The sequence below is a fragment of the Rana temporaria genome, chromosome 1 (assembly GCF_905171775.1).
Source record: "Rana temporaria chromosome 1, aRanTem1.1, whole genome shotgun sequence".
In the NCBI taxonomy this organism is placed as follows: Eukaryota; Metazoa; Chordata; class Amphibia; order Anura; family Ranidae; genus Rana; species Rana temporaria.
In genome coordinates, this window is record NC_053489.1 from 335,162,030 (window position 1) to 335,234,118 (window position 72,089).

The 72,089-nt window shown below is 44.9% G+C and overlaps 1 protein-coding gene across 1 annotated transcript; it reads right to left on the reverse strand.

Moving 5' to 3' along the window:
• Positions 1-2,766: 2,766 nt before the first annotated feature.
• On the reverse strand, positions 2,767-57,690 carry TRMO (tRNA methyltransferase O). Its single transcript, XM_040361127.1, has 5 exons — positions 57,218-57,690; positions 36,484-36,658; positions 23,832-23,989; positions 4,080-4,649; positions 2,767-3,325 (listed from the first exon to the last, which is right to left on the reverse strand). Exons 1-5 carry the CDS (start codon positions 57,288-57,290, stop codon positions 3,117-3,119), a joined length of 1,185 nt encoding a protein of 394 aa, XP_040217061.1. The 5' UTR covers positions 57,291-57,690; the 3' UTR covers positions 2,767-3,116.
• Positions 57,691-72,089: the final 14,399 nt, after the last annotated feature.

Consider the following 72,089-nt stretch of genomic DNA (forward strand, 5'->3'; position numbering starts at 1 on the left):
TGCAGGTTTTCCTACTTACACAGCATGTAGAGGTCTGTAATTTTTATCATAGGTACTCTTCAACTGTGAGAGACGGAAAATCGCATTGTATGTTTGTACAGTTTTTTGCCCTGAAAATCAGGGCAAAATCGTGGGTGCGCGGTATACGCCGATACCCGCGCCGAGTTTTGAATACTGCGCCGACATATACCGAGCGCAGTACACTCGGGTATAGTCGGCCAGTCTCGGCTCCTTCCACGCTCACGTCCTGGACGTACAGGACGTCAGCGCGGGTAGCCGAGCATTGCCGACAATACACGAGTATACTGCGCTCTGTATATGTCGGCGCAGTATTCAAACTCGGCGCGGGAAACGAGCGGGGAGGACGCTGCAGAAGGACGCCGGACCCGCCGGAGAGGACACCGGACACGCCGCAGAAGGACACCCGAAGCCGCAGAAGGACGCCGGACCCGACGAGGCCGCTGATGGATGCCGCGCAAGACACCAAAACTGTAAGTACAAATAAAACTTTTTTCCACAGGATTGGGGGCCACTTTAGGGATGCGCGGTATACGCGGGAGCACGTTATACCGCGATAAATACGGTAATTAATTTGCATTTTATTGCACGACATAAGTATTTGATTACCTACCAACAAGTAAGAATTTCAGCATTCACAGACCTGTTATTTTTTTCTTTAAGAAGCCCTCCTGTTCTCCACTCATTACCTGTTTTAACTGCACCTGTTTGAACTCGTTACCTGTATAAAAGACACCTGTCCACACACTCAATCAAACAAACAGACTCCAACCTCTCCACAATGGCCAAGACCAGAGAGCTGTGTAAGGACATCAGGGATAAAATTGTAGACCTGCACAAGGCTGGGATTGGCTACAGGACAATAGGCAAGCAGCTTGGTGGGAAAGAGACAACTGTTGGTGTAATTATTAGAAAATGGAAGAAGTTCAAGATGATGGTCAATCTCCCTCGGTTTGGGGCTCCCTGCAAAATCTCACCTCGTGGGGCATCAATGATCATGAGAAAGGTTAGGGATCAGCCCAGAACTACACGGCAAAACCTGGTCAATGACCTGAAGAGAGTTAGGACTACAATCTCAAAGAAAACCATTAGTAACACACTACGCCATCATATATTAAAATCCTGCAGTGCACGAAAGGTCCCCCTGCTCAAGCCAATGCATGTCCAGGCCCATCTGAAGTTTGCCAATGACCATCTGGATGATCCAGAGTAGGAATGGAAGAAGGCCTTTTTGGTCTAAATTCCACTTGCCGTGTTTCAAGGAAGAAGAAGGATGAGTACAACCCCAAGAACACCATCCCAACTTTGAAGCATGGAGGTGGGAACATCATTCTTTGGGGATGTTTTTTGCAAAGGGGACAGGACAACTGCACCGTATTGAGGGGAGGATGAATGGGGCCATGTATCATGAGATCAGTAAGAGCACTGAAGATGGGTTGTGGCTGGGTCTTCCAGCATGACAACGACTCGGAACACACAGCCAGGGCAACTAAGGAGTGGCTCCGCAAGAAGCATCTCAAGGTCCTTGAGTGGCCTAGCCAGTCTCCAGACCTGAACCCAATAGAAAATCTTTTGAGGGAGCTGAAAGTCCGTATAGCCCAGTGACAGCCCCGAAACCTGAAGAATCTGGAGAAGCTCTGTATGGAGGAGAGTGCCAAAATCCCTGCTGCAGTGTGTGCAAACCTGGTCAAGAACTACAGGAAACGTATGATCTGTAAGTGCAAACAAAGGTTTCTGTACCAAATACAGTAGAACCTCGGATTGCGAGCAACGCGGTTAACGAGCGTTTCGCAATACAAGTACTGTATTTTTAAAAATCCTAACTCGGTTTGCTAGTGTTGTCTCGCAATACGAGCAGTATTCAGGCCAAAGCAGTACTGCAAGACTCGGAAACGGAGTCTTTCTGAGATTTTCCGAACTGTCCTCGGGCCTTTCCAGCAGTTTCCGAGGCTCTCTGGCGCCCTCCCACCTCTGGCCGCATGCGGTATTGCATGCGATTGAAGTCAATGCGGAACTAATTATTTTTATTTCCATTGACTTCAATGGGGAAACTCGCTTTGATATGCGATTACTTTGGATTACGAGCATTCTCCTGGAACGGTTTATGCTCGTAATTCGAGGTTCCACTGTATTAAGTTATGCTTTGCTCATGTGTCAAATACTTATGTCATGCAATAAAATGCAAATTACTTAGAAATCATACAATACGATATTCTGGATTTTTGTTTTAGATTCCGTCTCTCACAGTTGAACATTACATATGATAAAAATTACAGACCTCTACATGCTTTGTAAGTAGGAAAACCTGCAAAATCGTCAGTGTATCAAATACTTGTTCTCCCAACTGTATGCAAATCTAAAAAAAAATTGTTTTGGCAGGATTCTGAAATCATTATGACTTTATGGTATTTGAAAGTGGTTATTCTACTGGTGAAGGTTTTATTTTAAATTTTCATGAAGGAATCCTGCTTGGCTCTAAAACATTGCACTGATGCAATTTTATCATGCTGCAATAAAATCAGACATTTCACATGAATTAGGGTTTCCTGGTGACATATTATCTGCACCACAACTGTAACAACAATAATGCCTTACTGGGAGCCTAAGAGACAGGTTTGTTGTTTTGTGTAGACATGTACTAGGAAAATATAGATAGAAACGAATGGGATGTACTGTACCTCAAAATGCATTTGCAGTGCGAGTTAATAAAGTGCATTATTGTGTAAAACCAGCCTAACAATATTTTTAAAATTAAGAGCAATTTTGCACCTTTATGTGCAACTGCACCTTTGTAATCCTCTCTGCCCCCCAGTCCTGTCATTAGTTCATTATGCAGCAAGATATTGAATATATGACCTTGTAAGCATCGCATAGCTGCTAGTCAAAATTTTCTTGGCTAGGCACAAGCAAGCACTTTCATTGAATCCTATGGGGAGCTCTGTGTAGAAAAGCTACAGCAGCAGATGCTCTTCTGGGTCAGTAAATATAGGACTATGAGTATGTTTCCCATTACTTCTGCTTCCTATTCCTGCAAGATATTTTAACTTGTTTTCCCCCCCAATAAAATGACTAAATCTCAAGGTACAAAACTACAGGTATCAAGCCTTTGAGACTGGCTGTATTCTAACCACTTCTGCAAACCCATCACCAAACCAGCATGTCATGTGCATGGTATCAAGGCTAAAATAAAACAGACGATCCAGGCAACGATTTCTTCTGTAAACTGAGCGAGGGTCAGCTGATAGCACAGTGCTGATTGCACACTTTGCTTCTTCAATTGACTGAAAGTAGCGGAAGGATGGTCCCCCTGAGAAAATACATTCAAGCAAATTATGGTTATTCAGTTTAAGCATCATGCTTGTAGGACCAATGCTATTGCCATGTTTTTTACAAGCATTACATCACACAAAAACAGGTATAGTGGAGTCGTACAGCTTCACTGCATGAGTGCCATTTCAGCAAAGAAAACATTCTAGATTGAATCCAACTACTCTAGAATTAATTTACAAATACTAAAATATAGCTCTAGGCAAAACTTTAACATATGTAAAAACTATTTTTATAGAGACCTGTTGTTTTTTTTTTTTATGCTGTACTGCAAAATGAAATAATGACCTGCTTGTATGTTATCATTGCTTTGCTGATAAAGTGCTGAATTAAGAAGGGAAGGGTGTCTTCTTCTTAATAGTTACTGTTGACCATTAGAAATCCTAAAAATTATGCTTGGTGAAGTGTCATTCCACTCAAAGCTGGCATTTCAGTTTTCGGCAGATGCTGGAAATGTAAACCACCTTGTCATGCCTCTCGGAGGGATCTCTGCACACAATATTACCCTAGTGGATAGGTATATCGTTGGGAACTATAGCAGGGAGATCTCAGTGAACATTGCCTATTGGGCTCCACCTATAATTAAAATATGTTTTGGTAGACTGACCTTTTATGAAATGCTAATAATCTATGTTAAAAAGAAATCCTACTATGTAATGGAACAGCATGCTACAAAATATCACCTTCACAATAAATTCTACACTTATTCCAATGAAGCAGGTTGTATATCTTACCGGAGTCAAATTCTGCTTGAAACTGCTTCAATTCCGTTTCTGCATGTGGTGTAAACCTGACTTTCAACTTGGGCACGGGTGATTCTGTCACCCAATTTGGGGCAAAACTATCACAAGTGCTGGCTCTGTCTTCACCATCTTTTATACCTGCGTTCACTTGATTTGTAAGCTCTGTCTTTTGATCTAGTATATTTAAATACTTTACTTCTTGTCCAGAAGAATATTCCTGCAATGAACATGATGCTTTCACAGGAAGAGATGATCCTTCAGTAGTCTCCAAAGCCACCTTCTCTTTATGGTCATCTAATACGTTACCATGACTGCTAGATATCTCTGCTTTATCTTCCACTTTATTTTCCACACTATGACAAATTATATTAAATTGTTTTGAAGATGTCTCTTGCCGGTTTCCTGATGCATCACAACTACCCTCATGTTGCCTTTTGTTTTCTTCTGGCTCAACAAATGAATGCGTTGATCTTGGTGAATCATACTCTGCAATATATGGCTTGATGTCAATAACTGGCGTTCCTTGTATCATGTCAATTCCAGACAGATACAGTGTTCCGCCTGTAAAAAAAGAAATATGTACATTATAGAACTGATTGCATGCTAAGATGCAATCTCTCTTACGTTAGGATAGGTTTACACTGCCACACAGAGTTGCTCACAGCATGGGCCCGGTGCGTCCCTTTTCACTGTTTCAGGTTGGAGTTCAGTCTGAATTTTTGTCTGAATTCGGACCAGATTTAGACCAGAAGACACCAAGGGCTCCTGTGCAATTCACTCCGCAGCCACTCCAGAGATGTGTGAACCATCTCCATAGTGACCCATTCACAATCTCCTGAAATGTGAATTGGATATTTGTTTAGAGCAGTGGTCTCCAAACTGCGGTCCAGTGGCCGGATGTGGCCCTTTCCTTGCCCTTCTGGCCCTTGGGGCAATATTCCACCAACTGACACCAACGATGGGGCACCATTCCCTCTACTGCTACTGACACCATCAATGATTTGGCCACTATTTCCCTCATTAAATCCAATGATGGTGCACTGATGCCGGGAATTTTTTCTTCTCACTGGGCACAGTTCGGCCCCCCTAAAGCCTGAAGGACAGTAAACTGGCCCTTTGCTTTGAAGGTTTGGAGACCCCTGGTTTAGAGCATAGATAAAGGAATATGACTTTTTTATTATGTATATTTGTTTATACAATAAAAGAGAGAGGGGAAAAAAAAAGAAAATAAAAGAAATGAAGCTGGCCTTGAGTACAATCAAGGGTCAGATTTCGACCTTGTCAGTGTTTTTTCAAAGGCCACTTGCTTTGCGTTCTTTGGTCCGGGCTTATGGCCTGAAAAGGAAGGTTCCACCTTTTCAAGTTAAAGCGCACTCTACCAGGGCAGTCAGTGCTTCTTGGGCAGTGCATCACCAGGCTTCCATGACTCAGATTTGCAAGGCTAAAACCTGGTTATCAGTGCATTTGTTCACAAAGTTTTATCGGGTGGATGTAAGATGGCAAGAGGATGCCACCTTTGGGCACAGTGTGCTGCAGGCAGCAGTATAGGTCCTCATGTCTGATGGTGGCCTGCCTTTATTTGGTGTCTCTCTCCCCTCAGATGGCATTTCTTTGGGACATCCCACATAGTAATTACTATGGCTGCTGTGTGTCCCATGATGTACGATAAAGAAAATAGAATTTTAATAACAGCTTACCTGTAAAATCCTTTTCTTGGAGTATATCACGGGACACAGAGGTCCCTCCCCTCTTATTTAGGATATATATATATTGCTTTGCTGCAAAAACTGAGGTACTCTCGGTATGGGAGGTGTTATATAGAGGGAGACTTCCTGTCTTTTGAGTGTACCAGTGTCCATTCACATATAGGTGGCGAATAACCCACCTAGTAATTCCTTTGGCTGCTCTGTGTCCCGTGATGTCCTCCAATAAAAAGATTTTACAGGTAAGCCATTATAAAAATCCTAATTTTCTTTTTAATCTGCACCTCCATAATTTTCTGAAAAATGCAATGCAATATGGCTACCTGAAGGTGCTCTGTACATAGAATGTGTATAGAACGCCCCCGAGAAATGCAATTTCCTGCTTGTGTGATTGGCCCATTGATTTTCCCAAAAGTCTGCTCTCAGATACAAGTCAGATTTTGGCAACCCCGCAACAAAATTTTTCATTTTGTTCAGATACTCCTAAAGAGTTTAAAGGGATGAAGACTGCACAGGTTTCCTCATTCGAGCCCTGCAAGTACAGCAGCTAATTGATAATTATGAAATCACTCCCATTAATTTAGCACATGGACACAGTCAAACAGCTATTTCTTCAGATTAACAAAAGGTAGGAATCTACAACAAAGTTTCCTAAAATCCTTGCAATGTACACAGTGGAGTTACTCTTTAAGATTTTTGTAAACCCATTAAAAAAAAATTTAACATTGGAGATTACTAGTTTTTTATTATTATTATGATTATTGCTACTATTAATACTACTACAGTAGTAGTACTGTAGTAGTATTAATAGTAGTAATAATCATAAGATGTACTCTTTATTTTTACCTGGAGATTCTGTCAGTAACACACTTCCGGTCCTAGGGTGGCAAAGCTTACTTACTGTACTGTGTCTAGAGAGCATTGTCACCCTAGGGAATGACATGTGTGAAATGACTAGAGAAAACCTCCCCTTCTCCTCATCTTTGTAAAATAGATGGAGGATTTCAGCGGTTCACATAGGTAAAACAGGCAAGGCTGGGATATCAGGGCAGCATTTTAGCTCACTACAGGAAGTTAAAGTGGAAAAAAAGCAAATTGTTTTTGAATTAACAAACATGTTACCTGTTCTGTGTAGTGATTTTGCACAGAGCAGCCCAGATCCTCCTCTTCTTGGGTCCCTCTTGAGCGCTCCTGACCCCTTCCTCCTGTTGGGTGCACCCACAGAAAGCAGATTGCTATGTGTGCATCCGAGCCAACAAGCAGCTCCCGGGCAGATTTAGACCGTGGCGTGTTTCCGCCCTCAGCGGGTGTGGAAATGCAACTCGGTGTACATCTTGTGGCATGCATGCGTTCCTTGATAATCTGATCAAGGGCGAATACTGCTGTGCAAAATGTAAGCACAGTGTTTACCTGGAAGCCCAGGTTCTGAATCTGGGGAAGCAACTGTCAACACTGAGAAGAACCTCCATACTAAAGGAAAGTCGGGAACGTACCTGGCAGGGGCCAGCACAGAGGCAGGTGAAGACAAAGAGGTGCAGGCACTAGAAAAGAGTAGATAGGTGACAGTCAAGAAGGGTAGAGGGGGAAGTGCCAGTGAGGCCGATCCAGGGCTCAAGCATCCCAATAAGTACGCTCCATTGAGTGACATTGGAAAAAACAGTCAGGGACCAGCACCACTGGAGCTAAGGGACTCTCCTAGCTGCCGGGGGGAAGAACTCCTCTGTGAAATTGGGGGGGAAGTGAAGGGAAAGGAAAGACAGATTCTGGTTGTATGGGACTCAATTCTTAGAAGGACAGAGAGGGCAATCTGTAACAAAGACCTGAAGCGCTGAACTGTATGTTTATCTACCGGGTGCTTGGGTTCGGCACATCACGAATCTGGTGGACAGATTACTGGGAGGGTCTGGGGAAGACCCAGCTGTCATTGTGCACATTGGCACCAATGACAAAGTCAGAGGCAAATGGAGTGTTCTAAAGAATGATTTTAGGGACTTGGGAGCTAATTTGAGGAAAAGGCCCTCCAAGGTAGTATTCTCGGAAATACTACCGGTACCTCGAGCCACACCAGAAAGGCAGAGGGAGATTAGGGAAGTAAACAAGTGACTGAGGAGCTGGTGTAGTAAGGAGGGGTTTGACTTTTCAGTCAGTCACCATACTATAAAAGGAATGGACTGCACCTAAATGAGGAGGGTGCAAATTGGCTAGGAGTGAAGATGGCCAAAAAATTCGGAGCTTTAACCACTTCCTGACCGCCGCATGTATATGTACGTCCACAGAATGGCACGTACAGGCAAATGGGCGTACAGGTACGTCCTTGCCTTTCCGCGGGTCGGGGGTCCGATCGGGACCCACCCGCTACATGCGGCGGTCGGATTCCCTCGGGGAGCGATCCGGGACGACGGCGCGGCTATTCGTTTATAGCCGCTCCGTCGCGATCGCTCCCCGGAGCTGAAGAACGGGGAGAGCCGCGTGTAAACACGGCTTCCCCGTGCTTCACTGTGGCGGCTGCATCGATCGAGTGATCCCTTTTATAGGGAGACTCGATCGATGACATCAGTCCTACAGCCACACCCCCCTACAGTTGTAAACACACACTAGGTGAACACTAACTCCTACAGCGCCACCTGTGGTTAACTCCCAAACTGCAACTGTCATTTTTTGACAATAAACAATGCAATTTAAATGCATTTTTTGCTGTGAAAATGACAATGGTCCCAAAAATGTGTCAAAATTGTCCGAAGTGTCCGCCATAATGTCGCAGTCACGAAAAAAATTTGCTGATCGCCGTCATTAGTAGTAAAAAAAAAAATAATTATAAAAATGCAATAAAACTATCCCCTATTTTGTAAACGCTATAAATTTTGCGCAAACCAATCGATAAACGCTTATTGCGATTTTTTTTACCAAAAATAGGTAGAAGAATACGTATCGCCCGAAACTGAGGAACAAAAAACATTTTTATATGTTTTTGGGGGATATTTATTATAGCAAAAAGTAAAAAATATTGAATTTTTTTCAAAATTGTCGCTCTATTTTTGTTTATAGCGCAAAAAATTTAAACCGCAGAGGTGATCGAAAACCACCAAAAGAAAGCTCTATTTGTGGGGAAAAAAGGACGCCAATTTTGTTTGAGAGCCACGTCGCACGACCGCGCAATTGTCTGTTAAAGCGACGCAGTGCCGAATCGCAAAACCTGGCCTGGGCATTTAGCTGCCTAAAGGTCCGGGGCTTAGGTGGTTAAAGTACCGCTATTTTTAGCGCCCCTTAGCCGTAGTTTTTTTAAGCGCTTTTCACCCGCTAGCGGGGCGCTCTTAACCCCCACTAGCGGCCGAAAATGTTTAATATCGCTCAGAAATCGCAGCTGCAGCAGCGCTTTGCCGGTGGTTTGGCGGTGCTGCCCATTGATTTCAATGGGCAGGGGCGCTTTAGGAGTGGTGTATACACCGCTCCTACTGCGCTGCAAAAATGCGGCTAGCAGGACTGTTTTTTTTACATCCTGCCAGCGTACCACTCCAGTGTGAGTGAAAGAAGAGGCTCTTTCAAGGCACTTTGCAGGTGCTATTTTTAGCGATATAGCGCCTGCAAACCGCCTCAGTGTGAAAGCAGCCTAAGGGAGCTAGGGGGAGGTGCAATCCTTATGGGTAGAGCTCCAAAGGTATAAGGCTAGAGGGAAAAAAATACTGGAAGTATGCTATAGGCCCCTTAAAGGGGTGTTCCAGCCATTTGTATGTTTATTAAAAGTCAGCAGCAACAAAAAGTGTTGCTGCTGGCTTTTAATAAACAGGCACTTACCTGCTCCAGCGACGCGCCGGCCGGGGCTCCGCTCCTCTCCCCCCCTCCCCGGCCGGCGTCTTCATCTTCAGTGTGGGCACCCGGCCGTGACAGCTTTCGGCTTCACGGCCGGGCACCCACTGCGCATGCGCGATCGCGAGCGGCGCGGCACTGCGCATGCGCGAGCGGCGCGGCCCGGCGCCGCGCCGTGTAATTGGCCAGGAGATCGCCTAGGACCTGTGACGTGTCCTAGGCGATCGCCTACAGCAGCCACTTCCTGAAGGCGACTAAGCTTAGTCGCCTACAGGAAGGAGGAAGTGGGACAGGAAGTCCCACTCGTGCTGAAGCCCCCACTCCCCCCCCAAAAAAATTACATGCCAAATGTGGCATGTAAGGGGGAGAGGAGTGGATTGAGAGGAAGTTCCAAATTTGGGTGGAACTCCTCTTTAACCTCAGGGAGGAGGGGGAGACGGATCTCGTATCACAATTTGGATTTTCAGAAGGGAAAGTGTTATCATAATGGGGGATTTTAATTATCCAGACATAGACTGGGTGTAGGGAACCACGCATTTGTCTAAGGTTCGCCAGTTCCTAAATGTCTTGCAGGACAATTTCCTGGGTCAGATGGTAGACGCACCAACTAGAAATAAAGCGTCACTGGATCTACTGATTACCAACAATACAGACCTGATCACGGATGTGGAAATACGGGGCAATTTAGGAAAAAGCGATCACAGGTCAATTGACTTCAATCTAAATCACACAAATAGAAAACATAAGAGGAATACAAAGACTCTGGGGCAGATTCACGTACCTCCGCAAATCTTTACGTCGGGCGCAGCGTATCCAAGATACACTATGCCGCCGTAACTTTTTTTTTTTTTTCAAATCCTCAAAGAATTTGCGCCGTAAGTTACGGCGGCGTAGTGTATCTTTGGCGGCGTAAGGGCGCGGAATTCAAATGGATGTAATGGGGGCATGTTTTATGTAAATACGTTGTGACCCGACTTAAACAACGTTTTTTTTGAACGGCGGGGGTATCCCAGTGCGCATGCTCGAAATTAAACCGGAACAAGCCAATGCTTACGACGGTGATACGCCGGCGTAATTCTTTTGTGGATCTGCCCCACTGAATTTCAAGAGAGTTTGCTTTAAGAGCATATTAAATAAGGGCATTAGCCAATGCATCCCATTGGGTAATAAATTTAAGAGAGCAAACAAAAATCCTGGGTGGCTTAACTCTAATATAAAAAAAACTAGGGCTGTGCAAATTAACTTTTAATTAATCGATTAATCTCAAATTTTTTTGATCTATCAAAATCTTTTTGATCGATTAAAATTCTTTTGATTGGTACTCACCTCTCCGCCGGATTCTGGGCCTTCAGGGAGCTCCGTCGGAGATCCAGTAACGTCACGGACACCGGCGGGGCTTGCCATGTCCATCTGAAGGGCTCCTTTGCTGTGCCTTCATATCTGCATGCCGGCGGGACCTCACTATCTGCCACACACAAGGGCTGTTACACTTCCCTCTATCAACCCGGGATTCTACAGCCATCCACTGGGAGTTTTGATAGTTCCCTTAATGGGACATCTACATGCCGACGGACTGATGTTAACCCCTCCTCATCTGGATTCAGCAGTGGTATCATTGTACACATTTTTATACCAGTATCATACTTGGCTACATGTTTTTATGACTGCTTTTGCTACCGTTTGGTATTACTCGCACCATTTTTATAGTTTATGTAGCTACATCGATTTTATCTCCAGTGCAATATTTATTTTGTTATCTACTTGAAGACTATAAAAGTTTTAATGCTATTCCCATCGAGCGCTGCCTTTGTGTGTTTTTTGTATCCTGCTATCCATTTTTCCAGTGGTTGGTAGCTGCACTGGGAATCAGCCTGCAAGGAGATCAGTTAAAAGTAGTTGGATCTGTATGTGCTTTATAAATAATTGAATTTAGTCGATTAAAAAAAAAAACGATTAATCGAACAGAAAAATGTTGATCAGTAACAGCCCTAAAAAAAACATATAAAACCAAAATGAGAAGGCCTTCGAAAAAATACAAGGTTGAGGGATCATCATCAGCATTCAGACTTTATAAAGAATGCAACAAGAAATGTAAGTGTGCAATTAGGGCAGCGAAGATAGAACACGAAAGACACATAGCGGAGGAAAGCAAAGAAAAATCCCATGAAATTGTTTAAGTATGTAAACAGTAAAAAAGGGAGGACAGAATGAATGAGGACATCTGGTTACAAAGGATTTATTCTTCTCCTCGGTCTTCACTAGGGAATCGGGGGGGGGCTCCAGAAACCAAAACTGCAGTGTGTATCCTCATGACACATTACAGGAAGCACCACCATGGTTAACATAATTAAAATTAGACTTGGGAAACTTAACATTAATAAATCACCTGAGGGTACTTAGGGAACTAAGTACCCTCATGGCTTGCACCTGAGGGTACTTAGGGAACTTAGTCAAGTACTTGCCAGACCATTGTTCCTAATTTTTACTGACAGTCTACTGACTGGAATGGTACCAGCTGATTGGAGAAAAGCCAATGTAGCACCGATATATAAAAAAAAAAGGGCCAAAAATACATCCCTGGGAATTACAGACCAGTTAGCCCAACATCAATAGTATGCAAGCTCTTGGAGGGGATGATAAGGGACTATATACAAGATTTTAGTAATGAAAACAGTATCATGAAGAATCGTTCTTGACCAAAACAATCTATTAACCTTCTATGAGGAGGTAAGTTGCCATCTAGATAAAGTAAGGCCCGTAGATGTGGATTTTGAAAAGCAAATGACACAGTTCCCGAAAACGTTTACAGTACAAAAAGAGGTCTGCTGGCATTGACCATAGGGTGAGTACAAGGATTGAAAACTGGCAAAAAGGGCGAGTTCAGAGGGTTGTGATAAATAGGGAGTACTCGGAATGGTAAGGGGTGGGTAGTGGGGTCCCCTAGGGTTCTGTGCTGGGACCAATCCTATTTAAATTTGTTCATAAACAACCTGGAGGATGTGGTACACAGTTCAATCTCTGTATTTGCGGTCAATACTAAGCCAAGCAAGGCAATAACAACTCCGCAGAATGTGGAAACCTTGAAAAAAGATCTGAACAAATTAATGGGGTTGGCAACTACATGGCAAATGAGGTTTATGGGATGGATGGAAAAGGACCTGGGGGTCCTAGTAGATGATAGGCTCAGCAATGGCGTGCAATGCCAAGCTGCTGCTAACAAGGCAAACAGAAGGTTGGCATGCATTAAAAAGGGGATTAACTCCAGAGATAAAATGATAATTCTCCCGCTCTACAAGACTCGGATCCAGCCGCACCTAGATTATTCTGTCCAGTTCTGGGCACCAGTCCTCAGGAAAGATGTACTGGTAATAGAGCGGGAACAAAGAAGGGCAACAAAGCTTATAAAGTGTCTGGAGAAGAGACGCTTGAGAGGGGATATGATTTAGGTTTACAAATACCATACTGGTGACCCCACAATAGGGATAAAACTTTTTCGTGGAAGGGAATTTAACAAGACACGTGGCCACTCATTAAAATTAGAAGAAAAGAGGTTTAACCTTAAACTACGTAGAGGGTTCTTTACTGTAAGAGTGGCAAGGATGTGGAATTCCCTTCCACAGGTGGTAGTCTCAGTGGGGAGCATTGATAGTTTCAAAAAACTATTAGATAAGCACCTGAACAACACCAATATACAGGGATATACAATGTAACACTGACATATAATCACACACATAGGTTGGACTTGATGGACTGGTGTCTTTTTTCAACCTTATCTAACTATGTGTGGTGCAAGGCAGGGCCACACAGTGAAAATAGCAGGAATGGGGAGGAGGGTATGTTTTCATCAGGTGGGCTATCTTATAATGATCATAAGAACAGCTTTTTTAAATACTGTTGCTGTATACCAGGACCGGTAGAATTTTTTTTCATGCAGGCCGGTGAAGTTAAAGAGGAAGTAAACCCTGATGGGTTTTACTTTCTCTTTGTTTCCCTGCAAAGGTAAAGCATAATGGGCTACTATGCATCGCATAGTAGCCCATTATATGACACTTACCTGCAGGAGAAGCCCACAATATTCCCGTCTTCCTCGCTGGCAGTGAGCATCCATTCTTCACCCCTCTTCCTTCCGGGGCCGCAAACTCCGGCTCTGTGACTGACCGAAGTCACGTGACGTCACTCTCGCGCACAGCGTGCCCTTTCAAGTCGGCGCATGTGCAGAAGAGGCCTTCGTTCGGGGACATTGTAAATATCTCCTAAGCCATTGAGGTTTAGGAGATATTTCAAACACCTACAGGTAAGCCTTAATCTAGGCTTACCTGTAGGTGAAAGTTGTCCTTGAGGGTTTACAACCACTTTAAACCTAGTCCTACCTTAACCTATAGCCCTCAATAGGAAATCATTGGTTATTTGCCTGTCAACACTAAAGACCCCAATGAGAGTGACTGCTCTCTGGGTGAAATTAATAAAAAAAAAAAGAAAAAATAAGCTATCTGAATTATTATGGGAATTTATACATCAATCATCTTGATCTAGCGATATATCCATTTAATGAAACAGGTTGTAATCAAAACTAATTACTGATTCTGAAAATAAGTAATTTATACAATTTTAAGAAATCACAGAAAACGTATGGCTGCTAGCTGTGTGAATACATCTGCATGTAACTCCCCAAATTAAACTTCTTATTGATATTCTAATCATTGATAGTATTAACAGTTATATGCAAAACAGTAAATGATCTCTGAACTTGCAGCAACTGTCTTTGTTATCAGAGTATTTGAAAAAAAAACAGAGCATTAAAACAGAAAAATCTCTAAGGAAAGTTGTTGAAATACACATACGTAATTTTTTATGCAAATTGATTTGTAATTCTCTTCAGCCACTTTTGTGATTCATACACCTCAATCAGGTAGGATAGTAACCCTACTTTCTCTTTCAGGGTCTTTTCACATAGGGCACTGCTCTCCATTCAGCAGGGGATCTGCGAGATGAACCCCTGCTAAATTGAAGCTGAACATGACGGATGTCAGTTTTGTGAGATAAATGCTTTTCTGTCTACATTTTGATAGCAGACGGTGGACCCGAGATGGGTAGGTGTATGTAAGTGGACACAACCACCTGCCTATAGAGCTGAAAAAAAATCACAGATGGACCCGATTTGAAAGCCTGTGTGAAACAGGCCTTAGGGTCGCTTTAGGGCACCACCACTCACTATACAGTCTGTTGCAAAGTGCTTGATTGTCACAATGGAGTCATGCATGGGTTTTCCAGCTGTTGGTGTGTTAGCAACCCATTTATAATGAAACAGCTGTTGAAATGCAAGTTAATGCATACCTAAACGCACTGCAGCAGAACGATAATGCGTGATTGGGCACGGTTACCCCCCGTCCCCCAGAAAAAGACAGTGATTATTGCTAGTGGCTATAGCAGCCATAACTGCAAGAGAATCCGGCAGGCTGGTTGCACTCTAGTTGATCAATCGATCAACTTGGTACATTCAGCCTGCCCATTAACTGTTCGAATCTTGGCTGGTTCCTGCTAAATCGTCCGCGATTCGTACCGTGTATGGTTGGCTGAAGTGTGTAACCCACTCCCTGCACACCAGGGACATTCACAGTCAGGGGCCGTGGCATTTACAGTAAAAAAAAAAAAAAAAAAAAAAAAAAAAATCGAGCTTAGTGGATTATAGCTCGGTGACTGGGGTCATTGGGGCTACTACGACCTATGGTTCCAGAGATATGGGGCTCCTTGCGCAGCCTGTCAAACTAAATACAGAATCTGCTGCTTGCTGAAAAGGTACTGTTATATTCAAGATACATCATATATTTTTATGCTATATGTTATAACATAATAATTTATAATAATAATAATTTATTATATATCTATTTACTCTTAAAATACTGGTTTGAAGGTATAACTTCAAACTTGAGTAGTTTGTCCGTTAAGCCATCTGCTTGAGTACAGATTTTGAAAATATAGTAAAATTACCTTTAAAACAATATATACTAATTATTTGTATATTACTTATGGTAATTAACCCCTTACCACCCGGACTAACTCCGACACTTCTCTCCCACATGTAAAAATCATAATTTTTTTGCTAGAAAATTACTCAGAACTCCCAAACATTATATACATAATGAACAGCAGAGGGAAAAAATTACAGAGCAGGGAATGGAGGACAGGAGAACACCCGGACCCGCCGAAGCGGGAAGGACTGTACTTACCCATCCATGCGAGGACCCACTGACGCATTCCTGACAGACCTACACCGCGTAGGAGTAGCTGTTGGCCCGGTCCACTGTGAGTGAGACAACACCACAGCCCAGTCATATGTGGACCCTGGAGCCAAAGCTCACCGGCCACCCCAGGAACCATGGGGTATGTCGTGGCAGACCCAGCCTCTTTGCAAAGGCGTGCTCATGCACGCTGGCCGGACTGAGGAGACTACAAGGATCTATAATATCCAGCCTGTCTCTCAGCCGACAGTTGATAGAAGATTCTCCAAGGGGAGCCATACGTCTTTCTCTTTTGCTAGGCAGAAAGAAACTGAGGCTGCATGCTGCAGGGAGGAGGGTTATGTCTGGAGGGACCGCCCCCTGGCCGGGCCTGTTCAACTCTGTTAAAGTAACATGTATTTAATTATCCAACATGTTTCTGCCTAGTCCTCTCCTGTGAACAGGAACATAACCCACTTGTCAAGATTTAAGGAGCTGTGTCCGTCCATGGACGATAAGAGAAATAGGCCTAGTCCTTAAGTGGTTAAAATTGCACACACTTATGGAATGGCGCCAAACTTTAGTACGCGGTGTATGTAACCTGTGTGTATCTGGGTCTGATACTAGCAAGTACCTCACCAGCCACAGACCTCACTGCATGTCCCTGCTCCACACCTCCTTTAAGTCTGAATCCTGTGAAAATTACAGTGGTTGGTATAAAGGCACATTCAGGAACATATACTTCAATGACGGCTGGTGAAGTTTTAGGATGAGGTGGCGCCAGATCTAGATAGTATACAGATCAGCCCACAGATAGTATACAGATCAGCACACATATAGTATACTTCCACTGCATTGAAACAGAACACCCCCCCCCCCCGCTGGTGGCTCGCAGCACTTTCACAGCACCAACACCCCTCCCCCCCCCCCCGTCCCCATAGGTGATTTGCGGTACACTTCACAGCACCCCCCGCCCAACCCCCCCCCCGAATGGCTTGCAGCACTAAACAGCAACACGGGCGTCTTGCTGCACACTACACAGCACCCGCCCCCCCCCCCCCATGAGTGTCTCACGGCACACTTCACAGCACACCCAGACGGATGGCTTGCGGCTCTTTCACAGCATTAAATTCCGTCACTACAAGCCCCCCCGCCCCCCCCCCCCCCGTGGGTGGCTTGCAGGACTTTCACAGCACCCCACACCCGCACGGCACTTATCTGGTGTCCTCTACACCTCTCCCGTGTCTTCTCCAGGCAGCTTTCTCCACTCTGTCTCCTACTTCTGCCAAAGCGCTGGGCATCCAATAGGGATGCCTTGTGCTTTGGCCATTCGGAAATAGGTCTTACTGACCTGCCTCCTGATTGCCGGGGAGGCACTGTGGTGTGAAAATAGTGAATATTCATTCGCTATGGTCACACAATTGGGTGGGATCAGGGCGCACTCTCTTTTCCCCCCGAGCCCACCCAATTACGAAGCCTATTAGAGCCTCTGGCTCTAATCAGGTGCTTCGAAAAAATACACCCCCTCCTGCCCCCGCCATTGGATTCCATGAGTCCGCCTTTTCTGAAAGGGGCCGGGCGCATTTATAGGGAGGCGGCAGCAGGGATGGGGGGGGGGGGGGCGGTGCCCACAATGTAGTCCATCAGGAATCACCTATAACTATACAGGTCTGCTTTACATTTGGTGGACAACTCAGTCAGAGTTATTTAACTTAGGGTTTCTGTAAGCTTTTCCACCAACACATGTCAAATGCTTAAGCGCAGGCTGCCTGTATGTTTGCCCATCTGTATGCTCAGCCATCTATTACACATACTTGCTAAATGCCCCAAACCAAGAAGATATCTTTAGGATTGACATACAGAAGCCAGAGTCAAAGAGAATCTCACATGGACTGTATTTTAGCATGCCAAACAAAGGACACCTAAGCTTTTAGTAATATACTGCCTCCTGTTTTTTGGGACAGAAATGTTAAAGTGTATGTCACCTTGAAAAATGTACTTCTCTTATGTGGGGTAAACATGAGAAGTTTATTTTCGTTCAATCCAGAGGTCGCCATACTAAAACAAGTGAGGTTAGTGCAGTGATCTCCCCCACTCGATGTGGGTGCGGGCCGGATGCTGGTTTTCCAGTATGACTATTCTACAGTCCAGCTTCTGTAGAACACAGGCCGAAAGTTGGAGGGTTCCTGCGAGAACCAACCATTTATGGACAATTTTCGACCAGTGTGTGTCCAGCCTTACTGCTACCTTTTGGTCTATTTAAAGGACAAGTCCACCTTTCATAACTTGTTACGTTACACTCATATTCGGGGTGTAACATGTAACGTGTTATGAATGCACTGCACCTCCATGATCCCCGCTGTGCCAGCTAGGAGGGTTTTTTTCTCCACCTGCTAGCTGTCACAATTTTTTTTTTAAACGTGGTTGTGCGGAGCTCTTCCCACCTGGCCGCATCACTCATTCACAGCACTCTGTGAATGGAAAACGACAAAGTCCGGCAGCCTTTGCGGCTCTGCTGATTGCTGGTGCAATGCTTTACAGGCTCCTGCAACAAAAAATAATAAATGCACATTTTTTTACCTGCAAAAAAAATGTGCATTTATTATTTTTCCTGAAAAGGTGAACGTATTCTTTAAAGTGGTTGTAAACCCACTTTTTTTACTTTTACCTACAGGTAAGCCTATAATAAGGCTTACCTGAAGGTAAGGAGAATATCTCCTAAACCTGCACGGTTTAGGAGATATTCCCCTCGCAATGCGCCGCAGCTCATGCGCAGGGGTGATTTACGGCGAAAGGACCGGCAGCCGCCGGACCTTGCCGAATTTAAATCTCCCGCGCGCACGCACGGGAGTGACGTCATCGCCGCTCCAGCCAATCACAGCGCTGGAGCAGCGATACCCGGAAGACACGCCAGGCAAGAGGACATCTCGCTCGGCGTGGACCAGGTAAGTTCTACACACCTTACCTGAGGTAAGTATTTCATAATGAGCTAATATGCGGTGCATATTAGCTCATTATGACTTTTGCCTTGCAGGAGAAAAAAAAAAAAAAATGTTGATGCGGGTTTACAACCGCTTTAATATACCATAAAATCTGCTTAGTTATAGATGTTTGATAAGTGCAAAGAATACTTGTTGATCCTGCCAGAAATCCTGATAACTGACAATTTCATGTGCTATTTGATGGTGATGGCTGTAATAAGTAAGGCAAAACACTGATAAATTTGCATTTTTAACACTGCTTTTTTCCTGGCGTCAGTACTAGCTTTACAGCTCGTTTTTTAGAACACCCGTGGGCATGGGGCCCACGGGTGATATAAAAAACGAGCTGTAAAGCTAGTACTGACGCCAGGAAAAAAGCAGTGTTAAAAATGCAAATTCATCAGTGTTTTGCATGGGCGTCAATGCGCGTTAGGGCATAGAAGTCGCACCAGAAGTCGGATCATGATGATCCGACTTGCGGTATAACTTGTGTGCTGAGGATCTTGAAGGGGGTACCCTCCGCCAAAATGAAAAAAGAAAATTGGCGCCCCAAAAAATGGGATGGGGGTCCCCCCAAGATCTATACCAGACACTTACCTGAGCATGTAGCCCGGCAGGTCAGGAAAGGGGGGGGGGGGAATGAGCAAGCGCATATCCCCCGGACCATACCAGGCCACATGACCTCAACATGGGGGGTGGGTGCATAGGAGGAGGGGGGCCCTGCGCCCCCCACGCCAAAGCACCTTGTCCCCATGTTGATGGAGGACAAGGGCCTCTTCCCGACAACCCTGGCTGGTGGTTGTGGGGGTCTGCAGGCGGGGGCTTATCGGAATCCGGAAGCCCCCTTTAACAAGGGGGCTCCTAGATCCCAGCCCCCACCCTATATGAATGAGTATGGGGTACATTGTACCCTTACCCATTCATCCAAAAAAGTGTCAAAAATAAACACACAGTACACAGGTTTTAAAAGTATTGTATTAAGGCAGCGCCAATGTCTCTTCCGATTTCTTCTCCCTTCTCCGGCTCTTCTTCCCCCTCCCAGTTCTTCTCTCTCTCCACTGTCTTCTCCCTCTTCTGCTGGGTGGGTCTGCTCTCTCCGCCGTCTTCTCACTCTGTTCTTCTTCGGATGTTGACTCAATGTGATCTCCCGGTGTAATGCTGGGTCAGCTGTGTGCCATCACTTATATTGGTATGGGGCGGGGCCACCCGCTGACATCATCCAGGGGCCCACCCCATTATGATGTCACCGTCCCTATCATGCCCTAGGAGGTGACGTCATAAGAGACAGGGCCCCTGGATGACGTCAGCGGGTGGCCCGCCCCTCCCCATGGCCCTGCCCCATGCCAATATAAGTCATGGCACATGGTGGAACCAGCATTACACCGGGAGATCACGTTGAGTCAAAATCAGAACAACAACAGGAGGAAGAAGAACCGACAAAAGAGCAAGAAGACTCAGCAAAAGAGCAAGAAGACTCAGCAAAAGAGCAAGAAGACTCAGCAAAAGAGCAAGAAGACAGTGGAGAGAGCAGACTCGGCAGAAGACGGAGAAAACCTGGCAGAAGAGGGAGAAGACAGCAGAGAGAGGAGATGAACCAGAGAGGGAGAAGATATCGCAGGAGGGAGGGAGGGAGACGAACCAGAGAGGGGAGAAGAAAACGGAAGAGGCGCCGGAGCGGTCTTAATAAAACACTTTAAAAACCTGTGCACGGTGTTTATTTTTTACAGTTTTTTGGGTGAATGGGTAGGGGTACAATGTACCCCATACTGATTCACATAGGGTGGGGGGCTGGGATCTGGGGCTTCCAGATTCCAATAAGCACCAGCCAGGGTTGTCGGGAAGAAGCCCTTGTCCTCATCAACATGGGAACAAGGTGCTTTGGGGTATTTTGAGGGTATGTAGCCTGGAATGGTCCAGGAGGGGGGGCGCTCGCTCACCCCCCCTCTTTCCTGACCTGCCGGGCTGCGTGCTCAGATAAGGGTGTGGTATGGATCTTGAGGGGGACCCCCATGTCATTTTTTGGGGCGTGGAGACTCCCCTTAAAATCCATACCAGACCAAAGGGCCTGGTATCATCCTGGGGGAACCCCATGCCAATTTTTTGGGGTTCAACTGCTTCCTGTGTCATGACCTAAAGTCTGACCAGGAAGTAAGGCAGAAGTGATTAAGCAGTGTGTTTAAACAGCCATGAAGAAAGCAAGGTAAGCCTGTGTAGAATGGAAAGCCGTTTTATTTTTGCAAAATAAGTACATTAATGCTACAGTGGTACGTAGGCATACCTCCCAACTTTCTGAGATGGGAATGAGGGACACCTTATAGCAAATGTATGTAGGCATGGGACACAACCCCTGTCACACCCTCTTAAAGGGTTTTGGTTAAACCCTCAAGTGCTTTTTGTTACCACTACTCCCCTTTTATATTGGCTTTAGAAATTAGCAAATGCAGAAATTTATTGCAAGATAGACAGATCAGCCATAACTTTATGACCACTAACAGGTTAATAGAATAATGATTATTTTGTTACAATGACATCTGAAAGTTGGTGGGATATATTAGGCAGCAAGTAAACATGTTGTCTATGAAGTTGATATGTTGAAAGCAGAAAAATTGGCATCAATGTTTGTGTATGGGGCTGTGTAGCTGCAAACCAGTCAGAGTGCCTATGCTGACCTGTGTTCAGACCCAAAAGCACCTACAATGAGCATGCGAGCATCAGAACTGGATCAGGGAACAATGGAAAAAGGTGGCTTGGTCTAATGAATTACGTTTGTTTTTACATCATGTGGATGGCCTGGTGCGTGTGCATCGCTTACCTAGGCAAGAGATGGCACCAGGATACAATATGGGAAGAAGCAAAACGGCGGAGGCAGCATAATGGTTTGGGGAATGCTCTGCTGGGAAACCTTGGGTTCTGACATTCATGTGGATGTTACTTGACACATACCATCTACCTAAACATTCTAAACATTGTTGCTGACCAAGTACACGTCTTCATTAGGGATGAGCCGAACACCCCCCCCCCGGTTCGGTTTGCACCAGAACCTACGAACGGACCGAAAGTTTGCGCAAACTTTAGAACCCTCTACAGGTGCTAATTTTAAAGGCTAATATGCAAGTTATTGTCCTTAAAAGGGTCTGGGGACCCAGGTCCTGCCCCAGGGGAAATGTATCAATGCAAAAAAAAGCAGGGAGAAGTGATTTTAATGATGCTTAAAGTGTAAAAAAAAAAGTGAAATATTCCTTTAAATATCGTACCTGCTTTGTGTCAAAAGTATGCCTGTGAAGTGGCAGTTTAGAACTGTCCCTGCTCAAAATTACATTTCTAAAGGAAAAAAAGTAATTTAAAACTGCTTGCGGTTTAATGTAATGTCTGGTCCTGTGCAAAGGACGCTATAACAAAATACTGGAGGTCCCTGCCTGTATTTGTTTGAGAACACCAGAAATTGTATTCAGGCAAGCTGTAGGTGCACACTGTGCAAATGACACAGTACACTAAGTGAAAATACTGCAGCTAGCACAATCACCTGTCAGTATATTATGAGAAGAATAACAGGAACGGATCTAGCTAAACTGAATACAGTGTATAAATATATATACAACACATGGGATGCATATATATCCTCTACACACTGTAACTGAAGCTAACTGACTCGCCTGCCTGCCCCAACTCAAAATAAATGAGACTGTCTCTCTCTCTGTCTGTCTTTAACCACCACCGCAACACACTACACCAGGCTGCCACGCAGGTGGCCTTATATAGTGTGGAGCGTGTACTAAACCCCCTGTGACATAATTGGCCAAAGCCACCCTGGCCTTGGCCAATTATGGTGCTCCGTTTTTTCTGCGCTCTGATTGGCCAAAGCATGTGGGTCATAGTGCATGCTTGGCCAATCATCAGCCAGCAATGCACTGCGATGGCGCAGTAAATTATGGGCCATGACGCGCCACTCAAATTTGGCGCAAACGGCCCATAATGTTAGAAATTTGGCAAACGGTCGAACAGCCGATGTTCGAGTCAAACATGGGTTCAACTCAAACTCAAAGCTCATCCCTAGTCTTCATGGAGTGGCCCTTTTCAGAAGAATAATGTGCTTTGCCACACTGAAAAAAAATGGTTCATGAATGGATTGAAGAACATAACCACGGGTTCAAGGTGTTGACTTGATCTCCAATTTCTTCAGATCTCAATCCAACCAAGCATCTGTGGAAAGTCCTGGAAAAACAGGACCGATCCATGGAGGCCCCACCTTGCAACTTACAGGACTTAAAGGATCTGCTGCTAACAGCCTGGTGCCAGACACCACAGCATACCTTCAGATGTCTAGTGGCATTCATGCCACGATGGGTCAGGGCTATTTTGGCAGCAAAAGGGGGACCTACTTAATATTATGGCTGCTGGGGCCTTAGGCCCCTCAGTAAGTACTAAAGGGCCACATTGTGACCCTAGGGCTGCAGGTTGGGCACCAGTGGTCTGGAGTAATGACAGCTATATGTTGCTCAACACAACCTTCCATTTTCCTATATCAATTAGGTCCTCCTACAACTAATTTATGCTTAAAGCGGAGTACTTGGGTTTGACAAGCACCCGCTTCCACTTCTGCTCGGATCATCTTGGCAATCCGAGCATAAAAGTTCTTCTTTCTCCCCCATTTCCTCCCTGTAGTCTTTTAGACTGCCGACTTGCCCACAGTTGAAATGCCGGCTCCAGGGAGAGGAGAGGGAGAGAGGGAGAGAAGCGGGGTTCAGGTGACCATAACGCTGGATCCTGGGACAGATAAGTGTGTGTTTATTAAAAGTTGCTGACTATTAATAAACACAAACACGACTGAAGCTACGCTTTAAAGCAGGCCTACCCATTATTCATGGGTTAGAAGTTTTACAATGCCTAAATAATCCCAAGCATTGACAAGAATGGTAAGTGAGCCCTTGATTATCCAATTAACTATGAACTTGCCGCATCTGCATTTCAAGAGATCTTTAAGTGAATGCAAAGGATTAGTATGTTAGTACAGTGCCTATTTAACTACATTTACATTACCTTCTACTTTATCTAGTTTGGCAAGAGTCAGTCCCATTGCATTAGGTCTATGAGGACTTCTTGTAGAAAACACCCCAGTTTTTGCTCCATTCAGTCTTGGTGGTTGAACTTTTGCTTTGCAACTTAAACGTCCATTTTTGTGAAAAATAAATAAAATCCTGCAAATAAAATGATAGTATGAAACATAAAATGTAGAGCAACATAATGAAAATCACAAATAAATCTGAAAATGTTGGTAAATTTTATCTCCTTCCCCTGTACAATGTAACTTCATTTTTCATCATACCATGCAGAGTGAAAGCTTATGCCGCGTACACGCACGATCGGAATTTCTGATGGAAAAAGTCAGATGGACAGACGGATATTCTGATCGTGTGTAGCCCCATCGGAGTTGTTTCATCGGAAATTCCGATGAATTCCATCGGAGTTTAGATATAGAACATGTTCTATTTTTCTCTGATGGAATTCTGTCGAAATTCCAATGTGATTTGGCCGGGCAAAAGCCAGATCGTGTGTATGGGGCCAAAAGGCTTCATTCACACCTGTGCAGGTATGATGGTGTGTACACTTTTTTGCATGATTTTGAGCATCGCATTTAGGACAGCCTATTCATTTTATTGGGCTTACCTACACACATGAAAATGTAACAAAGGAATTGCATCACTTTTTTCAAATTGTGCCGCACCAAAACGTATGGTACTGTGTTACAAACGATGTGTACTCTTGCATTAGGAAGGCGCATTGAAGTGTCATCAAGAATGAATTTCAGCACTCCTTGGCCCAGATTCTCATACATTTACGTTGCTCCTGGGCAGCGTAACGTATGTGATTTATGTTACACCGCCGCAGGTTTACAGGTTTACAGCCTGATTCTCAGAACACTTACCTGCAAACTTGCAGCGGTGTATCGTTAAATCGCTCCGCGCAAGCCCGCCCAATTCAAATGGGGCGGGCACCATTTAAATTAGGCGCGCTCCCGCGCCGAGCGTACTGCGCATGCTCCGTCGGGTAAATTACCCGACGTGCAATGCGCTAAATGACGTCGCCCCAACGTCATTTGCTTAGACGTTTACGTAAATGGCGTCCAGCGCCATACACGGACATCTTACGCAAACGACGTATTTTTTTTTAAATTCGACGCGGGAACAACGGCCATACTTAACATTGGTTGCCCCTCCTAATAGCAGGGGCAACCTTACGCGTCGCGTACGCTACGGAAACTACGTAAATTCTCAGCGTCGACCACGCGTATGTTCGGGAATCTCGCGTAATTACCTCATTTGCATAGACGACGGGGAAAACGACGATGCGACACCTAGCGGCGGGAAAAAAAATTGCTTTTAAGATCTGACAGCGTAAGAGCCTTACGCCTGTCAGATCTAATGGGTATCTATGCGTAACTGATTCTAAGAATCAGTCGCATAGATACCCGGGGCCAGATGAGGAGTTACGACGGCGCAAATGGTGTTGCGCCGTCGTAACGCCTTTGAGAATCTGGGCCCTTGTGTGTTGGGGGAACACGTGCAATTTCTCCATGGGTTTCTGCATTGCACAAATGTTAACCTAGCCTGAGACAACAGATGCTGACAACAACCAGCAGACTCTCCTCTTTGCCACACGGTCTACTCACCAACAAAGCTCCACAGACATTCTTCACATAATTCAGACATTGCAAAAATTACAATTAAATTACTTTTTGTTTCATTTTTGATAGAAGAGATTTTTTTTTTGTTGTCTTGGGGAGATTTCCTTTTACTTACTGTCCTGAAGATACACGGGGAATTTGGATAGAATCTCTACAAAAAGTTTAAACAGATGTCTCCATTGGGAGATTTCCTCTCACATCCTGTTACCTAACTGTAGTTTGGGATTTCCCATCACATTCTGCACCATTGTCAAACAGAGGATGAATCTACCCAGCAATAAAAACTTGACAAGACGTTCTAATTCTTCCAGACTCCAAAACTAAAGCTGGCCATAGATGGACTCTCCTCCTTCAGAATACAATAATCAGTGGTTGTAATAGACAACAGTTTTACAACATTTCAGTTCTTTAGAAGTTTTTTGTCAAGTTTAGGCAGCAACACAGATTAAAATTTGGTTGATCTGAGACGATCCATCTGAATATGGTTAGCTTTATGCAAAATGTTGGGCTTTTGGCTTTAAATACAAAAAAGTGAAGTCATGGTAAAATGCTGTTTAATGTGAAAAAGTTTCAGACTCCTAATAAGTTAAGCCTTGCGCACACGGCCGGGAATCTTTTCAGGAAAAAAACGTTGGTTTTCCTGACGTGATTCCTGGCAAGCTTTCTTGCTCGCCAAGTGTACACACACACACCATTCAAAAGAACCGCAGTTCTTTTGAATGGCAAGAACGTGGTGGCGTCATCGACTATGACAAGCATGCGCTCGTCACATTCGATGCCGTCGCCACCATCTTGCTACACCCTACACTATGCCTTGTAAGCTACCGCGCATGTGTCGAAGTCTCATCTAGCATGCGCGGGCTTACCGGGGCCAGGTAAGCATACACACGCTCGGGTTTCTCGGCAGGAAAACACTGCGGAGAATCCAGACGAGAAAAATAGAGAGCAGGTTCTCTATTTTTCTAGTTGAGATTACCGGCAGTTTTCCCAACGAGAAACCATACACACGCATGGTTTTCTCAGCAAAAAGCTCTCCCAGCAGCAAAACCGTGCGTGTGTACGAGGCTTTAGATTTGTTTCCCAAATAAGTGCACTTTGGTTTGCCAGATTCAACCAACTCCCTCCAAAGTATGACAGCATTAAGTTCATGCTTCTGCACCTTAATACTGGCCATTGCCTCTGCAAGGTGCCCTCACTGCTTAGTAGTGAATTGCAGCAGAGTGTTCATGGGATAAACAATATGAAACCCACCTAATTGCTCTAACTAAAACTTGTGCCGTTCAAAGCACCAATATGGATCTATCCAGTGACTCTCACTGCTGGTGGGTGTGGGCATCCAAGAAGCTTATCCTGGCTTGCTCTAGAACGATAGCAAAAGAAAAGGGGATGCCGCACACTAGGGGCAGCCATATACAGGGATAAATAAAAATCTATTTCAGCTAGTCTCCTCCCAGACCACGCCTCTGTGATACATTTCACATCTATTTGATAGAATTTGGAAAATGTGTGGACTGAAGACCAAGTTGCAGCTTTACAGATCTGAGCCATCGAAACCTGGCGATACACTGCCCATGAAGAACTTATCGCCCTGGTAGAGTGCGCCTTAACAGAAAAAGGAGGAGTCCTGTTCTTTAAACTATAAGCTTGAATAATTACTTGTCAAATCCACCTAGAGATGGTGGATTTCAATGCCGCTTGGCCCTTTTTGGGTTCATCTGGCAAAATAAACAAAACATTTGTTTTACGTATCTGAGCGGTTGCCTGCAGATACACCTTTGCTGCTCTCACTAGATCCAGAGAGTGCAGTAATTTTTCCTCCGTTGTTCTCGGATCTGGAAAAGAAGAAGGCAGGACGATGTCCTGATTTAAATGAAAGCCGACACCACCTTAGGTAAAAAGGCCGGATGGGGTCGTAGTACAATTTTGTCTTTGACCAATTAAATAAGGCTCTTTACACGAAAGAGCTGCTAATTCAGATACTCTTCTAGCCCAGGGTTTGACAAATTTGCTTGGAATCTAGGAGCCAGCTAAAAAAGTTAGGAGCCAGAAAACGCACCCCGTCCCGATGAGCTTGCGCGCAGAAGCGAACACATACGTGAGCAGCGCCCGCATATGTAAACGGTGTTCAAACCACACATGTGAGGTATCGCCGCGATTGGTAGAGCGAGAGCAATAATTCTAGCCCTAGACCTCCTCTGTAACTCAAAACATGCAACCTGTAGATTTTTTTAAACGTCGCCTATGAAGATTTTAAAGGGTAAAAGTTTGTCGGCATTCCACGAGCGGACGCAATTTTGAAGCCTGACATGTTGGGTATAAATTTACTCTGCGTAACATTATCTTTCATAATATTAAAAAAAATGGGGATAACTTTACTGTTGTCTTATTTTTTAATTACATTTTTTCCCAAAAAAGTGCGCTTGTAAGACCGCTGTGCAAATACGGCGTGACAGAAAGTATTGCAATGATCGCCATTTTATTCTCTAGGGTGTTAGGATAAAAAATATATATAATGTTTGGGGGTTCTAATTAGAGGGAAGACGATGGCAGTGAAAATAGTGAAAAATTACATTAGAATTGCTGTTTAACTTGTAATGCTTAACTTGTAATACCAACGGCCACCACCAGATGGTGCCAGCTCACACAAGGAAGAGCTGGGGACTTCACAAAAAAAATAAAAAAAATATTATTATTTTTTTTTTTTTGCCCACCTTCCAAGCCAAAGTCGCCAGGATGCCATTTCTAGTCGCCATGGCGACCTGGCGACCGGGATTTGTCGAGCCGAAGAGATAGCAATCAAAAAGACCAATTTAAGACCTGCTTAAAAGAATCAGCGGAATATGGCGAATAGGTTTGAAAGGTTGCTTTTGCAACACTGACAATACTAGATTCAGATCCCATGGGCACAAGGGAGACTTGACTGGCGGATTGATCCGCAGTACCCCCTGAATTAAAGCTGCACTAGGGAATGAGATGCCAGTGGTCTTTGAAAGAAGACTGCTAGAGCTGATGATTGACCCTTGATGGTACTAAGGGCTAATTTCATATCTACTCCTAACCGGCAAAAAGCAAGAATTCCGCTTATTTCATATTTTTGAGGATTCCATCCTCTGGATTCACACCAGGAAACATATGCTTTCCAGACTCTATAGTAAATTAGTCTGGAGGCTGGCTTTCTAGCATTAATGAGTGTAGAAAGAGCTCGAGCAGAGACCCCTCGTTTTTCAAAATGTGGGTCTCAGCAGCCAGAACGTCAAATTTAGCTTTTGTAAGGAAGGATGGAACACTGGACCTTGCGACAGCAGGTCGTGTCGAAGCGGAAGCTTCCATGGCCTTCCTACTGCCATCTTTATGATCTCGTCGTACCAAGGCCTCCTGGACCAATTTGGGGCCACTAGGATTACTGGTATTGCCTCTTTTTTGATCCTGCAAAGTAGTCTTTGTAAGAGAGGGATTGGAGAGAATGCATAGATCAGCGAGAACTGATTCCAGGGTGTTATTAGAACATCCGTTCCGTAGGCTAGAAGATCTCTTGTTCTGGACACAAAGTAGTCCAACCTCTTGTTGAACATGGATGCTAGCAGGTCTACATCCGGGGTCCCCCATCTCTGGCATATGGCCTGAAAGACATCAGGGTGGGGAGACCACTCTCCTGGTGATAGCTGCTGGCGACTCAGATAGTCCGCTTGCCAGTTTTCTACCCCTGGGATGAAGATTGCAGAAAGACAAGGAACCTGATCTTCTGCCAATGCCAAAATTCTATTCACCTCCTTCTGAGCACCCTGACTAAGGGTGCCTCCTTGGTGATTGATGTAAGCTACTGCCGTAGCATTGGTGGTTTTTATCGCGATTTCCCATTGTTTAAAATGGGAAGGAGCGGTGAAGAAGCGGTATACATACCGCTCCTCTCACCGCTCCAAAGATGCTGCTTGCAGGAGATTTTTTTCTCTCCTGCCAGCGCATCGCCTCAGGGCTTTCACATTGAGAAGGCTGGGCAGGAGTTTTTCAGGCGGTATTTAGGCGCTGTACCGCCTGAAAAACTCCTCAGTGTGAAAGGGGTCTAAGGGACAGCCTCGAATGAGGCCACCATCTTTCCGAATAGCCTCATGCAAAGGCGAATAGACGGCTCTTTCTCTGTCCTGACCTTGTAGATCAGGTCTTTCAGAGACTGTATCTTTGGCTCTGGCAAGAATATCCTGCTTTGGGCTGTGCCTATGATCATGCCCAGATACTCTACCCTTCTTTGGGCTTGTAGAGAGGATTTTTGTATGTTTACAATCCATCCTAAATGCTCCAGGTATTTTACCGTAGTGAGCACAGCGTGATCTAATCCTGCCACTGACTGATCTATCACCAGTAGATCGTCTAGATAGGCTGTTACCGCTATGCCTTGTGTCCTCAGATTTGCCAACAGAGGAGCTAGTACCTTTGTAAATACTCTGGGCACGGTAGCTACACCAAAGGGCAGGGCCACGAATTGGAAGTGGCGCTGTTCTACCGCAAATCTTAGGAATCTTTGGTGCTCAGGATGGAGTACATGTAAATATGCGTCCTTGATGTCTATGGACGCCATGAATTCTCCACCTTGTAGTGTGGCAACCACAGTTCGAATTGTTTCCATTCGGAAATGGCGAATGTTCAGAAACCGATTTAGAGATCTTAGATCCAGGATGGGTCTGAAGTCACCATTTGGTTTTGGAATCGCAAAGAGGTTTGAATAAAAACCTGAACCTTGCTTTTTTTGGGTTACTTGTATGACTTCCCCTTGAGACAGCAAGTGATCCAAACCTTTGAAGAAGGATCCTCTTTTTTGTGGATCCTTGGTCAGTCTTGAACTTCGGAACTGAGAAGATGGGATCTCTCGAAAATTCTAGTTTGTACCCTGAGGATACTGTGGATACTACCCACTTGTCCTGGATTTCTGTCTGCAATGCCGCTGAAAACTGACAAAGTCATCCGCCCACTCGGCCGAGGGGGGGGCCCCTTCACAGAGAGGCTTAGGGGTCTTGCTTGTTTGCTCTTGAACCCCACAGCTTTTTCTTCTTTTGAGTCCAATTTCCTTTGGCCTTTGTGGCTGGCTGAAAATGCCATCGCCACTGGCTGGAGGCAGGCTTTCCCGGTACTGGGGAAAGAGAACGTTTAAAACAAGGTCGCTTGTTTTTCTTTTTCTCAGGTAAAAGGGTAGTTTTACCACTTGATATCTCTTGGATATATTTTTCCAGGTCGTCCCCAAAGAGGCCTTCGCCATGGAAAAGGAAACTGGCCAGAAGTTTTTTGCATGGTGCTTCTGCTGACCAATGCTTTAACCAAAGAACTCTGTGCATATGCACCAGCTGGAGTGTAATGCCGCGTACACACGATAATTTTTCGGCATGTAGAAAAAAAATGAAGTTTTTCCAACTTCATCATTAAAACGACATTGCCCACACACCATCGTTTTTTTTTTTAAATGCTCTAGCAAAGCGCGGTGACGTACAACAGCACTATAAAGGGGAAGTTCCATGCGGATGACACCACCCTTGGGGCTGCTTCAGCTGATTCCGTGTTAGTAAAAGACGATTTGTGCTTTTCTGTCTGTTACAGAGTGATGAATGTGCTAACTCCATTATGAACGGTAGTTTTACCAGAACGAGCGCTCCCTTCTCATAACTTGCTTCTGAGCATGCGCGGGTTTATAACGTCATTTTAGCCCACACACGATCATTTTTTACAACCCGAAAAACGACGTTAAAAAATGCAGCATGTTCGAAAAAAAATGTTGTCGTTTCTCAGAACCCGAAAAATGATGTGAATCCCACACACAATCATTTTAAATTACATTTTTTAAAAACAACGTGAATCTCTCATAGCATCTATTGTAAAACATAAAGCTTTCTGTAAATTCTCCCAAAATTTGGCTTGTTCCGGAGGTAAATCTTTTAGCCCCTGTTTTACCTGTTGCTTGATGACCTGACATATACCGACTGCTGCTCCAGCAGGTTGGGTAACTGAACTGGCCAAAAGAAATGAGGATTTAAGTAAAGATTCCAATTTCTTTTCAGATGGATCTTTAAACACTTGTGCATTATCCACCAGGCAGGTCAGGTTTTTGTTTATACAAGAAATAGCTGCGTCTACAGAAGGCAGTCTCCATTTCTTGGAAAACTTCTCCTCCATAGGATAAAGAATATCAAACTTCTTAGGAGGTGAGAAACGCTTGTCTGGATGTTGCCAGTCTGCGTACATTAGCCCTTCTAGTAACAGGTGAACCGGGAAAGAGCCTGCACCCTGCTGGAATTTTAATGAGCCCAGGGAGGAGACAGGTGATTCAGTTAACTCTAAGGGCTCTTTCACACGGAGCGGACCGTTTCCGGGTCCGCTCCGTGTGTCTCCGTCAGCTCAGCGGGGGTCCCCGCTCAGCTGTCGGCGGATAGGGCGGTCCCCGCACACAGTGCAGGGACCGCCCTGTCTCTGCTCCGCTCTGCCCTATGGGGAACCTGATGCAGACGGACCGTCTGTCCGTCTGCATCAGTTCCGCTCCGCCAAACGGAAGAAAAATAGGGTTTCTTCCGTTCGGAAAAGCGGATCCCGACTGACGCGGACGCTAGCGGATGCTCCATCCGCTAACGGACGCGTCCCCATAGGGCTTCATTACAAGTCCGTTAACGGACTTGTAATGAGCGGACGAACGGTCCGCTAGTGTGAAAGGACCCTAAGGAAGGTAACTTAAATGCGGAACGCACAATTTCAGCATAACTTTGCACCTGCAATTTCAGAATCTGGGACGCAGAGAAAGGCTCCTCCGATATCCCTGATCCTTTCGACTCTTCATCCTTATCCTCTGCAGGTAAAGCATCATCCTCATCCTCAGATTTTTCTGAAAGGAGATCTACCACAGAAGGAGATCTGTCTCGCTTTTTGTCCTTGTAATTTAATGTAGCGATTCTCCCTTCTAAATTACCTAGGGCTACTGCCAAAGTGTCTTCAGTGACATATGCAGGCCCAGGCTTCACTGGGGAAGCCGCTATTCCTGATAGCGGCAATGGCTCGTCCTGTGCAGGTGCGTCAGCTAAAGGAAGGTACTAAAGGATGGCACTGAGCCAGCATTGCTAGAGCCTTCTGTCTCAAGCAGTGATGCTTTTTAATTTTTTGTCCTGGTCATACTGCTTTAAGCAAAGCCAAGGTACCTCAGATCATATACTACTGTGCTTAGTTTAGCAATCTACATACAGTATGCAACCTCAAACAAACAGTTTCAATGCCCGAGTGTCTCTCTTGATAGTACCCAGCCCAACCACATGTAGTCTTATGTGTCCTCTGTAATGCTGCCGTGTCCCATTCAAAGGAGTGAGCTTGCTGGAATCTGCAGCCTTTATGGCTTTTCTGATTTTGGCGCCGTTTTCCATGCACACTCGCGGCCCCCACCGCCGATAAAGCGCGTGCACGCGACCCGGGGTTATGGCGGCGGTCTCAGGTATGAGGGAAGCTCCCTTCTTATGAATGCACATCTCTGTTTATGGCTTTTTGTTAATCTTGATTGTTAGCTGCCATACCTGTTCCTTTTTTAGAGGAGGAGGAGCCGAAGCAGCTCTGCAGCAGAGGAGAAGTGTGCTTATCCAAGGAAATTACACTTCATAAAGCATGATGAGTTAAAAACTCCTTACTCCCCCAAGTGGTGGCTTTTGAGAATACACTCATCCCAAATGTATAGGAAAAGGTCCTTAAACATTGTTTAGGACTCTTATCCACTTACCTTGTCCCCGCTGCAGGTTTTTTCTGCTGAAATCAGACAGTACCAATCTTCACCCATCACAGCGGGCTGTGTGTGCCAACCTTCAGGGATATGGTTTCCTATTTAAAGGATACCTCTCCCCTGGGCCTTGTAAAAGACTCTTACTAGGACTTTTAGCGAAGTAGAAAAAGTGCTGTTTCCCAGGCCCGGATCTCATCCAGTTTTGGCTTAATATTTTAGGCGTCTTGGATGGGTCGGAAAGCATAGCTCTTTTAACCCCCAGAGGGTCTCTTTGTAGAGCTTTTCTTTTAGCATCCTATTGCGTCCAACACCTTTAGACACTGGCGAAAAAACGGAGGTACTTCCCTGATGGGAGAAGTTATATGGAGGGGAACTGTCTTCAATTGGTTGTGCCAGTGTCCAATTACCGCTGGTGACCCTTAACCCATTATGTAATGGCTCTGTGTCCCGTGGTGTACGATCAAGAAAACCCAACAGCTGCATTGCACTTCACCTCTACGATTAAGCCCTGTGGGTGGGGAGAATCATTTCAGAAGAGCATGGCCTTTGAGGAGACTAGCTGAAGCCGTTTTTCATTCATCCATGCATATGGCTGTCCTTGGTGTGTGGTGCACCCTTCTCCCTTACTATAACCCAATTGCTTGGAGCAAAAGCATAAGGCCCCTTTCTTAAAGGGGCGGACTCCGGTAGGAGTCCCCCTGCTCAGAGGGCAACCTATCTGCTGATCCTTGTTGAGCAGGCAGGTGGATGGCCTGTGTCCACTCTGTTTTTACAGAGAAGGCACAGCCCGATCTCCTCTATGGGTGGTCGGATGTAAACGAACCGCATGTCTGTTTACAGCAGACTGCCATCTGATCCACTATATGGAAGGGAACAGATCCCCACCCATCTGATTTTAGCAGATTTAATCAGATGGAAGCAGGTGTAAACAAACACTTGTCCGACTACACCTGCTGCTTCATGGAGGAGAATGGAAAGTTGGATTCTGTCTGCCTGAAAGACAGACAGGCAGACCTGAAACAACATCTTATGGTCAGATAAATAAATTAAGACAGTTTTTATAAACCCATAATCCATATACATAATTTGCGTCCAAGTACACAACACTTAGGCTTCATGTATCCGGGACGTTTTTACAACCTCTCCTGAACAATTTAACTTAACGTCCAATTTTCTGCGTTTACATGCCCTGTTTAGCGGCGTTTTGCCACGTTTGCGATTATATATATATATATTTTTTTTTTTTTAATAGCAAAAAATGAAAAACGCCTGTAAACAAAACGCGAGTTACCGCATTTGGCGCTTGAAATGCCTCTAAACTGCTGCTGAACCCATTTTTTTGCGTTCCAAAAAAAAGCCTCAAAACTCAACTGCCTAGAAACGACTATAAACGACCCTGTGTACATGTACTGATAAGATAACAGAGGAGAGGTCAGGAGCAGTTGAAAAAAATGCCCAACTGCTCCTAAACGTCCATTTACCAGCAGCAGTGTACATGAGGCCTTAAGACCCCTTTCACACTGGGGCGCTTTGCAGGCGCTATAACGCTAAAAATAGCACCTGCAAAGCTCCCTGAAAAAGCCACTGCTGTCTCTCCAGTATGAAAGCCAAGAGGTTCGCTAGCAGAATAGTAAAAAAAAGTCCTGCTAGCAGCATCTTTGAAGCGGTGTGTATATTCAATGTCCATTGAAATCATTGTGCCCCGCCGCTATACTGCCGGCAAAGCACTGCTTTGCGGTGGTTTTAACTCTTTCTCGGCTGCTAGCAGGGGGATAAAAGCACCCTGCTAGCAGCCGAATACCCCCGCAAATACGACAGTAAAGCGCTGCTAAAAATGACGGTGCTTTATCGCCGACGCCCCAGTGTGAAAGTGGCCTAAGTGTATCTCTTTCACATATTTATGTACCAGTATGAATGAGCCTGTACCATGTGAGAAAATGCTTGTTGAGCCTTGTTTGTGTGATTTACTCTTATTTTTTTAAACTATTTCAGTACAGTGGATTGATAAATAAGTTGTCTGTTTTAGGAATTCCCCTAAGAGCCAAATGCATTTGAATTATGGCTTCCGTTAAATAAAAAAAGAAGTACAGTCCGCGTTCACTTTGGTGTAGAGCTTTTTTTGTTTGGTGAATTTCATATTCAAATATATTGTACTGTTTGTCTTAAACTATTTGCAAACCGGGAACTGGAAAGAGCCAAAATACAAATTTTGACAGATTACTAGACACTCGTTTTGGTGCTCATGGAATAAACTTAAAGTGAAACTAGCATCAGCTACATTTTATCATGTTAAATGCATGCGTGTCAGGTATGTGTAAATGTGGGACCTAAAGGTATTTATTACATCTCACAGATCATACTACTCCCCCTGACAATGCCTCTATCATTTTTCCTTTTTAGAAGGAAAGAGCCATCCGTGTTCAAATATCATCTATGGACAGCATCTATTTCCTGGACTGAGATACCAGCTCAGAGGACACAGGCAAGTATATCCTGGTGTTTATGTCATTGCTGACTGTAATAACAAATGTTTGACACAGACTAGCCCATTTTGCAGTCTCTCACCTTGTTACTGCTGTGGGTGCAGGTGCAAGTCCCCAAACTCACACAAAATGCATTTGGGGACATGCACTCGCATCCAAACCAATGTCAAATTGGGAGCAGCGGCTTTGTCTGTGCAGCCACTGTCCCCCTACTGACATCAATAGGACTGCTTGCATGGGGATATACTGAACACTTGTGCATTCCTGTGTGGGTAAACCCGGCCCTCCACAGGCATAAGCTTTAGTACACTCCTTGTGAATGAGGAATGCAAAAATGCATAAAACCAAATAAAACCAAAGTTCATTTAACATGGTTTTCTATGGATATGTTCACATCTATGCTTTTTTCAGCCGCTGCGTTTTTGGAAAGGGTCAGGGACCATTTTAAATTCAAAACGGTGCTTATTTGGTTCAATAGACTTCAATGGAGAAGCTGCAGAAAATGATTTTGCCGTGATTTGCGGTTGTTAATTCTTCCAAGAACAAATTGGCCAAAAAAGAAAAGCATAAAAACGTCAAAACGCATAAAAAAAAAAAAGCATAAAACAACACATGTGCAAAGATGTAAAATGCACTGCAAAAAGCACTGCGGAAATTGATGAGAAGCAAACTGCATAAGTGTGAACCAAGCCTTAAAGACTAGAATATTTATTGATCTTTTAAATATGCAACACAAATATTTCCACAATGTCAAACCTTTTCTAGACAAAGACTCCAATTCTAACAACTTACCACACATGGGAAAACTGTTGTAGATCAATGACAGAATGCTCAGGATTATTGAAAACACTCCTGCTTATCTTTAAACATCCACGAGACAAACTGCAAACAGAAGGTTGCCTTGGTGTGCCATTTTTTTCAGCAAAGCAGGATTCAATGTATCCAATTGGTTTGGTCAGCAGATGACCTGTAAAAATATTTTTTAGAAAAGAAAAAGAAATAGCATTTAAATAATTTCCCTAAAAAAATTAAATTAAATGGCATCTCATTATTGAGGACAATAGATCATAACATAGAACTACTCTATCAATCTCTTCAAAACGTCAATACTATAATTTTTTAGGAACTTTGCAAAATAGTTTATAAACAGTTCAATTGGTGTCTCACAACTTTTTTTATTCCTTTATAGTCCGGCGGTATTACATCGGTGTCCCATTGTTTTAAATGTGAAGGAGCGGTATACACACCACTCCTCTCACCGCTCCAAAGATGCTGCTTGCAGGAGATTTTTTTTCCTCCCACCAGCGCATCACCTCAGTGTGAAAGCCCTCAGGCTTTCACATTGAGAATGCTGGGGCAGGATTATTTCAGGCATTATTTATGCGCTATTTTTGTGTGAAAATACGCCTCAGTGTGAAAGTGGCCTAAGTAGAAATGTTCCTTCCTGCCCTCACATTGCAGAGCTCTATGTTGATATAGCTGAGTAACAGTCACACCTCTTATTAGGGCCGAAACAACTAATCGATTATGAAATTAATCGATTACAATTTTCATAATCGATTAATCGGCCAGTAACTTAATGGGGTTAAAAAAAACTAAAATTAGCCCTTTATAGTACAAAAAAAGCAAATCACTACTGTAAATATCACTTTCACTGTCCCACAGTAAAAAAATGAACCCCTTACAGTAGCGATGTGCTCTTTTTGTACTTTTTTTAACCCCCATTATGTTACTAAACATCTCAGGCCTGGGTTCACACCTCTGTTTTTTGGTGCTTTTTGCAGAAACACACTACAGTTCATTTACATGTTTTCCTATGGGACATGTTCACATCCATGATTTTTCTTTCAGCTGCTGCGTATTTAGAAAGGGCAAGGACTTGTTAACCGGTTAACGCCTGCCGCATGTATATGTACGTCCACAGAATGGCATGTACAGGCATATGGGCGTACATGTACGTCCCCGCCTTTCCCCGGGGTCGGGGGTCCAATCGGGACCCCCTCCAGTACATGCAGCGGCCGTTAACCGTGCGGGAGCGATCCGGGATGAGGGGGCGGCTATTGATTTCTAGCCACCCCCTCGCGATCGCTCCCAGCGAATCCGCGTCCACCTGTGCCGGCCCTGCCTGTGTAACTGTAAACACAGGCAGGGAGGAAGTGATGTCATCTCTCCTCTGGCGGTCTTTTCAGTCCAGTTCCAGAGGAGAGAAGACATTGTAACTGTGAGTTGCACCAACAGCACACTGACACAGCACACATAGGCACATAACCCCCCCGATCACCCCCCTGTCACAGTGTCACTGATTGCAGTGATCATTTATTTTCTGATCACTGCATTTAGTGTCATTTGTGACAGAAAAAAGTGTTAGGGCAGTTAGCTTTAGGCCCCTTTAGGTCCAGGGTAGCCCCCTACCCCCCCCCCTAATAAACGTTTAACCCCTTGATCACCGCCCCAGTTAACCCTTTCACCCCCTATTGCCAGTGTCACTAAGCAATCGGTTTTCTGATCGCTGTATTAGTGTCACTGTTGTCGCTAGGTAGCTAGTTTTTTTTTAGGTTCGCCGCCAGGTTTCTATAGCGTTAGGTACCCCCATAAATAAAGGTTTTAACCCCTGATTGCCCCTAGAGTTAATCCTTTCACCAGTGATCACCGTATAAGTGTCACTGGTGACGCGGGTTAGCCAGTTAGTTATTTTAGGTTCGCCGCCAGGTTTTTAGAAAGCGTCAGGTACCCCCATATATTACCTAATAAAGGTTTTAACCCCCTGATTGCCCCCTAGTTAACCCTTTCACCAGTGATCACCGTATAAGTGTTACGGTTGACGCTGGTTGGTTAGTTTGCCGTTTATAGCATCAGGGCACCCGCCGTATATAACCCAATAAAGGTTTAACCCCCTCATCGCCCGGCGGGTGATATAAATTAAATTTTAGCGTCAGTCAGGGTCTGCGTCGCCCCAGGCAGCGTTAGGTTAGTGCCAGTAACGCTTACACCCACACGCAAAGCATACACCCCCCTTAGTGGTATAGAATCTGAACGGATCGATACCTGATCTGATCAGATCTATACTAGCGTACCCAGCAGTTTAAGGGTACCCAAAAACGCATGGTTAGCGGAATCAGCCCAGATACCCGCTAGCACCTGCGTTTTCCCCCTCTGCCCAGCCCAACCCACCCAAGTGCAGTATCGATCGATCACTGTCACTTACAAAACACAAGACACATAACTGCAGCGTTCGCAGAGACAGGCCTGATCTCTGCGATCACTAACAGTTTTTTTTTAAGCGTTTTCTACGTTTGCTAACAGTCAGGTGCTTTTTTTACCTGTGAATCATCACCAGTGTACGACTAAATTTAGAGCCCAAAATGGCAAAGCGAATGTACACTGGTGAAGAGGCCTTCAGGATTCTGAGCATGACAGATAGTGAAGAGGAGGAGGTCACGCATCTGTCAGAATCTGGCTCAGAATACAAACCCGTTTACGACAGCGACTCCATGCTAGATAGCTCTGACGACAAAGTTGTGGTCCCTGCTAAGGCCAGGCGTACCCGACCCCGTTCTGATGTTGTTGAGCAGCAAGAACCGCAGGACCCTTGTATGGAGCAGAGAAGTGCTAGCACCGCTATTCCTTCTGGTGAACTGGCAAGCACCAACGGCCTAGTACACCCTGGTCGTTCATCCAGCACTGCAGTAACACTTGGTGACGTGGCGAATCCCATAATTGCAGTTCAAGCTGGCGAGGTGGCAAGCACAAGTAGTGTCCCGCTGCCACCAAGAAGAAGACAGGGACAGGCCCGTCGTGCCCATAGTGCCCTTCCTGTAGAATTTGCCTATCCTGATTGGGTCCCCACCACTTCTGCAACACCCGTACTTCCCCCATTCACTGGCCAACCCGGTATTCAGGTGGATACAGTTGATTTTATGCCACTTGATTTCTATTCGCTGTATTTCACGGAAGATCTCTATGGATCTATTGTGAACCAGAGTAATTTATATGCTGGTACTCACATCGCCGCTAATCCCCAGTCTCTCCTTGCCAAAGAATGGAATGGAATGGAAATTACGGTTTCCGAATTTAAGACCTTTCTGGGCCTTACCCTCAACATGGGCATACACAAATTTCCGAAGTTGCGGATGTATTGGTCCATACATCCAATTCACAATATGCCCATATTCTCTGCTCACATGGCCAGGAATTGATACAAGGCGATCCTGCGGTTCATGCATTTCAGTGACAATGCACTTTGTCGTCCGCGTGGAGACCCTGAATTTGACCGGCTCTACAAAATTCGGCCCCTCATAAACCATTTCAACAAACGTTATGCAGCCTTGTTTAATCCCTAGCAAGTTGTATGCGTTGATGAGTCCCTCATTAAATTTTCTGGCCGCTTTTCTTTCAAACAGTTCCTTCCCAGCAAGCGTGCCAGATACGGGGTAAACCTCTATAAGCTCTGTGACAGGGCAACAGGCTACACATGGAGCTTTAGGGTTTATGAGGGCAAAGATAGTGAGGTAGAGCCGGAAGGATGCCCAGATTACATGGGGAGCGCTGGCAAGATCGTGTGGGACTTGGTGTCACCCTTATTCGGAAAGGGGTACCAATTGTATGTGGACAATTATTACAGCAGCGTGCCACTTTTTAGTCACTTGTTTGATCATCAGATTGGAGCATGTGGCACCGTGTGACCTAATCGCCGGGGCTTTCCCCAGAGGCTTGTAGATTCTCGTCTTAGGCTGGGGGCGATAGCCTGCTGCAGGTGTAATAATTTGCTCGCTGTGAAGTGGCGGGACAATAAGAATGTTTTCGTTCTTACCACCCTTCACGCAGACACGACAGTACAAATTCGTACGGCGACTGGTGTTGTGGAGAAACCCCTCTGTGTCCACGAATATAACCAAAATATGGGAGGGGTGGACCTCAACGACCAGTTGATTGCGCTGTATCATATTGCCCGTAAGGCGAGACGCTGGTACAAAAAAGTGTCTCTATATTTATTCCAATTGACTTTACTGAATGCTTTTGTCTTATACAAAGCTTCAGGACGGAATGGATCCTTCCTTCAATTAGAGGAGGATATCATCTCAGAACTTCTGTATCCAGGTGGTTCTGTACCTCACCATCCCCCACCAAATGCAGTAAGCCGACTGCATGAGAGGCATTTTTCATATGCCCTCGAGAATACCCCTACCCAACGAGCCCCCCAAAGAAAATGTTGTGTCTGTAGCAAGCGCGGATTTAGGCGTGACACCCGTTATTTTTGTCCCCAATGTCCTGCCGATCCTGGTCTTTGTATTGGTGAATGTTTTGAACGCTTCCACACACGAGTGAAATATTAGCGTAGGGTAAAACATTTCACAGGCTAGGCACACTTACACAGGGTCTCCCAAGATGCCATCGCATTTTGAGAGACCCAAACCTGGAACCGAAAAGTTGAACAGTTACAGTTACAAAAAAAAGTGTTAAAAAAAACCCACAAAAAATATATTAAATAAAAAAAACAAAAATAGTTGTTTTATTGTTCTCTCCCTCTCTATATTCTCTCTCTATTGTTCTGCTCTTTTTACTGTATTCTATTCTGCAAAGTTTTATTGTTGTTATGTTTTTTTCATGCTGGCTTTTCAGGTATGTAATTTACTTTACTGTTTTCAGGTATGCCATTCAGCTGTTGCGCAGACTTATTTATCTTGACAGCAACAGCGTTTGCTCCCACGATATATAAAGCCGTGACTCCAGTGCTGTAGGAGGTGATTTCACCACCACAGTTAAAAAAATAGCATATATGACGAAGCATGTGGGCATTAGGGGCGGAGGAGCGATTTTGCTCCTAATGCCGCGTATATACGGTCGACATTCCTACAGAGACTTGCCCGTGGAAAAGTCTGACCCTGTGTACGCGGCATAACTTTTTATGCCGCGTACATACGGTCGAAATTCCGACGGAGGCTTGCCCGTGGAAAAGTCTGATCGTGTGTACGCGGCATAACTTTTTATGCCGCGTACATACGGTCGAAATTCCGACGGAGGCTTGCCCGTGGAAAAGTCCGACCGTGTGTACGCGGCATTACTTTTTTGCGGGAGGATGCCCCCATGCTTCGGCATATATATATTTTAGGCACAGGTTGCGTTAAATGTTTTATTTTTTACTATGTTTTTTTTTGGTATTTGTTTTGCAGGTATGGTATGATCTTACTGTTATACTGTAATATTACTTTGTTTTAATGTTAACCATCATTTGCTTAGCAGGTACGCCATTCAGTTGCAGCGCGGATTTATTTAGCGTGACAGCAACAGCGTTTGCTCCCACGATATATAAAGCCGCGACTCCAACGCTGTAGGAGGTGATTTCACCACCACAGTTGAAAAAAGAGCATATATGCCGAAGCATGGGGGCATTAGGGGCGGAGGAGCGATTTTGCTCCTAATGCCGCGTACATACAGTTGACATTCCTACGGAGGCTTTCCCGTGGAAAAGTCTGACCATGTGTACACGACATAGAAAAGTCCGACCGTGTGTACGCGGCATAACTTTTTTGCGGGAGGATGCCCCCATGCTTCGGCATATATAAATGGTGCATGTATGCCCATCATTAGAAGTGGGTGGATGAACGGAGGTATTCTAATGGTGGGCATACCCACCGATCAATCTTTTTTTCGTTCAGCCAACAGGCTGCATGAAAAAAAAAAAAAAAAGATTACAATACATGTCCAACAAGAACCATCAACGTACTGGTATGTTGCTGGACTTTGAATGGTTATACCAGAAAGATGCCTGCGTTTTTAGGCATCAACTTGGTATCATTCTTTTCAGCCAGCGGTCGGCTTTCATGTAAAAGCAGCCCTAGCAGCTAATTAGCCTCTAGACTGCTTTTACATTCAGTGGGAGGGAATGTCCCCCCCCCCCGGATATGAAACAGCGCCATTGGGAAAGCATTTTATCACACCGATCTTGGTGTGGTCAGATGCTTTGAGGGCAGAGGAAAGATCTAGGATCTAATAGACCCCATTTTTTTTTAAAAGAGTACCTGTCACTAACTATTGCTATCATAAGGGATATTTACATTCCCTGAGATAACAATAAAAATGGTAAAAAATAAATAAAATGGAAGGAACAGTTTACAAATAAAATAAAAAAAAGCGAAATAAATATAAAAAAAAAAAAAAAAAAGCATCCCTGTCCCCCCTGCTCTTGCGGTCTGGAGTCATATGAAAACAGCAATTGCACCAGGCATGTGAGGTATCACCGCGAAGGGCAGATCGAGGGCAGTCATTTTAGCAGTAGACCTCCTCTGTAAATCTAATGTGGTAACCTGTAAAGGCTTTAAAGGCTTTTAAAAATGTATGTAGTTTGTCGCCACTGCGCGTTTGTGCGCAATTTTAAAGTATGTCGTGTTTGGTATCCATGTACTTGGCCTAAGATCATCATTTTTATTTCATCAATAATTTGGGCAATATAGTGTGTTTTAGTGCTTTAAAATAAAAAAAAGTGTATTTTTTCCCAAAAAAATGCATTTGAAAAAACGCTGCGCAAATACTGTGTGGAAAAAAAATGCAACACCCACCATTTTAATCTGTAGGGCCTTTGCTTTAAAAATATATATAATGTTTGGGGGTTCAACTTAACTTTCTTGCAAAAAAAATATATGTTTTTATGTAAACAAACAGTGTCAGAAAGGGCTTTTTCTTCAAGTGGTTAGAAAAGTGGGTGATGTCCATAGAGGGCGCTGGAGCGCCGCCCCCTCTGGCTCTCACCGCCACTGAGTCAAATAACATAGATTCATGCATTGCACGAATCTATGTTATTTTCGCCGCTGCCGCTGTTATTCAGATGGTCGGCGCTCAATGTCCGGCCAGCTGAATAACGCCAGCTGGTTGGCTGTACGGAAATGTCTATCAAAGCCAACAGCTCTGATAGGCTTTCCCAATACAGCCCTCGGGTCCCGGAAGCTTATTCTCGGAGCGCACAGACTGTACGCCCCTTGAACAAAAAACAGATAAAATCAAGCGCTTACCAAAATGAAATGAAGGAGATAAGAATACACGCTTAAGGAGGGGAATGGTGGAATGGTGAGATTCATGTGATAGCTGAAAGTATAAAAAATGAAAAAAGGGGAGGATGTGAGGAGTGGGGCAGTGATCAAATTCAGCTGTCCATGAGAGAGTTTGTTAAAAATATAGTCAAAAAATTAAAAAAATTGTTTGTGATAAAAGTTCAGTCCATAGAAAGTTCATGGAGCAGTAACACAAATTATATTATATTAAATATACACTCTTGCTTGGAGGGCTGCCAGCTGTCAAGAAGAAGCAATTCTGAAACAACAACAAGAAAAACAAAAAGCGGCGCCCTCTAAGCGTAGTATGGAGTTTAATAAGAAGGACAAACAACAATAATTCTTATGAGAGGTTACTCACAAGAATACAGGGGGTACAGGTATTGAAATACTGGTGTCATCTGTGGCTGGCGTCTGGAGTGCATAGACTCTGCTGGGAAGGTCTTCTCACAGGCTTCAGGCAGCGTGATGGTTAATCCACAAGGTAAGGGCCGAGTGCGGTGTCTCTGGAGGTCCCTAGATGGCAACACAGCGCTGGTGCGGGGGGGAAGCAGGAACGCCACATTCGGCGTGGTGGAACGCAGCCGTGGAGCGCAAACAGCAGAGCGTCACTTCCGGATACAGTCTCAGGGCGGTGCACGCGTTCGAGACATGCGTGTCTCTTCGTCAGGCTCTGTGGGGGCCATCTTGGATGAGGGAGCTGTTCTTCTTCTACGCTTAGAGGGCGCCGCTTTTTGTTTTTCTTGTACGCCCCTTGAATAAGATGACACGCGCCTCAGCCAATCAGGTTGGCCAGTTCTGGCTATCTGTAACCTGATTGGCTGAGACGCCTGTCAGTCATCGAGGGCGGGAGAAGACATCGTGGGACGTGGATGCCTAAAACCAGTAAAGGTAAGTGCCGGGCACTGTGGTGCAAATTGATGGCACAGAGACTGCATTTGATGGCATGGCACAGTGACTGCGAATTGATGGCACAGTGACTGCATTTGATGGCATGGCACAGTGACTGTGTTTAATGGCATGGCACAGTGGTGCGAATTGATGGCACAGTGGCTGCATTTGATGGCATGGCACAGTGGTGCAAATTGATGGCACAGTGGCTGCATTTGATGGCATGGCACAGTGGTGCAAATTGATGGCACATTGGCTGCGTTTGATGGCATGTAACAGTGGCATGTAACAGTGGCTGCATTTGATGGCATGTAACAGTGGCTGCGTTTGATGGCATGTAACAGTGGCTGCGTTTGATGGCATGTAACAGTGGCTGCGTTTGATGGCATGTAACAGTGGCTGCGTTTGGGCACAGTAAGACTGTTTTCCTTTATGCCCCCCCAAAAATTTTGAGCACCAGCCGCCACTGGTGATGTGTGACATAAGCTTCTAAATGTTGTGCATAAAATGCCAGGACAATTCAAAACCCCCCCAAATGACCCCATTTTGGAAAGTAGACACCCCAAGCTATTTGCTGAGAGGCATCTCAAGTCCATGGAATATTTTATATTTTGACCCAAGTTGCGGGAAAAATAAATATATATATATATATTTTTTTTTTTTGCACAAAGTTGTCACTAAATGATATATTGCTCAAACATGCCATGGGCATATGTGGAATTACACCCCAAAATACATTCTGCTGCTTCTCCTGAGTACGGGGATACAACATGTGTGAGACTTTTTGGATTGCCTAGCCGCGTACGGGACCCCAAAAACCAATCACCGCCTTCAGGCTTTCTAAGGGTGTAAATTTTTGATTTCACTCCTCACTACCTATCACAGTTTCGAAGGCCATAAAATGCCAAAATAGCAAAAAAAAAAACCCCAAATGACCCCATCTTGGAAAGTAGACACCCCAAGCTATTTGCTGAAAGGCATGTCGAGTCCATGGAATATTTTATATTTTGACACAAGTTGCGGGAATATGACAAACTGATTTTTTTTTGCACAAAGTTGTCACTAAATGATATATTGCTCACACGTGCCATGGTTATATGTGGAATTGCACCCCAAAATACATTCTGCTGCTTCTCCCGAGTACGGGGATACCACATGTGTGGGACTTTTTGTGAGCCTACCCGCGTACGGGGCCCCGAAAACCAAGCACCGCCTTCAAGATTTCTAAGGGCATACATTTTTGATTTCACTCTTCACTACCTATCACAGTTTTGAAGGCCATAAAATGCCAAGATGGCACACAACCCCCCCAAATGACCCCATTTTGGAAAGAAGACACCCAAAGCTATTTGCTGAGAGGCATGTTGAGTCCATGGAATATTAAATTTTTTGGCCCCAAGTGATTGAATACAAAATTTTTATTTTTTTGTCATTATTCAATCACTTGGGACAAAAAAAAAATATTCAATGGACTCAACATGCCTCTCAGCAGTTTCCTTGGGGTGTCTACTTTCCAAAATGGGGTCATTTGGGTTTTTTTATTTTTTTTTATTTTTTTACTGCCCTGCCATTTTAGCACCTCAAGAAATGAGATAGGCAGTCAAAATAAAAGCTGTGTAAATTCCAGAAAATGTACCCTAGTTTGTAGACGCTATAACTTTTGCGAAAACCAATAAATATACGCTTATTGCGATTTTTTTTACTAAAGACATGTGGCTGAATACATTTTGGCCTAAATGTTTGACTAAAATTTAGTTTATTCGATATTTTTTTTCAAAATTTACGGTCTTTTTCCGTTTATATCGCAAAAAATAAAAATCGCAGAGGCAATCAAATACCATCAAAAGAAAGCTCTATTTGTGGGAAGAAAAGGACGCAAATTTTGTTTCGGTACAACATTGCATGACCGCGCAATTACCAGTTAAAGCAGCGCAGTGCCAAATTGTAAAAACACCTCTGGGCATTAAGCTGCATATTGGTCCGGGGCTTAAGTGGTTAATGCTAAATTAAAGTGCCATTTTGTTTTTTTTGGTTCAATATACCGTATTTTTCGGACTATAAGACGCACTTTTCCCCCCAAAAAATATGCGGCCTCCTCCCGCACAGATGAAGTATCCCATTCGGTGCACACTCGAGGCCAGGGTCTGTGAGCCGGAACGTGTCTTGAGAGGAGGGGAAATCATACCCACTGCCCCACTATGCAGCGCGACATGAGGTAGGACACTATTGTAAGGGGAGAGTGGGCAGGAGTTTATGGCAGCCAAGGAGTGAGTGTGTGCAGTCTCCCAATGCTTAGTTTTGAGGGCTCTGCTGGGACTTGTAGTGCCTCTGTAGGTGACTGAAATATGCCAACCTGCTCTGCTGGGACCTGTAGTGCCTCTGTGAGTGACTGAAATATGGCAACCTGCTCTGCTGGGACTTGTAGTGCCTCTGTTCTGCTGGGACTTGTAGTGCCTCTGTGGGGACTGAAATATGCCAACCTGCTCTGCTGGGACTTGTAGTGCCACAGGTCAGGCCGCAATAATGGCACAGGTCGGGCTGCATTATTGGCAATGGTTAGGCTGCATTTCATGGGCACTGGTAAATATTTTAGTACACCATTTGGTTCAAAATATTTTTTTCTTGTTTTCCTCCTCTAAAACCTAGGTGTGTCTTATGGTCAGGTGCGTCTTATAGAGCTAAAAATACGGTACTTCAATGGAGAAGCTGCAGAAAAGCATGTAATGTGTTTTTGCGGCAATTTGTGTTTTGTAATCTGCCCAACAACAAATTGGCCCAAAAAAATGTAAACATTTTATTTTTGTTTTTTAAGGCTATCATCCGATTAATCGAAACAATAATCGGCCAACTAATCGATTATGAAAATAATCGTTAGTTGCAGTCCTACCTCTTAACAGACTTGTTTTGACGAGGAAAAAAGGGGGCACGTTTGATCAGGTCTGCTACTGAGTGCCAATTATTAAATACACAAGATCTAACTCTGGTGCTTACCGGACTGCACAATCATTCCCTCAGATGAAATGGCTGTGGTAAATACGAAGGCAGTGAACTGATCAAATCACCTGTGCAAACTAATGGAAAGCCTGAAAATCATGACCTTTTGGGGGCACTTGAGGACTGGCGTTGAGAAACATTGGCGTACAATTGCATATCTTTTTCTGCAAGTTCAACTGGGCTTTAAAAATACGTTTGCGCGCCAGAGACCTGCGCATTTATTACATTACACCAGGAGAGTGCTGCCCTCTTCAGGCCAATGCTGAAACAAATAGGGGCATCACTTCTGAGACATCAGACTCCATCATTCTGGGCACCCCCTGATGCAAAAGTGAGCTGTTTGTCAAAATGTATATTTTCCCTAAAGGATTACTGATGAAAGTTGGATCAAAAATGAACTGCAATGTATCCCTATGGGTGGCCAGATGTAAGTGAAATGTGCGTCCACCTATATCCACCCTCATGCGGGGTCGTTCGAGGTTATCAGACCAAGCGTAATATGGTTGTGTTCAGGCTTGCTTTTATTGATCTGGTCAGATGTATGCGGATATAGGTGGACACACAGCTGCTAACATTTAGCCACCTTTATGTTCTCTTTTTTCTCCATGATAAAATCAGAATGAACACCGATGTCACATCCTTTTCTGTTTTTATCTGACACACCAGGGAAGTCGAGGATTCTCAGGTGAGATGGAACGGAGGGCTGGGTGCGTGAAAGGAGCCAAATACTTTAGTATGCTGCTACTCCAGCTCTTCATTACATTATCAGGGCTCATGGTGAAGAGGGCAATACAGTCTCTTCATGTATTCTTACATGGCCCAGTGTTCCTCGCTTTTAAGCAGAAGTTTTCTTTTAGTTCAGATGGCGTAAGGAATACATATGGCTAAAATCCACCACAACTTGTTTACTAACATATTTTTCTCTTCTTCTGAAATAAACAGTCAGAGTAACCACAAACATGACCACAACCCTAACCCCCTCTGTCACCGACGGCCTGTAGTTCCAGACACTAGGCCTATCAGAGGAAAGTGTCATTAGGGTACTTCTGCAGAGAATCACTACTACAGTGTCATTTTAAAGGACAAGTGTACTTTCAAGGAGAACATTTCTACCCTGTCTAGTCCCCACTGAGCATTGGACCATCTGCCAAGTATCTAGTCTCTACAGATTACGCCATGGAAATTTATGAGGGCCCACAGCACAAGCACTACCAAGAAGGAGAGTTGTGGCAGAAGGATACACACTATCTTGGAGGGCCACAGCTGCAAAACGTAGATAAGCATGGGGGGTGGTTGGGTAGTTTAGATCAGGGGACTAGGCAGGGTGGACAAGTGCACTTTGTAACAGCACTTTTGCCAAGACAAAATGATCACGTACAAATTAAATATATACGTTGAAAGGATTTTAACAAACCTTATTGCAGATTTCTACTTTGCTGTGTTGTAAAGTGAAATTAAGCCTGTACACATGAGAGATCGCTGTACTAAGCAATGTTAGTGCAGCAATCTCTCCCGCTGTGCTTTTGTGATCTGACAGGGTAGCTGGGGGGCTCCTCTACCAAAGAATCAGTCTGTGTTGCAATAGGAAAAGCTGCCTTCCTGACATCCTTTGAGCACATGGTTGCAGTGCTCAGATTCATGTCATATGCTATGTTAAACATTAAAGCACAAGGTATTAAATGTGCAACATAGTCAATTCATTTTTATTGGGCTGTAAACACAACTTTTAAGGGTCCTAGATAGGGATGTGCAGATAACGGTTATTTACTGGCGAGTACGAGTACCGATACTTTCGGTCAAGTACTCACCAATATCTTTGCAGTGTAATTTGAGACTATAAAAAATTAAAGGGTTCGCAGTGCTAGAAACCACATGCGATTCAGACAATTTGTATGGGCTTAAATCACACTGCAAAAGGTATCGGTTTCAGGTATTGGAGCATTTGCACGAGTACTCGTGCAAATGCTCAGTATCGGCATGGATACCAGTATCGGTGCAACCCTAGTCCTAGACTTTTCTTTTCAACAGGATTCGTTTTGTGGTTGTGGATAACCCAACTGGTATATATAGCACCAAATTCCCAATATAATGAAAACAGAGACGAAAGAAATTGGATTTTTTGGGTGCACAAATGCAATATATCGAGTAGATTAAAATATTTTTATTTTGAACAGCAAAATAAAAACAGTATTAAAAATAAATAATTGGATAGTGGTAGTACAAAAATACAATTAATAGGACAGTCGGATGGAATGTATTCCCCACATGTTTCGCCCCTGACACAGGCTTCTTCACAGGGAAAACTGTCCAGTTAGGCGATACAAGCCTTCTCTCCCTACTATAGCCAGTCTAAGCAGTCACACCCCAAGGCGGCGGTATCAGGCCCAAAACATCAAGTTGCACCAGATGATCACAGGGGGAACAAGATGACCAACTATATGGCAATATATAGGCTAGATCTACTGGTAGCCCAAGTCCTGGGACTATGCTGATCACTGAATTCAAAAAGGAGACTGTAACGGGAGGGCCCGTGGAATCCAGAAGCTCTTACAAAGTATGAGCCAGGAAATAATGGACATATCTTGGATTGCTTTAACATAGGTCTGTAATTCACAATATATTCCAGGATATATGTAAGAACTATTTACAGGCTGTTGATTCTGAACTCAACAGGTTAATTGAAAGTGACTCATTCAATGTGAGAACACATACTGTCAGGTGTTAATGTCGTCTGTTGTGATGTAAATTAATCTAGTATGGCTTCTAAGGGTCTTCCATTGTGTTGTGCTAATTGACCCTGTATTATGTGAAGGTCTATTGATGATAATGTGTGGATTGCAAGTTAACAGACAGTCTAAAGGCCAGAATGTCTACTAAAAGAATGTGTATTGTATAGCAGGTGAGAGGAGCCGGGATGTCTACCTTGAAAGGTCATATCTCGGAGTCACCTTGTCTGGGTAAATTATTAGTTAATTAGCTCATGTAAATTATGCCAGCGATGGTGCCAGAATGTCTACCAAAAAAGATGTGTATTGGGCTCATCGTGTGATGATGTGGGTGGAGTTGAGTCATTGTTAATTTTGGTTACTAACTGTATATAAGAGCCTGATTTTCTCATTAAAGAGTCTATTCATTTTGAACCTCAGACAGAGCTGTGTCTCGTTACTGGGGGAATTCGTATGGGTCGTGTTCGCCAGATTGTGGAGTGTCGATAGCGGTCTTGGGTTCGGAATGGAATATCTCAAACGGCGTTAACCCCTGTCCCATTTGGGGTTCTGTTACATAGACGATAACTCCAAAAAACTTAGAACTTGTAGCAGCATGTATTGTCCTAGGGGCTCGGCTGCTGAGCCCCTGGGACAATACATGCTGCTAAAATTCTAAGTGGGTTTTTAGTTGGTTACCAGGTTTGCACACATCTGAGGAGGGATTTTGGCATACTCTTTTTTACAGATCTTCTCTAAATCCTTAAGGTTTCTTGGCTGTCGCTTGGCAACTTGAAGTTTCAGCTCCTTCCATAAAAGTTCTATAGGATTAAGGTCTGGAGACTGGCTAGGCCAATCCATGACCTTAACCACTTAAGCCCCGGACCTTTAGGCAGCTTAATGCCCAGGCCAGTTTTTTTTTCGATTCGGCACTGCGTCGCTTTAACAGACAATTGCGCGGTCGTGCGACGTGGCTCCCAAACAAAATTGGCGTCCTTTTTTCCACACAAATAGAGCTTTCTTTTGGTGGCATTTGATCACCCCTGCGGTTTTTATTTTTTGCGCTATAAACAAAAATAAAGCGACAATTTTGAAAAAAATTCAATATTTTTTACTTTTTGTTATAATAAATATCCCCCAAAAACATATATAAAAAAAAAATTTCCCTCAGTTTAGGCCGATACGTATTCTTCAACCTATTTTTAGTAAAAAAAAAAAAATCGCAATAAGCGTTTATCGATTGGTTTGCGCAAAATTTATAGCGTTTACAAAATAGGGGATAGTTTTATTGCATTTTTATTAATTTCTTTTTTTTTTTACTACTAATGGCGGCGATCAGCGATTTTTTTCATGACTGTGACATTATGGCGGACACTTCGGACAATTTTGACACATTTTTGGGACCATTGTAATTTTCACAGCAAAAAATGCATTTAAATTGCATTGTTTACTGTGAAAATGACAGTTGCAGTTTGGGAGTTAAGCACAGGGGGGCGCTGTAGGAGTTAGGGTACACCTAGTGTGTGTTTACAACTGTAGGGGGTGTGGCTGTAGGACTGACGTCATCGATCGAGTCTCCCTTAAGGGATCACTCGATCGATACGCCGCCACAGTGAAGCACGGGGAAGCCATGTTTACACACGGCTCTCCCCGTTCTTCAGCTCAGGGGAGCGATCGCGACGGAGCGGCTATAAACAAATAGCCGCGCAGTCGTCCCGGATCGCTCCCCGAGGAAACCCGACCGCCGCATGTAGCGGGGGGGGGTCCCGATCGGACCCCCGACCCGCGGAAAGGCAAGGACGTACATGTACACCCATTTGCCTGTACGTGCCATATTGTGGACGTACATATACATGCGGCCGTCTGGAAGTGGTTAATATGCTTCTTCTTGAGCGCCACTCCTTTGTGGCCTTGGTGGTATGTTTTGGGTCATTGTTATGCTGACCCATCCACAACCCATCTTCAGTGTTTTGGCCTAGGGAAGAAAGTTCTCATCCAAGATTTTAAAATGCATGGCCATGTCTATTGGCCCCTCAATGTGGCAAAGTCAGCCTGTACCTTTTTTAAAGAAACAGTCCCAAAGTATAATGTTTACACCTCTGTGTTTGACTGTATGGTGTTCTTAATGGTAATAGTCAGCATTTTTCTTCCTCCAAACACGACAAGTCGAGTTAATGCCAAATAGCACATTCTGGTCTCATCGGACCACAGCACTTTCTCCCAATCCTTCTCGGAATCATTTAGATGTCCATTGCCAAACTTTAGACATGCTTGTACATGTGCCTTCTTGAGGGAGGGGACCTTGCGGGCACTGTAGGATTTCAATCTATGGCAGGGTATTGTGTTACCAATAGTTTGTTGACTGTGGTCCCAACGGCCTTGAGATCATTCACAAGCTCCTCCTGTGTAAGGATGAGCTCCAGCATGTTCGCATAGTACACGTGCAGAGCCCGTCAGGAAGTCTGCACGGCGCTGCGCTATTCGCAGCCAGGGAGACATTGTCCCGATGCTCGGCTGAAGAGAGCGGGAAATGTCTCCCTGGCTGTGATTAGCGCAGCGCCGTGCAGACTTCCTGGTGGGCTCTGCACGTGTACTATGCGAACACGCTGGAGCTCATCCTTACTCCTGTTCATTTCTAGGCTGATTTTTTCACTTTTCTTATGATCATCCTTACCCCATGAGCCCCCATTCACACCTAGGCGTTTTGTCGCCTGTAGTGTGACGCCGCAGCAGCCCCAAGACGAGGGAGGGATGAAAACACATTGCCCTCTATGGAGATGGTTCACATCTCCACGCTGAACGCCTGCCGCCTGCCGCCTGAAAAAAAGTCCCGGACCTTTTTTTCAGGCGGCTTTCGGCGTTCGGCATAGGAGATGTGAACCATCTCCATAGAGGGGGTGAGGCTGCATTCACAATCGCGGCGTTTTGTCGCCGCAAATCGCGGTACAAAACGCCGCAATTTGTCGCCGCAATTTGCGGGACAAAACGCCGCCATTTTGTACGCCTAGGTGTGAATGCAGCCTGAGGCAAAATCTTGCATTGAGCTCCACACCGAGGGTCATTTATGTTTTTTTTTTTGTATTTCTTCCATTTGCAAATAATCACTCCAACAGTTGTCTCCTTCTCACCAAGCTTATTGAGATGGTCTTGTAGCCCATTCCAGCCTTGTGCAGGTCTACAATCTTGTCCCTGGTGTCCTTTGACGGCTCTTTGGTTTTGCCCATGATGGTGAGGTATGAATGGAAGAAAGATTCCGTTGAAAGGTGTCTTTTATACACATAACGAGTCGTCGTTAGAAGCACCTTCTTAAATTGACAGGATTAATCTGTGTACCACATGAGCACATTTCTGTCCTGGTCACAACTAGGGATGAGCGCAGCCATGTTTGCATCTTAGTCCGAACCTACCTGAAAAAGCCTGCCAGGAGGCTCTCACTGTAATGGACCAATCATAAGCAGCCGAGGCATTCCCCGCCCTGCAGTCACATATATACATTCCCTTTGCATATATGTGGCCATTAGAAAGCATGGGGCGCCTTACAGCCTACCTAAAAAGGGTACCCCCCCCCCCCCCCCCCCAGAATATATCAAAACAATATTTTTCGCTAAAAATACACTAAAATCCTTATTAGTGGACAAAAGAACAATTTACAAAAGCCCTGCTAAATCTAAAAGATAAAACTGTATTGAGTTAATAAATAAAGCTCTTTGTGTGTGAATGAGGTCTAGCGGCTCATTTATATGGTCACTGTGGCCTGTGCAGTGTGAATCAGCAAATCTTTATGTGTGTGGAGCCGCATGTGTGCAGGCAGCCTATGTTGTGCTATGGGGACGCAGCAACCGTATGAACATAACTGCAGGACCTGCATATCTTTAAATTATTACCTGCGGTCGGGTTCGTATAGCCTCTGCGTTCTCATAGAGTAAAAGGCAGCTCCAGGTGCATGAACAAATCACTTATCCAGTCAGCTAGAGCAACTGTGTGAATGAGCCCTTAGGGCTTGTTCACGTTTTGTTGGGGGCGGTAAAACACCACAGTTAAGCTGCACTTTTACCAATCCCCAACCATTATCCCCTTTAGCTGCAGTGGCAGTAACTGGGGGTGAACACATGCTGCGGCCGTGGCAGGAATTAAACCCTTGTTAGAATGCGATCCATTCCCGTGAATGGGGCTGCTCTACAAGCACCCTGCAACCATGTGCATTGCACATGGTTGAGAGGTGATAATGTTGGATTGAAGGGTAAGCAGACGGTGAGGAGGAGATACAACATCTCCTAATCACCTGTCAAATGCTCTCTGAAGACCGATTTGTAAGCAGATATCAAGGGTCTAAACCACTGATGTCTCACTTTTAAAACAGAGAAATGGACGGAGGACATTGATTTCTCAATCCCTCTCTCTACAGCCTCAGCTGCACTAAATGAACGAGAAGTGATCTGTACAGAAGCTCCATGTTCATTCATAAACAGAAAAATCCAGTTTACTATTTTTCAGTTATGAATGAACACAGGAGCAATTGGTTATGATCGCTCACTGTGTTCATTCAGGAAAGGAAGAGGCCAGTAAATATGACTCAATTTTTCTGTGCCCTGCAGCAGCCAGTGGGAGAGAGAGGAGGAGAAGCTGGTAGCACTGCAGAGGGGGGCCAACAATGTGTTTAAAGCAATGGAAAGGGGGGTGAACAGGGCCGTGAGGAGCTATCCCCCTGCAGCTGAAAGCCAGGGAGGGAGAGAAGAAGCCAGCTGTGCTTCAAGGGGAGCCACAGGGGGATTGGTTTCACAGATTGCCCCCCACCACTCATATGTACAAACAGGGCTGCCGGTAAGGCAGTACAGCTGGCCCTCCTGCTCGTTAGGTACTTGAGCACCCCCCTGTTGAATTGGAGACAAAATCCCATACAGGAGGGCCAACTGTACTGCCTCATCGGTGGCCCAGCTTGCAGCTACAGCGCAGAAAATTCCCTAGCTGCAGATGATTAGCCCAGTAAATTGACAGCTTCCTCGCCGGCTCGTTCAGGTGGGTTCAGACTAAGATCCAAACATGCCTGTGCATATCCCTAGTCACAACACACACAGCAAAAAAAACCTGTGGAGATAGATAAAAAAAAGAAAGAGGGTGGACTGGCCAAGTGCATTATCCTACAATATTTTTTATTAGGAGTTAAATAAAATAGGTACTAGAGCTACACGATTAGTCGTTAAAGAATCGAGATTGCGATTCAACCCCCCTCGTGATCTTAACACAGAATTTCCTTGATTCAGTGCAGAGAGTTCTCTGCTTGAGCCGACAGCTGTCAAAAAATAAAAAAACAACCAGGCAGCCTGCCAAGTTTATCACAACATCGCTCAAGCGTGATAAAGAGAAACATTGCAACATTTCATTCTTTTAGAATTTAGCTCAAAGGAATGAATTTCGGTCTGTAAATGAGGGAAGTTTAACCACTTAAAGACTAAATCTTTTTCTGACACTTATTGCTTACAAGTTAAAATCTGTATTTTTTGCTAGAAAACCCCCAAACACATTATATATAATGTATATTTTAAGCAGAGACCCTAGAGAATAAAATGGTGGTTGTTGCAATATTTTATCTCACACGGCATTTGTGCAGCGGTCTTTCAGACGCAATATTTTTGGAAAAATACACTTTAATAAATAAAATAAAAAACGAAACCGTAAAGTTAAAGCGGTAGTAAACCCGCTGCTGTTTTTTTTGGTTTCACCTACCTGAAAGGCAAAAGCCATAATGAGCTTGTATGCACCGCATACTAGCTCATTATGAAATACTTACCTTGGAACGAGGCGTGGGGAACTTACCTGGTCCACGCCGAGGGAGATGTCATCTCGCCTCAGCGTGTCTTCCGGGTATCGCCGCTCCAGAGCTGTGAGTGGCTGGAGCGGCGATGGCTGGAGCGGCGTGCATGCGCACGGAAGACTTCTTTCCGGCAAGGTCCGGCGGCTGCCGGGCCTTTAGTCGAGGATACGCTGCAGTCAGCGGGGCATTGCGAGGGGAATATCTCCTATACCGTACAGGTTTAGGAAGAAATTCTTAATACCTACAGGTAAGCCTTATTATAGGCTTACCTGTAGGTAAAAGTGGTAGTACAGAGTTTACTACCACTTTTGTATAAATTATAATGTGATAGATGATGTAATACTGTGAGAATCATGATTTTTTATTCTAAGCAAAAAAATAGCGATTCTCATTTTCGCCAGAATCGTACAGCTCTAGTAAGTACTGCTCACAAACATAGGTAGTAAAAACGCTCATCAGGTCACTAATCGTGGCTACACTCTCCCAGACCAGCTGATACCTCCAGCATAGGGGAACCTCACCAGGGACTTATGCGTTTCGAAGGTATGTCCTTCATCAGAGCCACATCAGTGCCATCGGATAATGCACTAGGCTAGTGCACCCTATTTTATTCCTTCATATATCTCCACAGTGTTCTGAGGACAACCCAAGTCCTAGATGGCAGCTACAGGAGAATTATCCATTCTTGCAATGGCACCACATTTATAGGGCATCTCACTCAAGAGCAGGGGATATTGTTGAAGTCTTTTGTTAGCAGTAAAAACCTGACAAAAGCGCAAATTATTCCCCATTATGTCCAAAACTGTACAAACTATTGGGCTGGAACTAGAAACAGGAAAAACGAAATTGGCACATTTGTAAATTTTTTTTTTTTTATGTTTAAGTGTCTGCTTTACGCTTTGTGCCCTTATTTCACATATAGTCCTAACTCAAAAGTTACGTGTACTTTAGTGTTCTCTTCCAGATAGAGGCTATGATCTAAAAAATATGGAATGAACCCATTTGCTTTTGTTGCCTTGTATCTGCATTCAACGTGTGTTGCATTTGCCCACATTAAACATGGCCGCCCATGTGCCTACCTGTCTCCAGTGAAGAAAATGCGGGCTCCGTATCCCTCTTCTCTTGGCACGTTTCGCATTTTTTGTTGTCCATTTATGTTGCCTCCGACCGGCGCGATGTTCGGTTGTATCTCCAATACAGGCGTGTGTTCTAATCGCAGGGCTGCGTAGACAAATTGTCTCACGAATCTAGTGCATACAAAACACTGAGCTCTTATAATATTCACTGCCTACATTCAGACCAAAATGGGGGTTAAGGCTCTGTCAACTACTATATAAGTGTAATGCAGTGTGTTTATGTGTAATAAAAGATCTTCTCAGTCAGTGCTCCTTGTGTAAGAACACAGCACAGTGTATCCTCTTCTATCTGTGCAACCTATAAATCAGCACAGCCTGTCCTCTTTTCCTCTATACAACCCTTATTATTACAGAGACTCTGCTACTTCCACTCCTCGTTGCATACTGTGTGCACACACTTCCTGGTTGTGACATGCTGCAGGTCATGTGACATGCTGCAGGTCATGTGACATGCCGTGCTCCAATCAGTACCGCTCTGTATGTCCCCCCAGCTCCCCTTGTTCCTCTCCTTGTTTGCACATACTATAATGTAACATAAAACGAATCCTCTCTCCGCTTGAAGCAATTTGTAACAATACTTGATAAAAAAAGGTAGTCGGCTACATATTCTACTGTGTTCTTAAAGCTGTATATGGCAGCAATCACACAGATAGCAGAAAAGCAAAACATTCCTTTTTAGTTTTGGATGGGGTGGAGAACGCCTGTCAGGTTTTTATTGCTATATGGGAGAGATTCATCCTCTCTTTTTATCCTGTTTACCATTATCACACAGGGTGACAGTAAAAGATTCACCCCTCTATTCGTCCTGTTTACCATTATCACTAGGGTGACCACATTTCCAAACTGCCATTCAGGGACACCCCCCCCCCCCCTAAAAAATATATGTTTTTTTACATATTTTTTTGCGTATTTTGGGGGCAGGGGCGTATCATGAAATCAGCGGGCCTGTGTGCAAGATCAAAAGAGGGCCCTAGGCCCCATCAAATGCTGCCACTGTTCCCCATCTAATGCCACCACTTGTGCCTCATCAAATGCGGCCACTTGTACCCCATCAAATGCAGCCACTTGTGCCCCATCAAATGCAGTCACTTGTGCCCCATCAAATGCAGTCACTTGTGCCCGTCAAATGCCACCACTGTGCCCCATCTAATGCCGCCACTGTTCCCATCATATGCCGCCACTGTTCCCATCAAATGCAATCACTTGTGCCCCATCAAATGCAATCACTTGTGCCCCATCAAATGCCACCACTGTGCCCCATCATATGCAATCACTTGTGCCATCATATGTAATCACTTGTGCCATCAAATGCAATCACTCGTGCTCAGGGTGGGCGCCGGTCACAGTGGGCTGCTATAGCGTCATTGAAACGTCATGCCAGTACAAGCAGGCAAGACGCTTCATTTGCAGTTTTTTTTTAAGCTATGTGGCTATGTGCTGTGCGCCACGAGCCAATCACGCTCCAGTGTCTGAACAGTCTCCACTCTAATTGGGTCCTGCTGCTTCCTCTCTGCTAAAGGAAATGGGCGGTGCTTTCCAGGGCAGTGTTACTTTCGTTTTGGCTCCCGGAGGAATCTAAGGTAGGAAACGTATTAAAATACTTTGTTTGTCTCATTGTCTGTCCTGTCCACCCATCCATGTCCAGGCAGCAGCTTGTGCTGTATGCTCAGCCTGCACTGTGATCGGACTGAGTGTGAACAGGAGGGAGGGGGGAGGGTGCCGTATCCCATGCTTCACCCAGCAATCAGAGCCTTACACATCTCCTGTCTGTGTCTGTGTGTGAGGGCTCTGAATACAGCGTCCTACAGCTGTGCTTAACAGATCACTTATCTCTGTGTGTCTATATGCCCCCCTCTCTCTCTCTCTGTGTCTATATGCCCCCCCTCTCTCTCTCTCTCTGTGTCTATATGCCCCCCTCTCTCTCTCTGTGTGTCTATATGCCCCCCCTCTCTCTCTGTGTGTGTCTATATGCCCCCCCCCTCTCTCTCTGCGTGTCTATATGCCCCACCCCTCTCTCTCTCTGTCTCTCTATGTGTGTCTATATGCCCCCCCTCTCTCTCTGTGTGTCTATATGCCCCCCCCTCTCTCTCTGTGTGTCTATCTGGTCCCCCCCTCTCTCTCTGTCTATCTGTCTATCTGTCTGTCTGTCTGTCTGTCTGTCTGTCTGTCTATCTATCTATCTATCTATCTATCTATCTATCTATCTATCTATCTATCTATCTATGTATCTATCTATCTATCTATCTATCTATCTATGTATGTATCTATCTATGTATCTATCTATGTGTCTGTCTATCTAGCTATCTATCTATGTATCTATCTATCTATCTATCTATCTATCTATCTATCTATCTATCTATCTATCTATCTATCTATATAGGTGTCTATCTATCTATCTATCTATCTATCTATCTATCTATCTATCTATCTATCTATCTATCTATCTATCTATCTATCTCTGTATCTATCTATCTCTGTATCTATCTATCTCTGTATCTATCTCTGTATCTATCTATCTATCTATCTATCTATCTATCTATCTATCTATCTCTGTATCTATAGCTCTATCTCTCTATCTATAGCTCTATCTCTCTATGTCTCTCTCTCTTTATCTATCTATCTATCTGTCTGTCTATCCAATTATCTATCTATCGGAATATCTGTCTGTCTGTCTGTCTGCAGGTCCCATTGTCTGCGAGTGACGTTGGCGGTGGGGGGGGGGGGTCTTGTCTGGGGTTTTGTTTGCGCCCCCCCCCCCCAAAAATGGAGCACCAGTCGCCACTGCGTGCCATCAAATGCAATCACTCGTGCCATCAAATGCAGTCACTTGTGCCATCAAATGCAGTCACTTGTGCCATCAAATGCAGTCACTTGTGCCATCAAATGCAGCCACTGTGCCCCATCTAATGCCGCCACTGTTCCCATCAAATGCCGCCACTGTTCCCATCAAATGCCGCCACTGTTCCCCATCAAATGCAGCCACTGTTCCCCATCAAATGCCACTACTGTGCCCCATCAAATGCTGCCAGTGTGTCCAGCATTTGTTGCTACTGTGCCCCATCAGATGCTGCCAGTGTGCCCATGAATTGTCGCTACTGTGCCCCCATCAGATGCTGCCAGTGTGCCCATGAATTGTCACTACTGTGCCCATCAGATGCTGCCAGTGTGCCCATGAAATGTTACTACTGTGCCCTATCAGATGCTGCCAGTGTGCCCATGAATTGTCGCTACTGTGCCCCCATCAGATGCTGCCAGTGTGCCCATGAATTGTCGCTACTGTGCCCCATCAGATTCTGCCAGTGTGCCTATCAATTGCAGCTACTGTGCCCATCAGATCAGATGCTGCCAGTGTGCCGATTAATTGTCACTACTGTGCCCCATCAAATGCTGCCAGTGTGCCCATGAATTGTCGCTACTGTGCCCCCATCAGATGCTGCCAGTGTGTCCATGAATTGTCGCTACAGTGCCCAATCAAATGCTGCCAGTGTGCCCATGAATTGTCACTACTGTGCCCCATCAGATGCTGCCAGCCAGTGTCAATTGCCCCTATTTGCTCACCTTTTAAGATGATGATAATATGCATGAAGTCTGCATCTGTTGGTGGTGGGGCAGGGGGGCAGTCTTCAGCCAGCGCCGGGCGGTCTTCTCTAACTCAGACAGTCGGGCCGCTCGGGCGGGAGGAGGAGGAGCCAGGCCTGAAATTTACAACAGTGCACCGAGTTGCCCACTTGCCCTGCGGCAGCGGGAGGTCGCGGGACGGACGGTGGTGGCCTGCGCTGGGCTGGGCAGTGGGCTGGAGCCTGGGGCAGTGGAGGCGGAGCGTGGTGGAAGAGGTCGGAGCTCGGAGGGCTCAGTCTGCGCCACGGTAGTGCTGCTGAGCTGCTCTCTCTGTTAGAAAGAACCGCGGCTGAAGGAGGAGAGGAGGAGGAGGTGGGGGTGGAGTCAGAGCCTCAGAAAGAGAGAGAGAGAGCTGGGCACGGTGACGTCACTGGTTGCTACACGCCAAGCGGGGCGGCCTTAGCAACCAGTGACTTAGAATTATGTAATTACAGCGGCACTGACTGCGGCAGTGAGTGTGGCAGCCGGCAGGCAGTCAAATGTGTTTAATACTTTGATTCCGGGATACTCTATTGTCCCGTATTGAAGGCTCCCGGGACACGGGACAAAATTTTAAATTACAGAACGATCCCGGGCAAATCGGGACACGTGGTCACCCTAATTATCACACAGGGTGAAAGTAAAAGATTCACCCCCTCTATTCGTCCTGTTTACCATTATCACACAGGGTGACAGTAAAAGATTCACCCCTCTATTCGTCCTGTTTACCATTATCACACAGGGTGAAAGTAAAAGATTCACCCCCTCTATTCGTCCTGTTTACCATTATCACACAGGGTGAAACCAAAAGATTCACCCCCTCTATTCGTCCTGTTTACCATTATCACACAGGGTGACAGTAAAAGATTCACCCCCTCTATTCGTCCTGTTTACCATTATCACACAGGGTGAAAGTAAAAGATTCGCCCTCGCTATTTGTCCTGTTAACCATTATCACACAGGGTGAAAGTAAAAGATTCACCCTCGCTATTTGTCCTGTTTACCATTATCACACAGGGTGAAAGCAAACGATTCACCCCTCTATTTGTCCTGTTTACCATTATCACACAGGGTGAAAGCAAAAGATTCACCCCTCTATTCGTCCTGTTTACGATTATCACACAGGGTGAAAGTAAAAGATTCGCCCTCGCTATTTGTCCTGTTAACCATTATCACACAGGGTGAAAGTAAAAGATTCACCCCCTCTATTCGTCCTGTTTACCATTATCACACAGGGTGAAACCAAAAGATTCACCCCCTCTATTCGTCCTGTTTACCATTATCACACAGGGTGACAGTAAAAGATTCACCCCCTCTATTCGTCCTGTTTACCATTATCACACAGGGTGAAAGTAAAAGATTCGCCCTCGCTATTTGTCCTGTTAACCATTATCACACAGGGTGAAAGTAAAAGATTCACCCTCGCTATTTGTCCTGTTTACCATTATCACACAGGGTGAAAGCAAAAGATTCACCCCTCTATTCGTCCTGTTTACCATTATCACACAGGGTGAAAGCAAAAGATTCACCCTCGCTATTTGTCCTGTTTACCATTATCACACAGGGTGAAAGCAAAAGATTCACCCCTCTATTTGTCCTGTTTACCATTATCACACAGGGTGAAAGCAAAAGATTCATCCCTCTATTCGTCCTGTTTACCATTATCACACAGGGTGAAAGTAAAAGATTCACCCCCTCTATTCGTCCTGTTTACCATTATCACACAGGGTGAAAGTAAAAGATTCACCCCCTCTATTCATCCCGTTTACCATTATCACACGGGGTGAAAGTAAATGATTCACCCCCTCTATTTGTCCTGTTTACCATTATCACACAGGGTGAAAGGAAAAGATTCACCCCCTTTATTCATCCTGTTTACCATTATCACACAGGGTGAAAGTAAAAGATTCACCCCCTATATTTGTCCTGTTTACCATTATCACACAGTGAAAGTAAAAGAAGTTCCCATATCCGGGTTGTTACCAGAACAGGAAGGAACACCCACTACTGCACGAGTCTGCTCTCAATCGTAGGATCACCAGGAGGAATCAATTGTCATTTGCCCTCTGTTCTGCTTGCAGTGAGGTTTGAAGCACCTGCTGCCAGAGGAAGGTTAGGTAGTCCAGCCAGCGATATTCCAGCCTCCCACATCCAGCAGGACTCTGCACCCCCAGCGCCGACTCCTAACTCTCACTCCTAGGGCCAGACAGGCAGGGGTCTCCTCAGCCAGGATCCAGGACAGCTACTCTTCCTCCACCTTTGGCCTCCCTCTTTCCTCCCCAACATCATTAAGGTAAGGCCTTTTTTCGTTCAGGCTTATCCATCTCCCCTTGGGCTAATTCGCGACTGTCCTTTTCTGGATAAGTCGCGGCTGCGGCCCAACAAAGGGGATACCGGATAGATCTTCCATTCCCCACACTCCCAGCCGCGATCGGGGGATCCCCGCTGCCTCCATTCCTCAATCCCACCTCGGCCAGAACAATTCTGCGGCAAGCTTGCGGCGACCGCATTTAGGAAAGTCTGCAGGTTCAGCCTATCGGTGCGCCGCGCTTTCTCCTCATAAACCCCCTCAAACTTCACTAAACCACCCCTGCCCCTGGAGGATCTCTACCATCGCCCCTTGGTGCCCCAGAGCCCCCTCCTCCCTACAACCGGGCCTCACCCAGCTGCACAGCCCCGGCTCGGGCCTAGTCCATCTTGCTACACCCCAGCAACTGTGATATTGCTGGGACATAGCCCCACTCCCCTTCCCCAGCCCTAAAGCTGGGATTTGGCTCCCACCCCCACATCCTTAGGTCCAACAGCTCCAATTCCAGGGTCCGCCACCATTTAGTGTTTGATCCAGGGCTCCCCTGATCGCCTTTGTGGGATTAGGAAGGAATTTTTTTCCCTGGTCACGGCAGATTGGCATAGCACGGCCAGGTTTTTTTCGCCTTCCTCTGGATCAAACGGGGAGGAAGATTTGCCGAGTGATTTGCGATTTGAAAATCGCCCTTCCCATCATCATTGAATACTTCCCCATCAATTATCACTTTCTCCGGCGTTTTTCTGCGATTATGTCTAATCTGAGATACTCTGCAGAAATCATTTGGGGTCTAAAGCCATTCGCCTCAATATTACCAGCCGTCACCAAAAAAGCTTGAAGGAATGAGCAACTGTTAAGAATCAATCGACGATCGACAGTCAAAAATTAAATGCATTTACCCCAACCTAAGCACATATCATGCGCTTTGGTCAATACAAGGTCGGCAGTAAAACACCGACAAAAAAAACATGATTTCATTCTACAAAACAATTTGGACTGCCTTTTTATCACAGAAAGCTGGCTCACAGCTGACTGTAACACCATTCTAGGAGAATTGGTGCCAGAGAATTATCGCATTCTAACAGAAAACAGAGTGGGGCAAAGAGGAGGAGGCCTGGCGGTGATCCACAAGACTCACCTCTCGTTTACTAAACCAGGCCTTCAGTACTCACTTCCATTTATGGAAACCCTCACTCTGCAACTGCAAACAAATCCCCAGGACACTGTTCACATACTCCTGTGCTATAGACCACCGGGTCCAAAAACGCACCTGCTCATGTCATTGACAGAGTTCATCTCCACCTATACCCTAAACACCAAACATCTCCTGCTGCTCGGGGATTTCAACCTCTGGACCAACTCCTCACAGGACCCCGTCGCAGACGCCTGCATTGACCACTTGGAAGGATTAGGTCTGCAGCAACTAGTATGTGGGCCCACACATGCTTCAGGTCACACGCACGATCTCATTTTCAGACAAGATCTGGAAATCAATATTCTGGAAAATGAGCCGCAACCATGGACTGATCACCATGCCATTAAATTCACAATCAACATAAACGCCCCCTCAAAAAAAACGGTAAAACGGGTGACAACACACTGGACTAGATCTCAGAAGAAGCTCCACTCGGAACTCTTCAAAACTACATTAGGGAACAAAATAAAAACAATCCAACATCAAACAGCCACAGAAACTCTTGATGCCATAAACAAGGCTCTGCTACAGTCAGCCTACTTAGTAGCGCCAAAACGCACAACGTGCATCCGAAAAAACAACTCCAGCTGGTTTAACGACCAGCTGTCGTTGCTAAAGCAAGAGCCAGAAGAGCAGAAGCAGCCTGGAAAAGAAGCTCTTCAGAGGAAAACCACACCATTTATAAGATAATAACCAAAAAATACCATAAAGAAATCTTTATTGCCAAAAAAAAATAATTTTTCCAATATTATCACTAAGTAGATCCGCCATCTGTTGTGGGGAAGACTGTTCAGCAACTCGCACCATCCAGATGTAGCTGTAGTAAATAAAGCTTTGAAGTCTCCATAGTGTAGTATTTATAGCATTTAAAGGGTAAGGGTATTTATGGAGTATTGTATTGGTAAACAGCTAAAGGTGCACGATTAAGATAAATAAGATAATAGTTCAACAAAGAGTCCCAATATATAATGAGTCCGTGTGCTACTTTATTCAGACCTGTGTTGTGGGTTCTGACTAATAGTGTTGGCAGCCAGCTGTCAGAGCAGAAGGAGACCCTGAGAGCGGAATAGAGAGCAGCACCACTAAGTGTAGCATGAAGTCCCTGAACCCTGCACTTTGTACATAACACACTCCTGTACTCTGCACTCTGCCTGTAGCATAATCCTGAACTCTGAACATAACACACTCCTGAACCATGCACTCTGTACGTAACACATCCTTATCCAAAAGACCCTTTGAGGACAACCATACTACTGATACGGCTCATGATGAAATTATGAAATTGAGTTTAAGATCCCTGCCACAGAGAAACCATGTTCCTCTTGACATCCCGTCTAACTGCAATGCCCTTGAGCGCTACCTACAGTGGAGAAAATACATTGCACCCGCCTAAACACATGCATAACATGATATGAACTGTCAAACCAATCAAATAGCTGGCATCATAGCTGATCATATGTGCAGCTCCATGGCAACTGCAAATCAAACAGTAGCTAAGATGGCAATTTAATTGTCTGTAAAGGATGGGAGGGGGGGGGGTTAGTTCAGCTTAAAAGCTCAACTCCAGGATTAGCAAACCTCCTTCCCTCCAGGATTGCCAATTTTCAGTAAATTTACGAACAGTTTGTAAAATCCGTAATTTTTGCATTTGTCCATAAATGTCCATTACGGACATTCATGGACAGATGGAAACATTACGGATTTTACAAACTGTTCATAAATGTACTAAAAGTTGGAAATCCTGTCTTCCATCCCCCTCTAACTAACTGCTGGCTTGAAAAATAGGAAAAACTATCCAAACTATCCAAATGCCCACTTCACTCACATGCCGATCCTTCTCATCCTTCTTTCTTCTTATGTTTACCTCCTGGTAGTCCACATCATTGTCTGCAAGATTTCCTATTGGTGGAGGCCACATTTCCAGTGGCTGGGTCCTATCTCATAGGCTCTAGTGATGTCGCGAACCTAAAATTTCACGTTCGCGAACGGCGATTGCGAACTTGCGCATATGTTCGCGAATGCGCGAACCAGGCGAACCGTCATAGACTTCAATGGGCAGGCGAATTTTAAAACCCACAGGGACTCTTTCCGGCCACAATAATGATGGAAAAGTTGTTTCAAGGGGACTAACACCTGGACTGTGGCATGCCGGAGGGGGATCCATGGCAAAACTCCCATGGAATATTACGTAGTTGTCGCAGAGTCCGTTTTTAATCCATAAAGGGCATAAATCACCTAACATTCATAAATTGTTTGGAATAACGTGCTTTAAAACATCAAGTATGATGTTATATCGATCAGGTAGTGTAAGGCTTAGGGTTAGGGTTAGGATTACAGAGAGGGTTAGGGTTAGGGTTACAGATAGGGTTAGGGTAACAGATAGGGTTAGGGTTACAGATAGGGTTAGGGTAACAGATAGGGTTAGGGTTAGGGTAGGGTTAGGGTTACAGATAGGGTTAGGGTTACAGACAGGGTTATGGTTACAGATAGGGTTAGGGTTACAGTCTGTTACCCTAACCCTATCTGTAACCCTAACCCTATCTGTAACTCTAACCCTATCTGTAATCCTAACCCTAACCCTATCTGTAACCCTAACCCTATCTGTAACCCTAACCCTGTCTGTAATAGGGTTCACAGTGACAGACCAAACTCTAACAGATCAAACTCCCCGTTTAACGCACCGCAAACACCTGCAAACAGTCCATTTGCACAACCGCAAACTCCCCATTTGCACAAGGTTGGATACCAAGCTAGCCATGTCCTGTTTGAAAGCAAGAAAAGACAAAATGCAGCGCATTCTAAGCGTAGCAAGCTTGTTTAATGGGAGTAAAATGTTCAAAAACGTATAAAAGGCCTACTTACAAACATCAGTAGGTACAGGCAGAAATATAGAGATCATCCGCATATGTATCCCGGGGACCGTTCGATGTCCTGGTGCAGGCAGCGTGGGGATGTCACTCTCTGTGCAGCAGCGGCGGCAGGAACCGAGACGCTCTCGGAACCTACAGGCTGAGGTCAGGTATCCACTGCGGACTGCAGATGACGTCACTTCCGGGTGCGGGAGGTGCACGCGTTCGAAACTTTCGAGTCTCTTCCTCAGGCTGGGCTGTGGCCATCTTACTGGAGACCAGTATAAGTAGTACATAGAGCCGCCCCACATGTATTCTAATTGGATAATATTCTGCAAAACGTTCTATGGTACATCAATGGCTACAGAGAGGCCCAATCTCGCAAATAGCGCGATATATTATTAGCAGCAATATTGACAATACTCTGCAAGGAATATTAATAATGACAACGACAAATACCAAAGGAGCAACAATATTATTTAAACAAATAATATAATATTAAAATAAATTAAATTAAATAGCATTAAATAGCAAGGTATCATTATACTAGCCCTTGGAGGAACCCATAATGAAAATACACTTCTGATATCTGACACAGGCTTACCAATGAGAGATTAATTGGTAATCCTCCATGGTAATAAACAATTACTGCTTACTACATCATTAAAAACTACAATAACCCCTTAATTAATATTATAACCGTATGGGCATGTAATGAACATGATAAAGGTGAAATAATAAAAAAATTATAATAAAAATATTTATACTGGAGGCAGAAAAATATATAAATACAAATATTTTTATTATAATTTTTTTATTATTTCACCTTTATCATGTTCATTACATGCCCATACGGTTATAATATTAATTAAGGGGTTATTGTAGTTTTTAATGATGTAGTAAGCAGTAATTGTTTCTGCCTGTACCTACTGATGTTTGTAAGTAGGCCTTTTATAAGTTTTTGAACATTTTACTCCCATTAAACAAGCTTGCTACGCTTAGAAGGCGCTGCATTTTGTCTTTTCTTGCTTTCATACAGATTACACTTCATCTGTCAGCTGGCAGCCATCTAAAGCAAGGCTATAGTGATATAGTGATATAGTGCTATGGACATTTGATGGACTATGATATTTCCTTTATAGCACTGTCTTTTGGGACAATTTTTATTTTTATTTTTCCTTGTCATTCATCCTTAGCCCTCATCCCTATCCCAATCCAAATGTGTTTGTTGTGATCTCCAGACATCCACAGGGAGTGCGCTTGATTATCATGTTTTGTTTTATAGCCATGTCCTGTTCCTTGTCCTCACTGACGTTCAAAGCCTATGGTCGTGCTGAGGTAGTTCAGTGACAGCTAAGTGACCCAGAAAACAATGATTCTGCAGTGTGGGCCCATTGTTGGCCTAGTAGGCTTTAATGATCTTCTTAGATGATCACAAAGAAAATTAATGTTTTTTCTATGCAAAATTATCCAGCCGATCACTTTTGGTCTGATCACAATGAAGCAACGACCTTATCATCTGGGGTGTGCCAACATTGCCATTGCCAACACACTCATAGAGGTGGTCGCTTCATTGTGATGCGCAAGCCCCTTCACCACAACAAGGTAACGATCACGAAGGGGATTTGACACATGTATGTGCCTTTTTTTTTGTTTTGTTCTTGCAGCCACAGTGCAGCACCAAAGGCCAGAAAAATTAAGCATGTACACATGCCTGAAAAAGTAGGTATTGTTGCAGGTGCTGCTGTAGCAGCGGCCAGAAAAATTGATGTTTTCCAGGCAGAAAGTGCACTAAAACATTGTGGCTTGAACTCTAGTTGGTGGCGGATAAGTCACACAAGTCATCCGGCATGCAGAGATAAAATACAGCAGCGTGTGGAACATTTGTAGCCCAAGGCAGCTCATCTCATCAGGCCTTTAGTCAAATGTATCGCCCACTGTCAGTCCCTTCGGGATCCATGCCTCATTCATCTTAATAAAGGTGAGGTAATCTAGACTTTTTTGACCTAGGCGACTTCTCTTCTCAGTGACAATACCTCCTGCTGCACTGAAGGTCCTTTCTGAAAGGACACTTGAAGCGGGGCAGGCCAGAAGTTCTATCGCAAATTGGGATAGCTCAGGCCACAGGTCAAGCGTGGACACCCAGTAGTCAAGGGGTTCATCGCTCCTTAGAGTGTCGATATTTGCAGTTAAGGCGAGGTAGTCTGCTACCTGTCGGTCGAGTCGTTCTCTGAGGGAGGACCCCGAAGGGCTGTGGCGACACGTAGGACTGAAAAACCTCTGCATGTCCTCCATCAACAACACGTCTGTAAAGCATCCTGTCCTTGCCGGCGTGGTCATGGTAGGAGGAGGATTACTTTCACCTCTTCCACTGTTAGATTCCCGTTGTGCTGTGACATCACCCTTGTACACTGTGTAAAGCATACTTTTTAATTTATTTTGGAACTGCTGCATCCTTTCCAACTTCCGGTAATTTGGTAACATTTCAGGCACTTTCTGCTTATACCGAGGGTCTAGTAGCGTGGCCACCCAGTACAGGTCGTTCTCCTTCAGCCTTTTTATACAAGGGTCCCTCAACAGGCACGACAGCATGAAAGACCCCATTTGCACAAGGTTGGATGTCGAGCTACTCATGTCCCGTTCCTCGTCCTCACTGATCTCACTGAAGGTCTGTTCTTCCTCCCAGCCACGTACAACACCACGGGTACCAGATAGGTGACAACGAGCACCCTGGGATGCCTGCTTTGGTTGGTCTTCCTCCTCCCCAAAGCCAAATTCCTCCTCTGACTCCTCTTCCTCACACTCCTCTTCCAGCGTTTCTGCAGGTCCAGCAAGTGATGCTGATAAGGCTGTTTCTGGTGGTAATGGTGACCACAACTCTTCCTCTTTGCTCATCTACGGCCTGATCCAGCACTCTTAGCAGGGCACCTTCCAGGAAGAAAACAAATGGGATGATGTCGCTGATGCTGCCTTTAGTGCGACTGACTAGGTTTGTCACCTCCTCAAAAGGACGCATGAGCCTACAGGCATTGCGCATGAGCATCCAGTAACGTGGCAAAAAAATTCCCAGCTGCGCAGAGGCTGTCCTAGCACCCCGGTCATACAAATACTCGTTGACGGCTTTTTCTTGTTGGAGCAGGCGGTCGAACATTAGGAGTGTTGAATTCCAACGTGTCGGGCTGTCGCAAATCAGTCGCCTCACTGGCATGTTGTTTCGCCGCTGGATATCTGAAAAGTGCGCCATGGCCGTGTAGGAACGCCTGAAATGGCCCCACACCTTCCTGGCCTGCTTGAGGACGTCCTGTAAGTCTGGGTACTTATGCACAAAGCGTTGTACAATCGGATTCATCACATGTGCCATGCACGGGACATGTGTCAACTTGCCCAAATTCATCGCCGCCAACAAATTGCTTCCGTTGTCACACACCACTTTGCCGATCTCCAGTTGGTGCGGAATCAGCCACTGATCCACCGGTGTGTTCAGGGCGGACGGGAGTGCTGGTCCGGTGTGACTCTCTGCTTTCAGGCAAGTCAACCCCAAGACGGCGTGACACTGTCGTATCCATGATGTGGATTAGCCCCTGGGGAGCTGGGGGGGTGCAGTTCATGTGGAGCAAGACGCAGCAGCAGAAGAGGACTCAGCCGAGGAGGTTATCGAAGAGGATGGAGTAGGAGGAGTAGAGGAGGTGGCAGCAGGCCTGCCTGCAAGTCGTGGCGGTGTCACCAACTCCTCTGCAGAGCCACGCATTACATGCTTGGCAGCCGTCAGCAGGTTTACCCAATGCGCAGTGTAGGTGATATACCTGCCCTGACCGTGCTTTGCAGACCAGGTATCAGTGGTCAGATAGACCCTTGCCCCAACACTGTGTGCCAGGGATGCCATGACTTCCTTTTGCACAATAGAGTACAGGTTGGGGATTGCCTTTTGTGAAAAGTGGGTACCTTCCACTGCGGTGTCCCAATAGCTACAAATTTTTTGAAGGCCTCAGACTCCACCAGCTTATATGGTAAAAGCTGGCGGGCTAAGAGTTCCGACAAGCCAGCTGTCAGACGCCGGGCAAGGGGGTGACTCTGTGACATTGGCTTCTTATGCTCAAACATGTCCTTGACAGACACTTGACTGTGGGCAGATGAGCAGGAACTGCTCAAGATGAGAGACGGAGTGGCGGATGGTTGAGAGGGGGCAAGGAGGACAACAGTGGTTGACGTGACTGAAGATGCTGCACCAGGAGGAGGATGGTGGCTTTGAGCTTGTGTGCTGCTTGTACTCTTCATCATGTGTTGATCCTATAGGCGTTTGTGATGTGCGATCATGTGCCTTCGCAAAGCAGTTGTACCTAGGTGGGTGTTGGATTTCCCACGACTCAGTTTCTTTTGGCACAGGTTGCAAATGGCATCACTGTTATCAGAGGCAGACACACAAAAAAAATGCCACACTGCTGAGCTTTGCAATGCCGGCATTCTGGTGGTGGCATGCTGTCTGGCTGACCCCAGGTGCCGATACATGCTGTCTGACTGTGCCACTAGCTCCTTGCGACGACCTCCCCCTGCTTCCAACTCGTCTCCTCCTCCTCTCTGTCTCCCCATCTGAACTTTCCCCCTCTTCTTCTTCTCTTCGAGCGGCCACCCACGTGACATCCCCGGACACATCGTCATCATCAACCACTTCACTTGTATCTGACAACTCAGCAAAGGAAGCAGTAGCGGGTACATCATCATCACACCATACGTCCATGTGTGTAATGCTGCCTGACTGAGTCATATCCCTTTTATCTACAACCTCTGGCAATAATGGTTGCGCATCACTCATTTCTTCCAACGGATGTGTAAATAACTCCTCTGACAGATCAAGTGAAGCAGCTGTGATGC

What these genes read in the sequence shown, in the direction of transcription:
- TRMO (XM_040361127.1), bottom strand. Translation starts at nt 57,290, where the DNA reads ATGGACAACAAAAAATGCGAAACGTGCCAAGAGAAGAGGGATACGGAG. An exon ending in ATTTTCTTCACTGGAGACAG is followed by an intron (nt 36,659 to 57,217) that starts GTAGGCACATGG and finishes ATATTTTTACAG; the next exon opens with GTCATCTGCTGACCAAACCA. An exon ending in TCAAGCAGAATTTGACTCCG is followed by an intron (nt 3,326 to 4,079) that starts GTAAGATATACA and finishes GTATTTTCTCAG; the next exon opens with GGGGACCATCCTTCCGCTAC.